The sequence below is a fragment of the Motacilla alba genome, chromosome 11 (assembly GCF_015832195.1).
Source record: "Motacilla alba alba isolate MOTALB_02 chromosome 11, Motacilla_alba_V1.0_pri, whole genome shotgun sequence".
In the NCBI taxonomy this organism is placed as follows: Eukaryota; Metazoa; Chordata; class Aves; order Passeriformes; family Motacillidae; genus Motacilla; species Motacilla alba.
Genome location: NC_052026.1, coordinates 16169595 through 16241683, shown reverse-complemented (window position 1 = coordinate 16241683; position 72089 = coordinate 16169595). Strand labels below are relative to the sequence as shown.

The 72089-nt window shown below is 40.0% G+C and overlaps 1 protein-coding gene across 1 annotated transcript; it reads right to left on the bottom strand.

Annotated features, from left to right (window-relative positions):
• Window positions 1–11541: 11541 nt before the first annotated feature.
• On the bottom strand, window positions 11542–71678 carry CDYL2 (chromodomain Y like 2). The gene is made up of 7 exons (XM_038148071.1): window positions 71420–71678; window positions 39041–39635; window positions 30721–30938; window positions 23784–23956; window positions 19047–19257; window positions 18204–18347; window positions 11542–16056 (listed from the first exon to the last, which is right to left on the bottom strand). Exons 1-7 carry the CDS (start codon window positions 71441–71443, stop codon window positions 15898–15900), a joined length of 1524 nt encoding a protein of 507 aa, XP_038003999.1. The 5' UTR covers window positions 71444–71678; the 3' UTR covers window positions 11542–15897.
• Window positions 71679–72089: the final 411 nt, after the last annotated feature.

Genomic DNA, 72089 nt, shown 5'->3' with positions numbered 1-72089 from the left:
CATGAACAATATTTGATGAAGAGAAGTTTGATTAATTTAATATTAATATTTTCTAATTTCCTGCTCTTCTGAGAATCACTTTTAAACAGGATATTGATTCTGTTTACAAAAAAGAGCAGGTTTATTAATATAAAATTGGAGCTGTGCCCAGATGGAAATATGTACTCCCTTGCAGCTCTCTGCCTTGTATTGGAGTTAAATGCTGAGGTTCACCCCTCTACAAATAGTGTCTGTCTTTATAGTAAAGGACTTTTGGGACTTCATTTTCTTCTAAATGTTTCTTGCTTTGTATCCTTGGTGGATTTCCCGTAGAGTACCTGCCTGCTGTCTGCTGAGGGGCTGGTCCAGCACAGGTAAATGCCTGGGATGCCAGCAGGGGGTTCAGGTCTCTCATCCTGACCTGTGGAAATCAGCCAGGGCTGCGTCACTGATTTCAGTGCTTACAGAGTTATGCCCTTTCCAAAAGAGATTTGTGGAGAATGGTAGACACCGTTTATGTAATATGCATAATTTATTTACAAATACACTTGTTCAATGACTAATTTTTTAGTCATTTTATTTTGCATTTGCTTAACTGTGGAGCTGGAAATTGGAGTTTATCTCATGGATGGATGAATGGTTAGTCTGTGTGATGTTTATTTTTCAGAGGAACCTTAGTATTTCAGAAAGAGAGATTTAACTCAAGTTAGAGTGGCATGCATGCATAGAACAAAAATATCTCCGTTCCCCTCTGATATCTGAGCTTTTTAAAAAGCTTATGGTTTTGCTGTCTCTCTTGTGATTTAAACAGCTGATCACAGTTTTGGTGTTACAATTTGTGACAATTTGGATACAAGGGAAAACAGCGGAAGAAAGACGTGGATCTGTTTGGAGGGAGGAGGACATAAAGATGCTCAGAGGGCTGGAGCGCATCTGCCCATGGACACAGGCTGATCATCCTGGAGAAGAGAAGGCTCCAGGGAGACCTCGTTTGTGGCCTTCCAGTGCCCTAAAGGGGTCTTACAAAAAGGATACAGAGGGACTTTTTATGTGGGCCCAGAGTGACAGGACAAGGGGCAGTGGTTTTAAACTGGAAGGGCAGGTTTAGACTATATGATAGGAGGAAATTCTTTCCTGTGCCTGCACTGGCACAGGTTTCCCAGACAGGCTGTGGCTGTGACATCTCTGGAAATGTTGGATGGGGCTTGGAGCAACCAGGTGTAGTGGAAGGTGTCCCTGCCCATGGCAGGGGATTGGAATGGGATGATCTTCGAGGACTCTTCCAACCAAAATCATTCTGTGGCTCTGTGAAACTGTTGAGGGACTAGGGTTCTTCATTGATTGTCTGATTTAGGGGATTTCAGTGAAAAGTGCCTGAATATTTTGCAGACTCACACCAAAAGCAATTCATGTGTCACACCATGTGTGTGGAGCACCTAATGCTGGAGCAGAGGATTGAACCTGGGTTTCATAGAGCTAAACTCACCACCGTGACCTACTTACTTGTTTCTCTCTCTCTAAGCTGTCTGATTCATTTGAATTAATTTGAACTTCATTTGAAGTATTAACTGATTCACTGGAATTATTTGAATGCACTGATTTATTCAGAAGTATGACCATGAAAAAAGTAAATAGCAGATTGCAACAACTGTGCATTGCAAAGAAAGGGAGAGCAAATTCGATCTGCTGTGATGAGTCTGAGTTTAACTGTATTGGCTGGAGTTTAATTTGGGGAAAATATCATAAATATGATGATAGAGCATCTGATATTTTTCTGGGAAATAACTGGTCATGTAGGAAAACCTCTCCATCTTCCACCCTCACAAATAATTTAAATTCCATCATCCCTTGGGGTTTTAAAACTACTTCCAGTATGTTTAAAAGGATCTGTTGACTAGAGATGAGTAAGCAACCCTTCTCTTGAGATAAAATAAACTCTTTGGCTGGCAGCCCCTAATTCATTTGTCTTGCTGTCAGTCACAGTGGAAGTATCTTTGTTTTTTGAATCAAATCTTCATAGCAGTGAACCCAAAAATCAATCATGTGATACCCACTAACAGCTCGTTTGCTTATTAATGTAATTGTGCACTCTGAGAACACTCAATTTTCAGTATTTTCAAATTTTTGCGGTTATTTTAACAATTGTTCCTTCAGACTTCAAAATGCTGTGTAAATCAGTCAGTGCATTACTCTGTCCCTCATGTTCAGACTAGTCCCTACTTCCCTTCAAATCACTGAAAGCCCTCTTACCCAATGCCTTTCTCTGTGCAGGCTGACAACAAATCCATGGAGTAATTCCAAGTCCCGATTTTGAGAGAAACATTTTATTTCCCCTAATTACCTTTATATAAAAATGCACTCAACCATCCTCTTTCCTTGGAGTAAAGCCCCATTTTCAGTCTCTTAATTTATTGTGCTTTACCCTGTTAGTTTCCAAGCCCTGTGTTCATGAAGACGTTTCACGGTTTTCTTGGAGTTGTAACGATTTGTATCACCTGCTAACCTGTGCCATTTCCTCCTTGTCTTTTGTCTCATTGTCTCTTGATCCCCACCTTCAAACCCCATTTTTACATTTTATACAAACCTACTGTGTCTGTTTCTCTTCTGTATTGATCTTAAAGACCTCCCTCTAGTGTGATGATTGTAATAAATGAGACTGTGCGCAGGCTAGGTCGAGGCTGATGAGCAAAGCTGGCAGATCTCCCATCTGTGGGCTTGAGCCATTCAAGTTGGTGAAAAATCTCTTACTGATTTTAGTGCAGTAAGGTCAATATAAAATTTCCATGTATCTGTATTTATAACTGTATTTCTGATGGTGAATTTGCCTCCTCCTTGGACAGGAACTATCTTTGCTTTACCACAGCATCTTGGCAACTGAGACAAATCTGGGTTTAGGATCTCATCTCTGTTGTGATAGAATCATAAAATCATTTAGGTTGGAAAAGACCTTTAAGACCCTTGATTCTAACCATAACACCAAACCTAACATTGCCAAGTCCACCACATAAGTGTGTCCCTTAATCCCCCATCTGCTAACATCAAAGACTGGGAAAGAAAAGGGGAAAAGGATTTGGGTGTTACCAATCACCTTGCTGCCACATTGGAAGCAGTGAATTTGCCCCCTGTCTGTTCAGTTTTATAATTCTTAATTCTGTAGATCAGTGAGAGAGAGCAAACACAGCATTGGGATTTATGGGTCAGGACACTTGTCTGGGAGTGTGGGAATGAAGTTCCTGTTGTGCTTCAGCAGTGTCACTTTGTGGATTATTACATCTGGAAACCAAACTGCTGCACAAGGGGAGTTCTAAAGAGGTTGAGGTGACTGTGTACAAATGGGTTTGAGCAAAAAAAGGTGCAGGATCAAGCAGCAATAGGTACAACCTGGTCTCTGTTTCTTGGCTGGTGCTGCTCAGCAGTTTCCTTGATGATTCAGTTACATGGTGAAATCAGCTTTCTGAATCCAAAGAACAGAAATGCCTTTTATAACAAGGGAAGGTTCTTTCTTGGTAATCTATTCACAAAGTAGAACATTAACCCACTGAATATCTTACTCCCTTAATACAAATGTCATCTTTCTTAATGCTCAAAGCACAGATTATACACAGGGAAAATTGGGAGGCCTTGCAGAACAGAAAGAACATTTTAGAGCATTAGTTGACTTACAGGGTGAGAACCTCACCCCAAGCATGGGGGTTCAGCCTTTAGTACTTGCTTGGTTATAATTCATTTCGTATCAGTTTTTTCTAGTTGCAAGATTTGAATCTCTAAAAAATGAACCATTCTTGTCAAATGAACAAGACCTTCCTCCTGTTTTAAAAAGGTAGTTATCTTCATGCATGCAACCTGTGGTCAGCTGCTTTAATTAAATAAAACAGACCAATGATTTAGTGTTTTTGTAGATCATCTACAAGTAATACAAAGGCAAAAATAATCCAAATCTATGCAAATCCAATATCCCAGCCTGTTTTTTTTGAAAGGTGATAGGAAGGTTTCTGATCAAGAAAGAATGTTTTTAAACACATGGACACGTTAAGAATATGACTGTCTGAAAGATGCATTACTGAGCACATGCTCTCTGGCCATGCTGCACTCAGGCAGTGCTCACAAAAGCAGGCCCTTTGGTATTTTAAAAGACCAAAAAAGATTATTGGCACAGTTCTAGGTGAGCAAAGGCTTTGCCAAAACACTGAAAGCTTACCAGGGCAGACACAAAAGAAGGATTCTCAAAGCAGTTCTGTGCATTTGGTACCTAATTTCCATTGATGCAAATTTTGAAAAAAATCACAGAAGGAGATGCCTGGTCTTTGACTTGGAAGGAGCCCCATGGCTGCCATGATGTCATTGCATGGATTCCCTTAAACACAAGTGCAGCTCTGGCCTTGGGAAGTCAGAGGGGTTCAATGGTGCAGAGTGTACTCTGTTGGTTTGCAAATCATAAAATAATTTAAGCTGGGAGGGCCTTCCAAGGTTTAGCTTTACAGCCAGTAAAATTAAAATTTTTGTAATTATTATCTATATTTATAAACTATTTGTCACTGTAGTAATTATATGAATGACCCTTAGATTTGATTTAAGAACAAACAGGACCTTTTTTAGAACAGGGGCCCACGTTCATGGCAACTTGTCATTAAGTAGTCTAAAAGACACCAATGGCTATTATGGAGGAATTTAAAGATTTATAAAGAATATAAATATCCTGCAAGCAATTTTGGGACTTACTAGATTGTCAGCTACTTACTGCATTTATACCACAACTTGAGAACTACTGTCATCACAAGAGGAGTTGTTAGAAAATCAAAATATCCCTGTACTTGCTGTTACTGGTTTTTATCTTCTTCTAGAGATAATAGTATAAATTATATCTAAAATATAAACGTTTGTCTGTGCAGTATTTTTATTTAATTTCTGGTGGCAGTCTTGTGCATTTCAGCTTTACCCTTATGTGTTTTTTCCGCTAAGCCTTTATCTTCATTGACACATTTTAAGTTCTAAATATTTGTATTTTCTTTTGGTTGAAATTCATTCTGGCTGTGCCAAGTTCCTTTTGCCTACTGCATGTTTTGCTTGCCCATGCAGAATTACACTTACCTCCCCACAGCTTGCTGCAGCAGAGCACTTTGGTACCTTCTCCACCAGGTTTACTTTTGAATGGAGTGCCTCACCCTTAGACACATCCTGTGGGGACAGGTTCCTGCTGTGTCCCCCGTGGTGAGGTCTGGGAGTATTATCCTTCCTCACAGCCTCTTCCTTGTTTTCCTGGTGGTTTTTCATCATGACCCTGCAGAAGAGCTGCTGGCCTCGCTGCTACTGCATGCTTATTTGTTCCTGTATGTGTTAAGAATATTTTCTTTTAATTTCTGTAGCTTCTGTGAGAGAAAGTGTGAGAGAAACTTTCTTTTTAAAAAGTGTGCTTTTAGGTAAAAGCTTCTCCTCAGTGAGTGAGAGTGTATGTTTCACAGCTTGCCTGTGTCCTGGCCGCTGTACAGTGGACATTGGAATCCTTTCTGTTTTCAAATGGATTTCCATTGTGCATGAAAACTGAACCTAGTCTGTTGCAGAATCGTTTTGGCTCTCTTTTTTTAGTAATTACATATCATTATACTGCTATTTAAATGCAACCTGACTAAACATTTTATTAGTACTTTGCTACTTAATTACCAACTATTGCTGAAAACAGTCCCCATACTGAGACTTATTCCACTTAAGAATCCATACTAATGAAATATAACTCCCCTTTTGAAGGAATATATGATATTCTGTGGAATTTTTTTTTCTTGATTGGTTCTTGAAAGTGAGCCACTTATTTAGTGCTGAGTATCTGAAATTATTTAAAACAGTATCTGTTAATGCTTTCTGCAAAACAATTGGTAATTATATAAATAAAATTCTCAACAATTACTCACATTATCTGGATGAGGAGCCTTCATACAGCAAGCTACCAAGCTCTAAAGTGTTCAGATATTTCTGGTGCTAAATCAACAATTGTGTTAGCCTTGTAGTGTCACTACATGTTGTCATTTCCTTTGCTCTCTGACTCTTCTGTTGTGTTCTATAGCTTCCAAGCAGTGTAGAATGGAATGACATGGAGATGCTGTCATTTCCCAGGGAGGTACACAAAGAAAACCAAAAGGATTTTTGGGTTTGGGAGAAAAGTTAAAGTATTTCCTATTTGTAAATGGATTTTTTACAAATTACAAAATTTTTAAAAATTAAAAATTACAATTTTTTAATGGAGGAGTGCTGTATATATAAAATAATGCTCTAAAGAGTTCTGGAGCTCTGCAGGATTTCTGGGAATTAGTGTTGTTGTAATAATGGAAGATTACTTAGAGCCTTCTGCATAAAAGAAAGATGTGTCTTGATTTTCTTCCATAAACTGAAGCTGAATACTGCACACTGACCATCTTTTACATTTCTATTTTTCCAGAATCTCAGATGGAGGAATTTAGCAGCATGCATGGGGAATTTGCTTTCTAAACTGAAGTTCTGCAGGACCTGGTTCTCTTCTCACACTTCTGTAGGTCAAGTACAACCCATGGCAGAATCCTTCACAGTGAGTGACATTGGTTTCTCATAAGGTTATTCTTTGGTCACAGTTCTGTATTTCCAGTCTGTAAGGTAATGGAGGGGAGTGTGGTGTTTGAAAAGAAAATCTCCTTCCTGCTGGTGTGTTCTTCCGTGGGACATTACCATCTTTTCATGTCCTAGATTCTGGTCAACCATTTGAGCTCACAGTCAGCTCAAAGTTATCTCCTTAGGCTCAGATGTGTCTGTGTAATCTGCAGGCCCTGCTGCAGTGTTAACATCTGGCAGAAAGACAGAGCTGAAGGATGGGGGAAAGTCTTTCTGGCCACTCCAGCAGAGTTTGTCAGGCCTTGTCTCTTAATGCCATAGGTGATGGTTTTATCTAAACTTTGACTTAGACTGCATGAGGGCCATTAGATGGGAGAAAAGACTTTCGTAGATCTCTGAAGGGACACTTACTGGGTTTCCACCCTGGACATACTCAGTGTCTACACAAACTAATTCTTATCTCTGCCATTTGACAGCCCAGGGTTCATCAGGGCAGGACAGACTGACAGTAAATCGATGATAGTGGCTGTGAGTTGAGTTCCTGGAGGAGATGGCTCTGGCCATGGAGGTCAGTGGGGCCAGATGTGTAAAAAAAATTGCTTTGTGTAGGCATTTGTAGGCTCAAGCTGTCCTCAGCCATAACTGGGAACTGTATCTGTTCCCTAATGGGGGCAAGCTGTAAATTTACAGCTGGTCTATAATTACCCTTAACTAACACTCTGAAGGTAATAAATGGAGTCTTTTCTCCCCACTCCTTTCCCCTCCTCCCCAGGTGTCCAACGTGGTTATTTACACCTGTGAAGAGTGAGTAAGAAAGTAGGTGTAAAATGCTGTCATTCAGGTTTGGCAGTGTTTAACAACCTTGTAAATGAGCGTTCAAATCTTCAGGTGGATGTTTGAGTACTCTTTCAAATATATATTTTTTAATCCTCACTTTTTTATACTCTTTTCCCATCCTGGAGTACCTAGAGTGATCATGCTTCAGTGGGGAATTTTTTACGATGGGTTAATTTAAAAATTATTTAGGAAATCTCGTGATTTCATCAACCACTCCACAAGAAGACTGTGAGGCAAAGTAGTGTGCACAGATACTCCTTTGGGAATAGGACAGATGACTTGAACTGTATTTTCATTAGGAAAATGTACTCCTTTTTTATCTGTGCAAGCATTAAATCTTACCAGTTCTAATGCTCTTGTGAAACCCTTCAGCATTCAGTCCTGCCACTGGGATTTTGGTCAGAGTAAGGATTTTAGGGCTGCACTGATATGTGTTCATGAACCTCTTTCTCATTAGTTTGCTGTTTGCTATTTACTTAAGTATTTGTCCTAATTTAAAATTGGAGAAATTTTGTGTAGTTGGAAGAAAATTGAGATAGTTGCCTGTATTAGTGGTTTAAAAGTTCCAGTATTTTTTTTTGCATTTTTATGGTGTACTTTCATTCTGTTAGTAAGAAGAATGTTCTCTGAGTGAGGGTTAAATGCCTCACTCCTGCCTTGATTCCCTCCCCTGCCTGCTGACTCACCATTTCATTGGCACACAGCCATGGTGCAGTTGTGGAGTGTGTTTACCAAGTGCTTGAATCACAAATGGAGAGCTGTTGGATTTTCTCATACTTGAAATGGTTGGGAAAACTTTTAGCCTTTCAAATCAGCCACATTGCAGACTGTTCCTTTAAAGCTCAGTTTTAATTTTTGAATATATTTTCAGATGAAAAGCATTTATTTAAAAAGCATCATTTAGAAGGAGACAGTGTCTTTGGGTTCTAACTAGTTACAGCCATATATGGAAGGTGAGTCCTACCAGGTCTAACTGCTTTGGGATGTTCCTTTCCAACTGGCACCACATTAGCATCCAGGGAAATAAGTCTGCTTCATCCTGCTACATGTAAATACATGAAGAAGAAAATGTGCTGGTTTTCTGGTCTGATGAAGGCAGGTGCTGGGGGTGGGGTGGTGTTATCAGCACCATGTCTGAGGCTTTTGTCAGATGCCCTGGCCATAGGCATAAGGAGCTTGTGGGTTGCTTTATAGTTAATAAATTACACGGCTTCAGACCTCATTCTGGGAGCAGCCCTATGCAAAGGAGTGATAAAAAGTCATTACATGAAAACTCAGGGCTGCACCACTGACCTCAGTGAGACTTGCTCTCAGAAATAAAGGGAAACTCTGGAGCCCACAGTCCAACCAGTGGGATGCTGCTGCCAGCCATCAACGCTGTGCTCATCTGCCCTTTGGAGCAGGAGCATCCCTCAGCAGCGCAGCCATCAGGAGTTTGGAGCTGTTGCTCATTTTGAGTCTAATGGGCAAAAGGTAGACTTGAAGGGAATTGTTTATCAGAGTCTGATCCCCTGACAAAGTTGCTGCAGCTGCATATAAAATAAACTAGTGAGAGGCTAAAATAATTAAATATGGGAAGAGTTTAATGTGAATTCCTGTATTCATTTAATGCAAGTGTATACCCCAGAGCTTGGTGGGCAGCATATGGAGTAACCAGGCATCTGGAAGGACAGCAGTAGGAAGTTGTTGATCTTTTTGCAGTAATAGATAGTGTAGTACTTATTTACAGACACATCAGAAACACACTTCTGGATGACTGTGAATAACTTATTTCTAGATGATAGTAATTAACTCAGCTCTAACGAGTCAAGATTGCTGCTTAGTGTTTAAATAATTTTTCATTCTAGAAACTCCAATGTTAGATGAAGCTTTTTATTTCATCATAGGAAGCAGTTCACCAGCCCTTGTTTCAGACATGACTCCTGGTTGCAAAGAGCATTTTTCACTTTTCTCTTTACAATTGTTCACCAATATATTTCTATCTATGACCAATGTATAAAATCAGTTTCACAGATGTGTTACACAGTCATCCAGAATTCAAGCTGATAAATGTAACTGAAGAGTTGAGGAAGGTTAAAACACAGCAGGGCATGACTTTCTACTAACAGGAGTCAGCAAAAACATTGCAAATGTTTCTTTAGAAGCAAGTGAAGTCAGGAGGAGGATCTCCATTGATGCTGGTGGCTCTTGACTTAGATCTATGGGGTTTAGTTCAAGTGACACCAGTGTCATGAAGTGATAAGGAAAGGTAATACAGTAACATAGACTTTTTAAAGTTACTAAATACAAAATGTTTCATTTTCTCAAAATGAAAATTGCCTTCTTTCTCCCATAATACTCTTTAACTGTTCCAGATGAAAATTACTGAGTCACCAGACGGACTTAATAATTAGAATTTAACGAAGTTTTTAGCAGTTCTATTTTTGTTATAGATCTGTAATGAGTAAATTTGTAAAACCAAGGAAAGAGTATAAATTAAAGTGAAGTGGTGCCAAAAGAGTTCAAATGGTTTGAATTCTAGAGGGGGTTGTTAGTCTGGCTTTTTTAGTAATCTGAAACTCTCCACACTATGACTGCAGATTGGTTTTGAGGTTAAGTCAGAGTTGTGAAGACATGCATTATGTTTGGTTAAATTTTACTTCTGAGGGGGTTTCATGACAAATAAGACACCCAAGGAGAGGTGAATTCCTGAAGTTAATATATCCAGAATCAAACCTGACTTTTTCCTTTGCAACCAAACTGTCCCCTAGTCCAACTTCTGACAATTGTTTTGCTTTGAACTCCTCCAGTGTTTAAAATTGTCTTTCTGGTTTTTTCACATGCTGTCATTTGCTTTCAGAACCTCTCCTTGTTCTTGCCATATGCAATATTGTTTCTATTATTCAAAATGAGAAGTGGCACATCTTAGTGTATGCAGACCTTTGACCTGTTTTTATTCCTTAATTGGGATTAATACCTTCCTGTTCTTTTACACATGCAATTACTTCTTTTTATCTACTTAACAGATTTCTCATCCATGTATTTTGTGTATTAATTTGCTGCAACAAGTACTGACATTTGAAAAAGCTTGAAACCCCCCTCCTCCAAAGGAGGATTTAAAGATTTTAATCTTTAAAATTAAAGATTTTTGCTTTCTTTTAAAAATGAGTTATTTAAATTTAAATGCACATGTTGACAATTTGTGTCAAAACAAAACCAAACTTATCAATAAAACTGTTAGGAAAGGTGTGACACCCTGTTCATCATGTGCATGTTACTCACAGTCCATTGGATGCTACAGTAAGTTAATTCCTGACAAGAGTCACCGTAATAAATAATTGGATTTGTTGATAGTGAAGCAAGACTAAATTGCTCAATCCTCTGCTCCAAATAGCTGACCACGCTTTTTACTAACTGTGCCTGTCAGTTTAAAGCCAACCAATATAATTGCCAGAATATAATTGTTTCCTTTGAGTGAAGTGTAGGTAATTTTTTCAGACCTTGTTATATAGCTGGGTTGGCTAACCCTGGCTCTCTGTAAAAATATCCTTCCTTTTCTGCCCCAGGCAGAAGTAATTTACAGTTACTCTTCTAATCAGAGGAGATAGATGATTGCAAATAGCATTTGTGGATGCTAAGGGCAAAGAATCCCCTGGTAGGCAAGAACCCCTGGCAGGAGTGTTGTCTGGAGCCATGTGAGGAGCCCACAGGCTGATCCACCTTCTCCTGCACCAGGCTGGGCCTGGGCTGAAACTTGGCCCTCCTGGCAAACACCACTTCAAAATCAAATTCCCTCATGTGGAGCCAAAATCCCGCCTGGAGCAGCTGGTTCTAGGCAGGAGTGCTTTAGGTGCTGCGCACATATCAAGTAGTGGAAATGATAATGGTGTCCTAGAAGTGCTTTTGTGAGACAGTTCTTGCTGGTTTTCTTGGACTTGATCAAGAAATGGTAATTGAAATGGGTCATAATTGATTTCAGAGAGTTCTTAATACAGTGTCTCTTAGTGCCCTGGGTTTTGCCATTTGAAAAAAATTAATTTTCTTTTGAAAAGCCCGCTGCGTGCCTGGTCTCTTTGGAAAGGCAGGAGCCTGTGAATAGTATTATCATATATAATGGCTACCACTTATCACATTCATTCTGATTATGTAAAACTGAAAATCACTGCAGTGAAATGAAGTTTCAATGTTTTTATTCAAAGCAGCTTCTCACAATGTATAAATACTGCATATTAACACACATGAAAAATACAACTTCTAAGGCACCCAGAAATGTGTCCATACACTAGTTACAGGACCATCGACAAATAAATTGTGTACAATTTGATCTAGACAGTCAATATTTGATATATCAGAAGATACAAGTCCCTCAGTACTGTACCAGTTTCAGAAAATATTTACAACACTGTGATATAGGGGTGCCTGTACCCTTATAATATTATAATATGTACTCATCATTACAAATATTAGAAACTGTTTTAGTCTGTTCCATGGCATTCTGACAAAATAACTTAAGGGCCTAATTTGCAAAGTTCTACAATTAATTATTTGTGCAAATTCTGAAAATAAATTTACATTGACATAACTTGTGAATTTTTGGTTCTTTGCTTCATCTCAGAGGTTTGGTAATAAGCCTTACCAGTAGACATGCCATCCCAGCTGAACATCACTCCTTTCCCAATAGCTCAGTGGATACATCTTTCCCCCTTACACCTGACATGGATGAGGATGCAGTGTTTGAAGCAGAAAGAGACTGTTTGATCTTCAGTACAAATGTCAAACTAGTTCACTGGCAAAGGAATTAATGCTTGATTAGAATAATGCAATTCTTTGGTCCTTTGTTCTTTATGGAAGGCATAACATTTTATTCACTAAAAATTGAAATCCTGTCTGTGAGCAAGCAAGCTATGAATGACTTTCAGTGTAGTATTTAAAGTAGCAGTAAAGAGATTTAATATGGCTTAAAACATACGGTTAATTGGGCAGACACAGATAACACATCGAGGATAGCGAGTACCCAAATGTACTATGATAAGATTGTCTATAAGTCTCTTATGTAAACTTCTTTAGTGTCTCCTAAAGAGTGCTGGCTTTAGCCAGATTTGACTTTTATAGACCCAGCCACACAAAGCCTGAGATTAAACTACCATGGTTGGGAGCACAAATGCACAGTTTATATATAACAAAGCCCATGCTGACACGTCTACCTATGTTGTTCAAAAGAAACAACCCGTATTATCCTTTTCACAAGAAAAACTTAAGGCCCTGTACTCTGATTTGCTAACTTTCTTACAGCAATTATTTGGGGAAGTCCTTAGTGCTGCATAAGCAATTATGCAGCTTTAAAGATTTCTTGTACCTAATGGTAAGGCTTATTCACAAATGCAATGCATTTATAAATTATATTTAAAACTGTAAAGGCTGGCAAAATAATTAAAAAAACCCAAAACCAAAAATAAAACAAACCCCAACCAAAATTGTTTGTTCATCCCTAACATTAAAAGAGCATTTTATTCTAATGAAAAACTATTGGCACAAAACCATTATATTATAGATTAAAAGAACAGTTCAGAGTAGTGAAAAAGATTGCCTAAAACGCATACCCTAACCTACCACAGAAATATAAAAGTTTATATTTTGAAAATATATACTGTATTAAAGTTTGTAAGCTTATTTATTTCAACAGAAATGTACTGAAATAGTAAACTAAGCAACACTTATCTACAGCAAAAATATACATGCAGGACAACACAAAATAAAATTGCTTACCTTTAATATCTACAAATGCAAAACTGTAGAATTTTAAAGATTGTACAAAACAATTTACACAAGAATAAAATAACATACTTAAACAACAAATTGCATTTTTAATCTTAAATACTGTGAATATTAGTAAAGGTACCCAGACTAATATGTACAGTACATCTAGATATCTGAATACCTAGTAAGGATAGAAACACAAGAGAAAATTCAGATTCTGATATTTAAATATTGGAAAAGAAGCTTTCAACATTGCTATTACTCTTTTTTGAAGGGAAAATAGATTCCATGAAAACTAGATTGTAACTGTATAGATATGAATAATTAAAAATGTTAACTATGATTAGCGCTTGCTTTAATGGAAAAATAATTATAGAAAATGTATTTTAACCATTCCTTTGTCATAAAAAATGCTAAGATACAGATATCTGAAAATTCAGATGAAATGGTGCAGTTTGAAAGATCCAACAGCGTAAGATTCTTCTCTGCAAATCTCATTCGGAACGCATTCCTTCACATTGCTGAGCGATCTTGCTATATTTATCTACAAAAACTAAGCATAGTATTGAAATAAACTTCCTAAAATCTTATTAACACATGACTAGGAGTTATGGCTCTCTGGACGGGAATAAAGGAAATAAAGGAAATTGAGGAATCGTGGTACTTTCCATTGCCTTTTTTTCTTTTTCTGATGGTGTATGCTGGAGGCCTGATTGTGCAAACTCGTGTGTGTGTGTGTGTGTGGTTTTCACTTGGGTGATCCCTCTTTTTCCAGGTGACTCCGTGTGCACCTGCCCCACCGGGGGCCCAGGGCCTCGATCCAACACGCCCCACGGCACTGCTGGCAGGTTGTGGACAAAAACAAGGGTTGGTATAAAAACAAGTGGTGCATCCATCACTTCAAACAGGTATTGAAAGAGTTCTCTTTCAGTCATTTTAAAATAAGCTAATGGTTTCAATAATTTTCCTTTAAAAAACATTTTAAACAGGCTAATTAGAAGCCAGATTCTGTCTTTTTAATGAAGAATTTCCATGAGAACGTCTGCATTTAGAGGAATAATTTCCTTAAAATTCAGCGGTACAATTAGGGCATAAAAACTGGACTTCTAATTATTTGTGGAAAAATAAATGTTACATTAATATGTTGAAGGCTACTGTTTACTGTAATCACCTGTTTGTTAACTTTACAAAGGCTTTGTTGAAACTCTTTATGGAAATGCTAGGAGGGAGAAAGCTGAGCAGCCTCCTTTGCAGAGGTTTAAATCAGAGTAAGTCACTGAGCTCAAGGGTGGAGAGCAAGTGCACAAATTACAAAGCAAACAAATGTGCAAAGCTTCTGCTTCAAGAGGTTTCAATTTGGGCGTGCTATAATGGCAGGTGAAGTCTCAGAGCATGCTCCTGTCCTTTCCACACAAACTGCCCATAGCAGGAAAGAACTGAGAGAGATCCAGTGTTCAGAAGTCAGTCAGTGTCACTGAACAGTATTAGGATCACATTCCAAAACAGCAGATTGGATTTTCCTTGTTTATTGTGGACTGCTTTTATGGATAGCCGTAAGTTCTTGTAACAGGTGGTGGGGTGGCCAGATGTGGAGAGCTGGGAAAAGCAAAACAAAACCTCTGCCTCCACTGAGTTCAATGCCTAGCACCTTGTATAAACTGCTGGCCCACACCCAAAGGCCTCCAGAGCAGAAATTATCTCACACCTGAGGAATCAGGCAACTAACTAAGGCTCATAAGGATTTGCTTTTAGACTTCAGACCATAAGGGGTGTTTAAACCTGAAAAACAGTACGATGCCATGCAACGGCACCACTCACCCTGTTACTGATATCCGGCTAACAGGAGTATAGTAAACTTAAATAAAGCATCTGGTTGGCAAGCCCTTCAGTGCTCCTCAAGAAGGCAGAAAGTGAAGAGAGACTTAAGGGGGACTCACTGTGTCAGAACCCACTTTTTTTTTTCTCTTAACCCTGGCAAATGAATCTGTTCTCATACATTTTTTTGTACAGTTTTACATGTAGAGGAGCATGCACGTGGCTGTTTCATTTACTGCCCACAATATTCTGTGGGTTTTCTATATATTCTTTATTTTTCTACTCAGTTTGCTGCTAAGAATGTGTTTGCATTCTCATGTGATACCTTTAATTCAGTCAAAAGGGTAATATGAAAATAAGATCTGTGATCAATAAACAGCTGAATATGAACACAAAATAAATAAGTTAAATAAATTTAACAAAAAAATTCTAGAAGTTTTTTTAAACTAACTTTACATATTATACATATAAATTATCAGATTTTTCCATTAAACTGTTAGAACTTAGAAAAACATAATTAACATATTTCTAATGTATGGTTTTTGGGTCTACCAAAGGTCGTGCTGACCCGGATTTTAGACTGAGCCCTCTGTGTCAGCCCAGATGTGCTGCAACAGCAAGAATAAGTTAAGAAGGACAGACAAAATAAACCCTTACAGGTGGGTGAGCCTTGCGGGGCCTCAGTGTTGCTTCTCAGCACATGGAATGTAGAGTTGGATGTGGATGAGCAATGTGAAAGATGCAGCCTCTGCACAGGTTATGTGCGCTGAACGCCTGCCCACGTCTCGGTTACACAAAATCAAACCGGCTACAAGCAGCTGTGCAGCTCACACAGCCACAGGCATTGGGATCACCATCACAAATTCCTCACTGATGCATTGCCTCTGCTTCTCAAACATGGTCATGTCTGACTCTGGTCACAACTGGAGTAATTTCTCTTTAAGTTAGGCCAAGATATCAGACTTCATAAATTTTGTCTTGCAAGTAGCTGAATAATGAATCCAGTCCTTTGGAAGAACTCCACAGCTGTTTTAACATCTGACACTCCTTCTCGTTCACCTCTTCAAGTCCGGATTTCAGGAAGCTCCGCACGAGACATTTGGACTCTTCCAACACCTAAAGCCAAAATACAACTCAGTATTTTATTCTGAATCTGAAAAAATTACTACGGATAATGGCGTGACCAGCATTTTTAGATTACTGACTCTGTTTTACAATCTAAATAACTCCTTTGGACACAGAAATTACATTTGATTTCTAGCCACAACTCCACCTGCTGACAGTCAGCATCTTTAAGAATGGAGGTTGATGGGTTAGTGCCAGGTTTTTAAAAGAATGAGGGATTTTAAAGTACCTTAGTAAGGTACTTTAGAATCCCTCATTCTTTTAAAAAGGTCTGCCATGAAGCACAAGGAGCTGAACTCCCTCACATTGAAATGAAAACGCGTGAGGGGCAATATACTGGCTACCTGTTTTCTGGAAGGTGGCCTTTAAGGTTAGACATGTTGGAAACCAGAATTTAGCAATTTTCCCTCATGTATTATTTCCTGATCAATACAGAAATTAATAGGAAAGGGCCTTTCCTGCAAATCCCTTTGTAAGCCTATGTGCTTATATTTATATAAAAGTGAAATATTTTGTAGAGAATGGTGCTAAGCAAAGAATGGTGCTAAGCAAAACAAGCACCCTCTGACTGTGACTGTGTTCTGGAGTTAGATTTACTTGGCAGATACAACAAATCACCTGAGATCTTTGCAATAGAAAGCCCAACCTCAAGCCCTTAGCAATTGTTGCAAGTTGTGAAAGGCACAAACTGCAGGTCCATGGTTGCTCCCATAGTTCAGCTCATGTTCCCCAGACCCATTTTTAAGAGCATTGAGATTGATTCCTTTAAAATTAGTTTTTAAATACACACCACCAGTACGTATCTCACAAGGAACTGAACTGGTCAAACAAACCCAATAATAATTCCTACATTCCTGATTTTCTGAGGACAGGAAATTTAACATAACTAACAGAGTGTTCTGTGGGAAGGGAGATGCATTCTCTTCACTCAGCTTTGTCAACACCTTCATGTTAAGCCCAGTTCCTATGTGTTGTTTCAACACTGCTATTGTAAAGTAGTATTTGTCTTTAACTCAAGTAGATGGTGTTAATAGCAAATCAAGGGCCTTGTGCATTTTTTTTGTGGTCTGTTTGTGAACAAGTCTTTGAAAGTTCATCTTTGTCCACAAGTCAGCACCGGTCTTTCTAAGGGGTCTTGAGAAAATTTCATTGACAGCCAATAGCAGTGAGGGAAGGAAGAATTCACAGTTAAGCCCAGAGGTTTTCCCAATTCAAACAATACACATTATATCAGCATCATCAAATAAAATTCTGCTACATTTCCAGGGAGTTTCATTCTCAATGTCTTCTGCGAGATCTAATCTACACTTTGTTTAATTAAAAATCTCTCATGTCTCTACCTCCTTTTACAGCAGATCTTTTAAATGAAACTGAGGGATGCTGAGACAGTTTCAGACATAGGAAATACACCAGGAAACTATAACAATTTTCACTTTAATTACTGCAGTTTTATTGCAGCCAGTATCACTTTCTTCACTGCATGTTTTTAAACAAGGATGTGCCCAGAATAGGAGTATATCTGCCTGAAGGGAAAAACCTCTAGGAAGATAGGAAAGGATTTTCTTTCAACTTTTGTGTACACAGAAGTAAAGTTATAATACACTGTGACCAGAATGTGTTCAAATCCCTCTTGTCTGGATCTCACCTCTCCTTTACAGCAGAGCTTAGCTGGCACTATCCTACCCTTCTGGGGTGCTGTGTGGAACATTCTGCAGCAGCAGGAACTGTTCCAGTGCAGAAAGAAGGCAGATTCAGCTGAAATCCTGTCCTGTAGGCCAGGACAAAGTGAAGGGCAAATCTCTTTTCTTACAGGTTTCCCAGTACAGTTGTAGAGTTTCAGACTGTTACACCTTCATGAAGGAAAGCTGTGCTGAAATCCCCTTTCAAAATCTGGGGCAAGGAGATGCCACTCATTGAATAAATGCCAATATTGTGAAAGGAAATAACTCCCCCCACCCTGATCCCTGAAAAATTAGAAACTCCATGAGCTCACTGATTCCTATCCAAGTCTTCTGATGTCAGCCTTCTTTCACAGGTATGCTTGTGGAAAGTGAGGTCCCACATGTGACAAGCCTTGGGAGCACACCTTTCCTCTGTGAAATGTCTGTGAAATTTAATGAGGGAGTTTGATTTCTTACCACTGCACTGCAGGATGCCATCTCTTTCACTCGTAGCATCACTTCTTGGCTAAATGTTGTTGGCCAAAATACTTGTGACACCAGTCCTCTGCTGCAGGCTTCCTGTGCTGTCAGCTTTCTCCCACAGAACAACATTTCATTTGCCTGTGAAACCAAAAGACTCTGGTAATCTTGGGTTATAATTCCCTTCAAATTTTTCTCATACTTGCCTGCTATTTTTACGATTAAATTACAAATGTTCTTCTGTATCTTTCCATACTGCAAAATACTTTAAAAGGAGTTTCAGTAGCTATTTAAGGATTGTGCAGGTGGCCAGAGCACAGCATGGGTTTAATTTAAGAGAAATGTGCTGGCATGCATGGTGAATCTGTATTGCTGATCTTACAAGAGTAACTATCAGTGATACTGTGTGGAGAGTCATGGAACCCAGTAGGAAATATTTGTGGGGCAAATTCTGATTTATTATACTGGTAAAAGCTAAGCAGTCTTACTGGAATCATTGTGGATTATCTTTAAAGAGCAGAGAGCTGTATCTGGCTGTATTACTGCCCACTCCTAACATGATGCAGACAACTACTCTGCAAGGTTATTCTGATAATGTATTTCTTCACTATTCTACCTTGATGTTGACAATCTGCTTTTTCAATCTTTCTTGTGTACAGCAGGTGTTGTATATTGAATTCCAAGGTTATTTCGTCATAAGAAGTTGGTAGTGATTAGATGAACTTTCCACAGATTTCATTTCCATTAAAGACAATTAAGAAAATTGTTTACTTTTTAGAGAGAGAAGAAGATCAGGAATTCATAAAAGGTTCTTCAGCAATTTGAGGTGGAAAACCTTACCAGTGCAACACCCAGAATTTGTGGGAATGTGTATGATGAGCAGCCAGCTGGGGTGAGTCGGATTGTTGCATATGGTGTCTGAAACCAAGCCTTCTCACTTGCCCAAACGATATCACAGAGTGGTAAAATAGAAGCTCCTAAGCCCAGAGCAGGGCCGTTGATAGCAACCACAATTGGCTTCTTAAATTGAATAAAAGCTTTTACAAAATCCCTAAAATAAAAAATAAAAGAAAGATCTTGAATACAGAAGTAACACATAAATACAGTTGAAAACACAGCTGAATACAGAAGTAACACATAAATATCCAAGTTTAAAGTACTTAATCTGAAAACATATTAGTGCCATAGAAGAACACAGCAAATGCCCAGTTTTATGAGGTCAGAACTTCAAGATACTTTCTAGTTTGCACATGGAAAAGTCTGCTTATTTTTAGTTATTTAACCTTTCTGAGTACCTGGGCTACTGCATAGTTTTGTGTATGTTGTATATGGCCTGATTAAGTGGATTGCACAGTGGACTGTACTTTTTGCAGAAAGGTTTGGCTGGGTTAGTTTTACTTCTGGACCAGTAACTCCTGAGTTTGTACATACAATACTTCTTGGTTTGCTCCACAGTGGCTGGGATGGACCTTGTTTGGCTACTGATGAAATATTATAGTCTGAATATTTATTTTTTTCAAAAAGTTCTCTTAAGATGCTGTGTCAAAGGTTACTGCAAGTCCCATCAGTGAATTGGGAGATTGTAATGTTTATGGCACACCAGCAGAAAGAACAAGATGTGCAAAGAGGAGTCAGAGAAATGTTTGAACAGGATGAGTGATCTTCAGTTGGGTCTTCATTGCAAAAATCTTCAGCAAAGCCGTTACAAAGCAGATGCCCTTGCCTGACTACCCCAGTAATGTGATGAGAAATAGCAGGGAAGTTAAATGTCATCGGATTCATCTGGATGAGTGAACTAGAATATGTTACATTCTGTGCAATGAGGAGATCTTTTAAATAAGTTACCTACCAGCAGCTGTGGAAAGACATCTGTTGAATGGAACGGCCTTTACACCAATTAGGAAAAAGCAAGAGTGTAATTGTGGGCAAATTATGAGCTCCAGCAGCTCAGTGCACAGCAGGTGTATGGAGGCAAACTAGATGCTCAGTTACTTTAGAAAAAAGACATGGATAAATCAAATTCCAAGTAGAAGAGGAGATTCTGTCCCTGCACTGGGTATTTATTAGATCTGGAGTGCATCTTTGCTGACAGATTTTAGGAAAGAACATTTTGTCAAATGTGCCCTTTGATGAGTTGTTGCTCTCCCACTGAGATCAAAAGGATCCAGGCCTCTGTACCTGAGCACAGGTGGGCCTTGCAGGTTAGAGAGCACATGTGGCAACTGGGCTGAAGTGCAGGGGCACTGGCTGTGTTTTAAATGAGGACAAAGAGTCTGAGATAACCCAGCATTAAATTTTCAATTAATACATTCTGGTTTTGAAGTCCTCTAGTAAGGAGGACCATGGGAAAATAGAGAATTGATGCAGCTCTGTTCACAGTAGTAAACCAGGAGATCACTGTCAAGACAAAGAGAGTGAAATAAGGAACATGGTTTTTGTCTGTTCAAGACCATTTCTGTCTAAAGGAGAGCAGGGTTAAGGAGAGTTGTGATTCGTTTTCATTGCAGATACAATGCTGTTCCCTTATCTCATTATTTCTTTGGTTGTTTATGACTGAGTAGTGACTGTGGATCACTGCACCTCATTAATTCCAGAATGTTGAGAACCTCAGTAGTTACGTAAGTCTTTCAGACAGGGCTGCAGTTGTGAATAGGGATGTGATGAATGATAGGTAAAAAGAAAGCAAACTAAGGATAAATGGTGGCAGTAAATCTGAGGACCCTGTGGAGGCAGATAAAACCAGTGTTGTGGAGAAAAGCAGGAATCATGGTGATAAACGGGACTGGAAGTGAATATGGAAAAGCAATTTGGGATGTGGAGAGGAAACATAATGTGGAGGAAGAACAAAGCAGAACACATTAATGGAGGGGAAGGGTTGAAGGAAGTCTTCATATGAGTGAGCAAGGAAGGGAGAACCTGGAGAGAGTGGAACATAACATTGAGAAGGCACAGTGAGCCTGTGTCGTGAGGGAAGAATGGGGAGCACAGAGGATGGTAAAATGGATGGGTATGGAACATGCTACCTCTAGGATGGAGTGGAAGGCTACAATACTGGGAGATGATGAGGGGAACAAATGCCTGCCTTTGGTCTCCAGAAGCTGCAGTGACCAGCACTCAATTTATCTTTGTTTCCTGTTTGGTGTGTTGTTTCAGTGGGTTGTCTCTGTACCCGAACTGGGCACGTTTCCTTGTCTCCAAACCATAAGTTCACACAGGGAGTTTCTGGGCTACAGGATCCTTGTTTCAATTCAAAGCAGCCTTTGAAAAGGATTTCAGATTATAGCTGTTGTTGCATAGTAGATCCAGACGCTTGAATATAGGAAAAAATGTCTGCAGAAGGCTTCTAGATTTGCTAGAGCATATCTGGGAGGCTGACCATGGAGTACACGCTGGGATGCTCAGACACCTCAGCACTGTTCCAGGCTCTTGCTGCTGGTCAGGGCTTGTAGGCACATCCAGGGCTGTAAAGAAGCTGAGCAAGTAAATTTGTCCTTGTCTGTTTTCTTCTGAGCACACCCAGAATGTTGTGGCTCAGGTCCCACAGCGCTGCCCAGCTGGTGGTGTGAGCCCAGTGCTGGGAATGCCTTCCAGGAACGTGTCAATCCCAGGGCTCTGCAGGCCACACTGTGCAGCCTGTCTGCCACTTCCCTGCTCCGGGACAGTGTGTGGATGGTGACAGCTCATACTGCTGGGTCTGGGATGGAGCTGGGATGGAGCTGGGATGGAGCTGCAGTGCTGCACATCCATTCATTGCCAACCCCAGTGGCTGAGGGCACGGCACCAGAGACTGAACCATTCATGGGAGAGGAGACTTGATAGGGATTGAAACTTCAGCTGCAACTTGTGACCAGTATAGGAGAGCCACGCTTTGGGAAGTGGAAACACATGGTAACCAAGATTTCAAATTCACTTTGATACAAGTCTAACTTGATGTAAAGCAGCGGAGGCAGAGATCCGTGGATGTATTTTAGGACATCCAAACCATTGAAAAAAGCAATGGACATTTTTTCTTCTCTTATTACAGTTTATTTTCCATGAGCTGAGTCCTTTGTTCACAGAAAGCACAGAGAGTGCTAAATGGAAAACGTAGGGTATTGTTTCCAGAAGTACAATAAAAATCTATTTTCAGTGGGCCTGAAGCCGACATTCTTGACAAGGTACAAGCAGTACATTGTACCAGTATTTCAAGAGTGTTCTGTGAGTCCAAGGGTGGAAAAACTGACTATCACAGTCTGGCTTATACTTATTTAAATGTTGGATTGATAAGTACACCTGTATATTAGATGTGTGCAAATAAATGTAAACTTATATAACAACACCTAACTGTACAATTTTTACAAGAATAATACTAAATTTGTATCTTTTGGTGGGCAGTGAGTATGCCTGTGTTTTCAAACAAGAATAGTTATTTTCTACCCTCACTTTTTGTTTTGGTTCCACATTGTTAAAAACCCCTCGCATTTAAAAATAAACTTAGGCTGTGTCCTTCAAAGGGTTTCTCTTTTAAAAAATATCACTCCATGATACTTGAGCATATTTAGGGTCTTATAAACAGCTTCCAACTTACTACATTTAAGAAGTATCTTTTAAAGTCTTTCAAAATAATTGCTACTTTGAGAATTAAAAAAGTTTTTAACCTGGAATCCAAGCTGATCTGCGGTAGGTGTAACCAAGATAATTGGTGTTCAATATACTTTGTGTAATACCTAAACCTGATATTACATTATACTAATATATCCCAAGTAGAGATATCTTGTAAAAAAATTCTTTAATATTCCTTCATAGAATTGTTGCATAAAGTTTTAAAGCTCTCAGAAGAATATTTATTTGTAGGAAATAGGGGGGAAAAAAGGGACCAAATCATTTCCTGGTACAGACTGGTGAAATACCATTTGCTTTAGTGGAATAATATTGATTTATACTGGAAAATCTGCCTTGTGGATAATGGGACATTTGGTGATGTGTTGTGCAGATTGATTTGCAGACTGCATGTCATAAACCCTGGAATTCTATTAAGGTGATGTGATATATATAGATTTATATGGAAAGTTGCATTTTAGTTACAAAAATAAAATTACATTTACATATATATTAAGCAATTTAAATTTAAGAAGAAGAGTGGAGACCCTTCTAGTAAGGTTCTGAAATACAGTGGCAGACTGCTATTTCAACAGAATATGAGTAAGCCATGGATTCCCATTTGGACTGAAATTAATTAAAATGATGAACATTAAAACAAGTAGAAGATCTGCCTTTCAGGAAGCACTTTAGAACATGAAGCAATACTGAATTTGGAAAAACAACAACAAAGTTGTATTTGATTTTGGAGGAATGACTTGAAATAGTAAATGAAAAGAATTAGAATAAAATAAATCCCTATAGATATTAGCACTGGAATAAATGTGCTTTCTTTTCTAATATGGAAAGGTCCAAGTTTCTTTTTACTAAACAAATTTGCAGGACTATAATTAGAATGCAATCAACATTTAAATATACAACATTTTTGGACCTGATAAATATCTTTATAATCACACACTGCATTTCATAATTTAGAGATCATAGGTAAGCTTGGGTCACCTTATAGCTTCTGCAATCCTAGTGCTTTCCTTTCTTCTGTCATTGGATAACCTGCCAATTAAATATGAGTAATCTAGGCCACTACAGAATACACTTCCCACTGCGCTGAGAAGTAAGAGTTTACTGTCATCAGCTGATGCATTGCACAATGCTCTCCGAACTTCCTTCATGATCTGTGGATAAAGAAAAGTAAACAATTCGACATGCATGCCGTGGCAATATCATTTCCCTACTTTTACAAACCTTATTGATTTTGAGAGACTTAAATTTTGGGCACTATTAATAGTTACATCAATTATAGATACAATTTTAATACAGAATGATAACACTGAAAGTTTGCAGAATATTTTCTATTTGGCAGTGCTTTGTTGATGTTTTACTAATTCCAAGAGGTTTTAGGACTTGACAGTTCTTTGTTGTATGGGAAATTCTACCCAGCTTATGCTATTTGATTACAATTTAATAATTTCAAATATCACTTTTTTATTTTCATTGTGTACACCACTGTATCCTCGGGAACATGTTTATTACAGCAAAAGCCTGTTATTAACCTCAACAGCTTGAAAGCAAAATTTGTAAACCCCAGTTTTTAGTTCTTCAACTACTTTGGTTTATATGACTTCAACCAGAGCAAAGCAGGACAAGAGGACATCATATAAATCAACATGGCAAATATATTATTGATTTTTACAGTTTACAAAAGTTAAATCATAAAAGTCCCTTGAAAAAGAGACATTTTGACTTTGTTTTACAACTGGATCAAGCTATTAATTGCACCATAGAACAAACCTAATCAAAATCTGTATAGAACTGAGCTGCTGGTATTGTAGGAAAATGGCCTTTCACCTGAGCAGAGAATTCTTTCCTAATGATTTTTAAAAGGAAATTTTATTTCATAAACTTCTGATGGGTAACTCCTTGTTTGGTCACAGTTGGGCATGGTTTGTGAGCTGTAACTCATTTCAGCCCCCTCTCCTCTATAACGTGCTCCTCATTGCAAATAATTTGCTCCTCACTGCAAGGGCCCTGATTTCATCTAGTGTGACACCTCCTATCCTTAATCATACCCATGTGATAAAGTATTTCCTATAGACATGGTCCTGCTGTCTCAGAGTTTTCTCTTTTGCACCGAAAGGTTTGCTGTTGGTGTAAATTTAGGTAAGAGAGAGCTAAATGTGGCTAGGGATTTAAATAGAGTTTCCATGTGAGAGAAACCCAAGATTTTTTAGCCTGTGATTATTTCTGTTCACTACTTTCTGTTACCAAAACTTCTTTAGATCTCTGAAGTGCCTTGTTTAAGAAATGTCCCTAAACACTGAAGTTTTGTTGATGCCACCCCCTGGTTAGCCTTTTAATAGAAATCCTATGGATTGTGCTGCTTTCCCTTTGGGTTTGTGTAAAGATGAGTATTACTGGCTGCTGGGACTGGCCATGAGAGAGCAGGTGGTGAACTTTTAGATGCTTCACTTCTACAAGAGCACTTCAGAACGCCTGTAATACTGAGTGTGTGACAGTGGGTGGAAGTGAAGTAATTAAAAGCTGCAGAATTTGGAAGTGTATCTGAAATTCTTATGCAGGTATAAAAATGTCATCAGCAATTTTAGGAGCACTGTTTATTCTGAGAATCTCAGAAATCTGGGAAAAACACAGCAACACTGCACAAATAATGGGGAAACAAAGGGGAAAACCCCCTAAAACCTTTGTTCAGTGTTAAGAGAAAATTTAGAATGTGGTAGATATGAAAATTTAAAAAAATATTTTGGTTTTCCTAGTTCCATGTGAATGCAATGTTATCTTCTTAATTCACTGTAAAAGATCTCACAATCTGCTCTTTCTTAGGGTGAATGTATGAATACATTTTTAGGGAATACATTTTTCCATCCAGTGAGGAATGTTGCATTAAGTATGATGCCATGACACCAATTCAGCACGTTTCTTTATGATTCCCCTTCCTCCAGTGGTATTTGCCTATGTGCTACCCCTTTGCTGTTACCAGTGCTCTCCTTCACACACATCATTCCTGTTACAAACCTGCCTCTTTTTTATCTTGCCCCCCACTGATCTGGATGACTAAAGCCATCTACAACACATCCAAATTTTTAAGCAGAGGTTACACTTCTTGTAAAAAACCCCAATATTCTGCCATCACTGTTTTTTCAGTGTTTTAGAGAGGAAAACATTGGGTCTGTTATTAGGAATCAATTTCTCATATATGGTTAAAAGTGACAAGGCTTTGGTTACTATTTTTGAGCAGGAGGAGAAATTTAGTTCCCCTGCTCCACTTGTTTGTATCAAAAGGAAATCATTATGTATCAGCATTATCAGGCTCCAAAAAGCATGTTTTTTTTTTCTAAAGAGCCTTAAGTTTGTCATTAACTTTATCATCCAGAGGTGCTTGGAGGCTCACTGGAATCCAGCAATGCCAGCCAAGTCAAGGCTGACTCCCTTGGTCAGGAACCTTGCCATGGTTCCTTTGCTGGTGCAGTCCAAAATTCCCCAGGTCCTTTGTCACTTAGCCTGGTTACAGCAGCTGCTGCTCACTGCTGCCTCTGGAGCCTTGGCTTTCCCCATGGGTTATCTGGGGATGGGCATTTCTCCCCAGCTATTTCTATGATTACAGGGAAGTTACAAACAGGAAAAGAATTATAAAAGAGCTGGTTTGTCTGCAGGGTTACATCACTGTGTGTGGAAATGTACTACTGTAAAGTAAATACAATTTTAGTTTAGAGCTGCTCTCTGTTTTTAGGGACAAACATTTTCCGTTTAATGTGGTAGTGAATTCAGTTCTCAAATACAGAGATTCAACCTGTCTTTAGTTACATTTCTTTGTCAGATTCCATATTCTTTTTCTTTATTCCACAGCCCTTAAACCTTTCCCCATCTTGCTAAAACTATGGCATTTGTCCAATTAAATTTTATTTTCTCTAGTGGACCAGATCTAATACTACTATTTCCAGAGCTCCTTAGCAATATTCTCCAGATCTGTGCTTTTATTAATTAGTTTCTTTATGGCATTTTAGGTAATTTTCAGTTGTGGGGACAGTATTTCTATTTGAATGCATTTGATGAAAGTTTCTGAGGCAGTATTTACAGAACAGTATGGGCCAGTTATTTAGGTTATGACAGTTGACTGGATTGTAAATTTAGACCAGACCTAGTGCTTCACTTACTGTTTTATTGAAACACAAATATATAATAAAATTATCACCTTCTCAGAAGTTGCTTATATTTTTAATCCTGTCAAGTAAATAATCTTGTTAATTCTTGAACAGGACGTCTTATATTGCAAAATAAACATGAACCAGTTAAAAACTTCATTAAACTTCTAAGAGCTTATTTTAATGCCTTTTGCTGGAAGTAGGAAATTTCCAAAGGAATTTGGTGCCCTTTTCTTTCCATCTTGCTTACATTCTGGGAAAATCAAAGAGCTTGGAATTTATCACCATAATTACACAAAGTATCCTAACAGAAGTCTCTTGTTCACATAAACGGAATCACTAGTTAATAATAGTTAACTTTTCTGAATCTCTGAGGACTCACAGTGATATTCTTAAAGGTAATTATTCTGTAAATATTACCGTAAACCCAAATTTTAAAACAATTCTGTTGTTCGTAGAACCTCTTCCCCACTTGTGCTTTTTTACATAAATAAATTTTGTGTTACTCACTCTGAGTCCTTTCTGTCCAGCACCTAAAGGACTTGGGAACCTCAAAAGCTGCAGGCACAAGCACTGGCCCAAACCCACAATTTACTTTTTTTTGTAGAGAGCAGAACTACAGAGAACAGTAAACTTGTACCTGCCTCTTTTATATTATTTCCAGGGTAGGAAAAGTGAAGGCAAACCAGTGCTCCAAAATGTACCTGGCAGAACTTTAAACCTTGTTATTCACATTTGAAATCTGAAACCAGATGCTTGAGTATGAGAAGGTGCTTGAGGTAGTTCTGTCACTCTCGGGTGGAAGCACTGGCTGTTTAGAAAATGATTTACTTTTAATTCAAGGGAATATGAACTCCTAGCTCTGTTAGTGGTGTTAAATGAGAAGAGCTCATGGGTCCATTTAGTCTGAAACAGAATTTGGATCCTTGAGATGTGCTGAGTTAAAACAGCAGCAGCATCACTGGAGAAAGAACTTCAGGAGCAGTAAAAGTCCCACAAGAAAAAATGCCCTAATGGACTACATAATTAACCATTTCACAAATGTATTTAAAAAACAAAAGTAGCAAGCCTAAGCTACTGAAATAAGAACAAGCTGTGCTGTTTTGTGACACTGTCTTGGAAGTTTTATAAGCTCTTGTAAAAAATAAGAAAGAATTTCTATAGTCCCCTGAACATTTTTGTAGAAAAAACTCAATTACTAAAGAAGCACCAAGCCAACATCAATCAGTGCAAAGGCTGCTGGAAAGACCATTGGTACCTTTCATGCTAAAATCACCTGCACAAAGGGGGTTACCAATAACATAGGATGAAGAGTCAGGTAGACTTCTCTAGACTTCAATTTCTTTTTCGGTATAAATAAGTTCTTTGCTATTTTAATTAAATTAGCATAAATACCAGGGGCCAATGGTTGAACATAACTATTACATTCTGAAGATTCCTATAAAGCACAAAGGGAAGCAGAGATGTTGAGGGGTGAGTGGGTTTTTGTATAAGCTTATGTTTAAAATGATTGTTTGCAGTGCACACCTTTTTTTTTTTTTAACATAGATGGCCAAGTATAATCAGGCCACTCTTTAAGCACGTGAAATAAACCTGCTCTGAATAAATGATTCATTTGCTATTTGGCAAGCATAATTTACTGAATGTCTAATAAAGCTTGAAGTTAGCACTTCTTTACACAAAGTGAAACACACTTTCTTCATTGCGTAGGAACTGAGTGTTTGTATTTCTTATTCACTGGGGATAAAAGGCATCAAAACTGAAAATGCTCTAAACATCCCTAAAACGCTTTGTCAGTTTGCCTCACCTATGGCTATGGGTGACAAACTGCAGGGACAAGTCATTCAACACCTTCCTCCTTTCAATTCCTGGGGTTTTTGCTGTAATTGCCAGCAGGAATGTGAAATTGCCAGTCCTGGAGGTGCTGGATTTTGTGGTGTGAATGATCATGGGCAGCAGCCTGGACTGAGGCCAAAGGAGCTGTTTCATGTTTACAGCCATGAGTCTTCCAAGGGCAAGAGCCTGTGATTGCTCTTGGCCTGGATGAGGTTTAAACAGACAATCCCCATGTGGAGAACTCAGTACCTGATTAATTCCTGACCATCCCGGTCAGTAAAGTGGTTTTCTAAAATGTATTTCCAGGTTTTCAAGTGAGCTTCAATAAAGGGTCTAGAAATAGTCTGCGCTGGTGATGCAGGGAGAGGACTATTACATGCTTATCATTTATTCTTCCACAGAGGTGGGTTCCTGGCATATTGAAAACTTTCAAAGGATGAAATGGATTCGTTTGGCAGATCCAAAGAGCCTGAATTAATCCCCTGTTTAGAGCATCTGAACACTGCTGATGTGGAACAGCACAGCCAGCAATGTAAAGGTATGTCTGCTCTGACTGAACACAGAGAGTCCATGATTTCATATTTTTTCAGGCCCTTGAGCTCCTTCATTTAAATTACCTTCAGTGTCAATTAGTGGTAATTAAGACAGAGATGGAGTGATGGATTTGATGCAATCTAATGCATTTTAAGAAACTGGTGTTAAAAGTGAGTGTTGGGTGTTCTGTGGTAATTACCAAGATAGTCCTCCTAAATACTAGATAGTTTAAAACTAGGAGTGATAAATGTTATGTACCATCAGTTTCAGCCAGTTAATATCACTCAGTGTATTACTGCCCATGTGTATGGGTGCATTTGAGAAGGGGACTCATCATAGCTGCCCATTGTAAGCACTTAACTTCAAAGTTACTCATTTTCTCATTGAGAAACAGGATTCCTCAAAGCTGCAATCTGCTCTTCCCTCAGGTAGAGCTCAAACTGAAGTTGCTGTTTAGGACAGAGAGGGCAGAAAAGGCCGAGATCTCCCCAGTGAGGGCAGCCCTTGGAGGAGCTCTGGCTGCAGGATGCTCAGACAGGCCAGGCTGGTGCTGGGAGGCAGCTCCTGGTGCTCCCTCCCTGCTCCATGGCAGCCCCTGTCCATCCATCAGGCCATTAGTGCCCGTGTGGAACAGGGCTCAGGTGTGGAACAGGGCTCAGGTGTGCTCTCTTCTCTCCAGGACAGCCATCCTATGCAAGCACTTACGGACATCCCTTTTCTTCTGACATGGGAATGGTGTAAAAGGGCATAGCAGCCACAGGGAATGGAAGGAAAAGCTCCTCAGCCCTTCCAGTGATCCGTGTGTGTACTGGGGTAGTACAAGCTGCGAGTCTCAGTCTGCCCTTGTGTGTATAACGTTTGGAACAAGGGAATTCATTTTCTTCTTTTATATGTTGTAGGACTTTATGCAATTCAGCTGAGGATAGAGCCCCTAATTGGTTAAGATTTCATAAATAAATACAGTGATTCAGAGAAAAAGTAATTAGGGATCAAGATGGAATTTAGAAAGGCTGTCTCAGGATATAGACTGAAATTCTCTGTATACAACTGGAGCACTATTTAAACTAGTAAAAGGAAAGAGACCAGATTTCTCCTAAGGATAGTAAATATCAGTAACTTCAACGTGTGAAAAGCTGCTTCACACAATTCCATGCTGGAAATACTGAATCTGCCATTCCTTTAGTTACTTTTATTTTTTTCAGCCATGTGAATTAAAATTTAATTTCCATTGCATTCTTTTGGATAGGAATCCCAAGTGTGAAAAAGTTAGATATGTCTGCACTCCAGATTTCTTTTTTAAGTTCATAAATTAGGAAAAAAAATACATAAAATCAAATTCAAGTGCAGTGTTTGCAAGATAACCCACATACTGGGATGGCTTTCTTTGGCTTTTAGGGCTAAACACTTACCTCTGGGGTCAGTGCATTGTTCTCTGAAGTCTGACTCGACAGCAAAATATGTGTGAAACCATCTTCTTTCCGGACTACAATGTCCCTGAAGCGACAGTTACTTTCATTTTGTCGCACGCTGTATCTCAGTCTCTTATCGAAGACATAATCTTTCTCTCCATCAAGTTTCCTTTTCACAGTGCTGTGTAGATTCAAGCTTCCATTGGCCAGAGAAGAACCTTGCAGATGGAAAGAATCGAAGCATAATTACCTCTATACCATCAAAGAAATGGAGTGATACTTCTCTCTTAGCTTCAATGAAAATAAATATAAAATAACAGGAAAAAATAAATAAAAAAATGTGCCTGGCTAGTCAAATGTGGCCTCAAGCCATTGTTCTTATTCTGTACTCCAACGTGCAGAACTTTTTGTTCTCTGATCAGACAAGCCTCCAGACCCAAGGAACTGATGCCATTTTGGAGAGTGTCCAGCAGTAGGGAGAAAAGAGAACTACGAGAAGAAAGATATAATTCCTCCTTAAAAACAAGTAAGAGCAATAGTAAGTCAGTTTTAAAAGACAGTTTATTCTGACTTACTCTGCGTATGAACTGCAAACCATTCCTTTGCTGATGTCTACAGTGTTTCTGTAATAGGCAATAGATGATGATTGGTAACAATGCTGAGCGGGGGTGTTGAAGGAGCTTTATAAGGTTTGTATGTAGTAATCCTTTTCTAATTACAGATATTTCACTCTATTGCCATTAAAAATAAAGCAGAGACAGGTTGTTGAGGGACAGAGATTAAAGTCACTGGTTTTTGTTTATATAGATACCAGCCCACAATGCACCGTTTTTAAGAAAGGCCAAGAGAGAGCTGAATGAAAACACCTTTGTTTGCTCTGTTCTTTACTTCTGCCAAAGCTGACCTGTTCCAGCTCCTGGTTTCAAATAGCCAGGAATTTTTAAAGGGCAGATGACATGAATATTAGAATACAGGTTTAAATTTTATAGTTTAAGTGACCACCACCCAATTAAAAATGCTCTGCTGGAATAGAATTGAACAGTGAATTCATGACAGATGCCTCTCAACCAGAATCACTTACCCTCATTTTGGATTAGCTATGTTTCAGCCTGATGCTTACGTAGGTAACTGATCTGTCTGACACCTCACAGTAGGCAGTGGCCTGTGGAATTGTTCACAGTGTGTGAAATCCTGTATGTGCACTGCAGTCAGGAGATGGGATGTGAAAAAACAGCCAGTGCTCAGCGGTGTGTGACAGGGTCTCATGTGGTGTGTGCATGTGGGTGCTCACACATCTACTCACAGGGATCCACCTTTGTCCAGGAGCCTGTTCAATCAATCAGGAAACTCTTTTTTGTTGTTGAATTAAGAGATATCATCTAAAGCATTGCCTGGGTTATCCTGAATAGAGGATTTGCCTGGTGCAATGCAAACATGGCCAAATTCCATTAAATCATGACTTTAAAAACATCTTTTGAAACCAAGAGTTGGAAATTTGTTTTCTTGACAAAAAGTGTCTACAAGTGCAGAAATTACCAGGTGCTTGAACTTTAAATGCTATGAATAATTTCCTATGGCACATTTCTTCTTTTTCCTAAGGTTGTTTTTTGACATGTATTCTTACAACAGAAATCAACTTGTGAAATTACTAATAGAACACCAAAGTCATTGGGAATAATGTACTGAAACAAATTAACTCTTTGACTGAGGCAGGCTATTAAATATTGCACTTTTATCAATTCAGTGCTTAACCAGCAATAAGATACTGAATTGTGGTGATTTCAAACTCCAAAAAAAGTGTAAAGCGCTTACAAAATCAGAGGCACAAATGCCCATTGAATGGAAGGCGTGTCAGACTAACTGTACTGATTATCTACCTCGTGTGGAAGATTATGCTACATCTATTTTAAATACAGGTGGTAAGAGAATAGTAGAAGATGAATTCACTCAGATAATCCAGCTCAACAAAAAGCCTCACAGTAATTTTTTTTGTTTGTTTTATTCTTATGTTTTCAGTTTGTAAATGAATGTATGATGTAAGAAACTATTGATCTTATCTCAGTATTTTAACTATCTGGATGCCAGCTGAAAGAAATATAAACAGAGGAAAGATCTAAATTCAATATGAGAGAAACATCAATGAAGAAGTGCCATTTCCAAAAGTGGATCATTAACAGAACAATATATAGTGTGTAGCTTGTTTCTGTGTCTGCAGTGCATCCCTGTAATCTTGTTTAATCCGATGAACTGGAGAAAATGATCAGCACACTCTAAAGACAGCACTGATGTGGAACCAGGCCAATTCAGCATGTCTGCTGTGGAGGTGGTGGGGCTCCTGAAGATCTGCTCTGGAGCCACTGGGATTGTCCCAGCATGAGGGTCAACAGTCAGCACCTGCTCAGTGCACACAAGGGGAGCAGCACCCGAGTATGTCAAGGTGAAAAATGACTGCGACAGGCAAAAAGAGACATTCAAAGACTCAAAGCAATTTATACTACATGTGAAACAAATTAAGGATGTCACCAATTAACTAAGGAAGCTTTAGATACATCTAAGTGTGGTTTTCTGGCTTAATAGTGAATATTTGATGCTCAGTCTAAGTACAAAAAGAAAACAGAATGGGAGAAAATGCTCTTTACTGGGAGTTTAATCTAATTTTTACTTTGTATTTAATCAGCAGAAGATCTTGTGGAATACCTAAGCCAATATTTATAAGAAGCTTCAATATTTTTTAAGGGAACCTAAGATGTTCCCAGACCACTGCTGCATGCAGTAATCCTTCTCCAAGAATGGCAGTAAAAGAGGGCAGTAAAGGATGCTATTTAAGGAGAAAATGCAAGCTTGGTTGCTTTCTGCAGTCCTTTCCCATAGTATCATCCCTAAGTGTTGTACAGAAATATGAGAGGGCTCATCCCCCCTGTTTCCTTCAGTGTTTGCTTGTGGACCTTTTCATGGATTTCTCTAATCCTCTTCTGAGCCTGTTGATGCTGTCTGTCTCCACAGCTTCCTGTGGTATGAGTTTGAGAAGTTGGGTAGCCACTACACAGAGAAGAATTTTCTTTCATCTGTGCTTTTATCTGACGTTCCACCAGTTTCAGTGAGTGGTCCCTAGTTCTGCTATCAAGGGATTTCAGGAGCAACAGTTCTGCATTTAGTATATCTGAGGCCTTGATGATTTTGCAAACTTTGATCATGCTGCCCCTCAGCCACCCCCTCTCCCAGACTCTTTTATTCCTGTAATCTTCTTCATTTCAGCTGCTCATCCCTGCATCTTCTACAGTACTCCACCACGGCCAAAGTGTCTGAGACTGGGGTTCCATTCCACCAGGCATTGCAGAAAACACATTAGACATTTATATTCTAAAAGACTGAGGCAGACAAAAAGTGGGAGAGGAGAGTGAGGAAAGATTGCACTGACCCTCAATGCTTTGGGGGACCTAGAGCTCCACATCTCCTTCCACTGCTTCTGCCCACTGCCAGAGGACACCTCAAGCTCCTGTTATTTTCAGATACGTATTTTCTGAGTGTTTCATCAGAGCAAGTTTAATGGTGCAGTCCCTGTGCCACCACCCTCCACAGCAACCCCAGTACTGGTGAGAGCAGCCACACCATGAACTGGCCTGGTGATCTCTCTGGCTGAAAACTCACCCTGCAAAACTGGTTAATTTTCAAACAGATGCAGTTCACCTTGTAGCCTCAAAAGTATTAAAACTGGTGCAGAGGAAGGGTTGGGAATAACAATCAGGGTGTCATGGGAAGGAGAGCTGGACCGCTGCTTTTATTAGCAGTATGCATTTATGCTGAATGGAAAGGATGATGGAGCTGAGGCTTTTATTTTTCTAGGTGAAATAAGCCATGCTCCCTCACTCTCCCTGCTCAAGCAGCTTGGCATTCCTCAGTCTTCCCAATGGCCTTTAACTGCCTCTTTTCTCTCTTTCTTGTGGGTACTGGTTAATACTGTACATCCTTAAAAGCTGTGTTCTGTTGATAATTTACTAATAATTTCAGACTTCTCCAGCTAAGGGAGCATCTGTAAGATATCTAAAAGCAATGAGTTTTTATCCAAACTGAGAGAGCAAGCATGTTTGCTTGTCTTTTACTGCCAGTATTCTTTCAGAAGAAATAAAACAGAATAAGCTAAAAAACCAACAGGAAGCAGTGACTAAGTCACAGAGAGTATTTAAATCAAGGGCACCATGAGACTACAAAGATTTTTTGTAATGGAGAAAAACAGTGGTTGGTGATACATGACAGGCAGAAATTCTCCAGCAGATGGTACAGAGAAAGAGCGATGTAGAAAAAAGAAAGATAAAATTAAAAGGGGATGTTTTTTGATGCTGTCAAGAAACTTGACAAAACAATAACTCTCAATTACAATATCTGGAGAGAAACAGAAATGTGATAACAGAAGACAACAAATATCATCAGAAAGACCAGTACTGTTAGCTCCTGGGAGCATCAATGGATGTTGTTCACAGAGTTTTTCAATACTTTCCAATTTGCAGACCCTTAAATAACTGTCAGTAAAGATGATTCTGCTCTCCTTATGGCAGGATGTGTAGAAGGTAGAAGACATTTTTTGGTATTAAAGATCTGTCCCAATTTCCACAAGGTCCCAGGCCTCCACTGGGACATTTTGTGCACACACCTGTAGGTACACACTCATCCTTCTGGGATAAAGAGCTTCCTGATGGGAGTTTGTCTAGAGGCTGAAGAAACACTTGTACCCAAGTGGATTTACACACAAAACCAAAGAGACTGGTGGACATTCATTTAAGGAGTCATCAAAAACTGGTTTTCAAATAGCTGTTATTTGTTTGAACACAACTGGCATGGACAGACCAACAAAATAGCTATTATCTGATTACTTCTAGTTTAAATATTACTGTCTATATTGCCTGGTTCAATGCACTGGTGATTAAACATTATTATAATATGAAACAATTCTGGTTGAGGTTGGTGGGGTTTGGAGACCCTCAAACATAGGCCCACACTGGTAGCAGAGCTGGGCTTACAGCCAGGTTTTCAAATTGTAGGGAATTTTTGACTTTTCCAAATCTAGGCTTCATCTCAAGACCAACCTGAAATTTCTATACATATTTTCTGTGCAGTCTTAGCTGAGAAATGAATCTGACATTCATTTGGGTTCCATACTGGCAATCTCAAAGCTGACACAAATGTCTGCTTCCTCAGATTCTGAACAGGGCTGCCCAGGAGCCACAGCTTCTGGGAGCCAAACCAGGTCCTCCAGGCTCCCTCTTTGTTCCACACCTAGTGCCTGGGAGCCCTGCAAGTGCTGATGGAGCATGCCAGGCTTTCAACTTCCAGACTCAGTGGCAGACTGCCTGAAACCTCTGGCATAGCTGGCTGCCTCCAAGCTAAACGTGGGAGTCCTGCCAAGCAGACTGCCACACTGCTCCTGCTCCCTAGGGACACAGCCTTAGGACTTTGGCTCAGATTTGGAGAAAGTTTTGAAACCCAAGATGTTTGGAAAAAAATTTAAGTTATTCAACAAACTGGGAATTTTTCTCTGAAACTTTCTTCATTTGTAATTTGTAAAATTTCAGCCTGGTTTTCGTGTGGGTTTCTGTGATAATAATGGGACACAGGGCAGAATCACACTGGCATCCTCTGTGTGAGTGTGAATACTGAGGGAGTTCAGGAAATTGTTGGACTTGGTGAAGAGTCGTGCAAGTTACTTCCACTTGATGTTTCAGACCCCTGTATCAGGAAATGTGGCTTCTCTCAAGCTTGCAGGGCAATATTAAGGAAAAACCTAGTGATTTGATTTTGACCCTTCTTCACCAATTTCTGTCTGCTATTACTCAGGCAGTCTCATCTCTCCTCTTTGTACTCTTCTCCACTCTGCATGTGCTGGGTATCACACAGCAGGACTCGAGGGATTTATGACCTTGGCAGAGCTGCTGAGTATGAGCTTTTCAAAAAAGAACCAGGCAGAGATTTAAAGATCTCTTCATTTTGCCTACAGAATGCAAGGGGAACAAAATACAGAACACAAGTGATGGATTTGGAGAACACAAAATATGTCAGAAAGAGCTGCTTGAAAGGAGCTGCAGAGATCAGCTCTTGGGCCAGGAGAGAACACCTGGTCACTCAGGCAAAGCAGCTTTCCACTGAACGGGAGCTCTCTGCCAGAGATTATTCAATCAGGGGTGATGGAGGCCACTCCTTAGCTCTTGTGGGGACAAAGGAGAGGCTCATTTGACCTTACAGTTCTTTGTGACCCTTCAGTTCTTCATTAAACAAAAGATTCTAAAATATGGGAATGAATGCATTTCAAAGATACATTTTGAATCAGAACTTCTCCACTAATAACGTAAAATAAATTATTAGAAAAACTTAATTAGAAACAGTAAAAAAAACACCAAAACTTTATACACAGCTGTAATTAGATATGCAAATTGTCTTAAAGAAGCAGGTAACTTTTAAGCATTCTTACATGAGCTCAAACTCCTCAAAATGCAAAAGCCAAAATATACTTTTAAGTGATTTAACTTCAAATTTCATTGGCATCATCAGGAGTACTTATGCGTTTAAATCTGACCATGCATTTTGCTGGTTTGGGAGTTTTTAATAGCATGTTTGATGCCTGGTTTGAAAGGTTCCAGTAGCTATCACATATAGCCAGTAAGACTGGGCAAGGTCAGTTCTCCTTCCCAGATCAAGGAGTATTTGCCAGGTTGCCAGTAGGATGGAAAATGGAAAGCAGGGTGATATAATTTATGTTGACTTCTGAAAAGTTTTTGGCAGGGCAATTCACCAGAAGCTGTTAAGGAAATGAGTACTATCATGGGCTATAGAAAGTAGCTAATAAAAATAAATAATTGAAACAAATGGTTACTTTTCATCATGTCAAGCTGGCTGTCCCAAGGACCTGCGGGAGGATTGGTTTATTTAATGTATGTATTAATGAGCTGGGAAGAGATATATGAGAGGAAAACTTGAAGGCAATACAAAATAAGTAGAGTGAAAACTAGGAAAGATTTTGAAGAGCTTCACTGAATCAAAATAAAAAGGTGAACTGGCAACACTAAAGCAGATTAAATGTATAGTGAAAGGGATCATACATAAAGCTGTGTTCTAAATTAACTGTAACAAGGAAGGAAAAAACCCCAAGAGCAACTGTGGATCACTCAATGAAAACCTTTATGCAGTGCGTAAGAGCAGAAAAAATAATTCTTCAAAGGTTCTATCGTCACTGTATCAGTAAGCAGTGGGAAATCGTTTGGAACAGCTCCTGCTGTTTTAAAAGGTATTAAAACCACCCCCCACACCAATGGCACAAGAAGATACTCAAAACTCTCTGGAATCAGCAAAGCCTTCCAGGTAGTAGGAAGGCTGAAAAGGCTGGGACTGCCTACTGACTGACAGGGTATCCTCCACTTCATCCCTTCATACAGGGACAAGAGGCTACTCAGTGAAAGTAAAGGTCAACTCCCCCCCAACAAAACCCCAAATCCCAAAACCTGATCAAATAAAATGTGCTTCTTATTGTTAGCTCCTGGAAATTACTGTCACAAAACACCACTGAGGCTGTAAATTTGGTAGGATTAAAACCAAACAAACCAAAAAGATTGGACATATATAATGAGAAGATATTTAATTTCTATTAAGTTGAGTAGTTTTTATAGAGAATATAAACCTTATTCTTTGAGAACTAAGCAGTAACTATGAGGATTAGAGAGAAATTAGTGAGAATTAGAGAGAAATTTCTCCTATATCTTTTGTTCATTTCAAGACTGTTTGTACTTTCCTCTAAAGTCTGTCTTAAGACTTGTGATGTGTCCAGTCACTGTCAGAGACAAGGACCTGGCTGTTCCGAGTGTTTCTGATTATGACAAACATTAATACTGAGAACTTGAATCTTATTCTGCCACACTTACCAGGGCACTTTAGCAAGAGTGGTATTAATTCTAAAATAATTCTGGTTTCTCTAGACCGCTGGGTTTGAGCACACCTAACAGCAGTGATTTGTTACGTGGTGATGCACAAACCCAAAGTTGCAGCATTATACATATCTGAGTTGTCATTCCTACTCCATGCCCTTTCCTCACTTCCCATAGGGATTTACCCTGCATATCTCGTGACAGAGCCCACACTGCTTCGCGTCACTCCATGGGAAAGGGAAAGGGAGAAGCCAACTGATAAAAAAAAAGTGTATAATATGTAGGGAAAGTGTGGAACTTGTTTGTGTGCTTCTCACCATATCACTTGTGTGACAACAGTTTTTCCACGAGTGGGCCCTACTTGCTGCAATTAACACCCCCTCCCGCACAGAGGAGTTGTTTAAATCACATACCAATTCCATTCACAACAGGGGAATTGTTACTGACTTCCAACACGCTGGGCAAGTTTTGTTCTCCTTCATGATCATTTAAATCCACGTTTTGCTGCTGTGAGCCATTCCCAAAATGTCTAGAATCTTTCTCATGGCTGCCATCTCCATTCTGCAGACCATTATGTGGCTTTTTCAGTGGCATAATCTGTAAACCGCTGGGAGTAGTTCGGTAAGTCACAGTTTTAGCAGCCCTGTCATTTGCAGATCCTGGCTTTGCTGCATATCCTCGTTTCTGTTTTTGATGAGATGGATTAATTCTCTTCCTTTTGTGTGTTGATCCTTTAGACTTCCCAGATTCAGAAGGTCTATGTGATATTTTCTCAACAGACGACCCTCGGCTTTCCCGCAGTAATTTCGGTGCACTGCCCTGTTTCCCGTGCCTGGATCGCTTCTCTCTGGTAATGTGTAGTCTGTTGAACTCATCAATAAATTCCTCACAATGGAGTAGGTGGTGTTCAGGTTCCCAGGTGTCTTCATTGCTCCCGTAGCCTTTCCACCTAATGAGATATTCCCATTTGCCCTTCTTGTTCTTCCTTTTGTCTACGATTCTCTCTACCTAAAAGGAAAAGCCAAAACTGTATTAGAAAGAATTCTCATGAACAGACCTGGCAGTAAAGGAGTGAAAAGCAGAGCCCCAGTGGCATTTTCACAGCAAGGCCACTGCCCCTTCTGAAACCTTTTAAACTCTTTTAGAGAAATAAACACATCCTCAGATCTGATCTGGGCACTTGCAGTAGCTCAAATGTGAAGAATCAAGAGAGAGTCTGAGATCATAAATGAAAGAATGTCTTTGAAAATCTGGTTGCAAAATGACACTCTTGCTTTACATTCCTCAGCTACCTCTTGTTTCAAAGAGTCAAATAAAGTGGTTTTTGCTGCTTTGTTTGTTACTGATCATTCTCCTGCATCTACACATGTGTTTTGTCCCTATAAGCTTCCCCACTCTTCTTTGTGTCTTGAAACTACCTTGAACAGAGAACTGATGACAACAAATTGCAGTATTTTACAGCAAAGATCTTGTTTGCAGTAGTGTACATCCATTTGCTGCTTCCAACTTACACAAATCTGTATTTTTATGAATTCAGTATTTGAGTAAATACACAAAATTTCTGAATGCACCAATTAAAAAATCAAATAGCAAACAAAGGGCATTAAGTCAGGATTCTTACATTGAAGCAATGAATTTTGTCAGCCTGTGCTGGAGAATGTCATTGTAAGGAACATTTCTGCACCAAGTGCTAATGGACTGTATTGGGACTGCACCCTAAATGTGAATTAACAGCATCATTACACTGTGGAACCTGGATACTGGTCAAGCCTCAAGTAGAGGGAGAATGCAGAGAAAAATCCAAACACACACCACCAGTGGCAGCAAGTTTGGATTAAACTGCACCAAGTGAAATTCAGATCGAGTCATTGGGAAAAATGTTGTAATGGCAGTAGGAATTAAGTATTGGAATAATACTTGGTAATGTGGGGAAGGTAGGGAGAACAAACAGTTTTTGTTACATATATCTGTCATGGAAAGTCAATGCTGGAAGATCAGTTATGATAAGGAAAATTTCAAAGACTCTCCCAGGTTTTCTTTTTTCATTGTTTAATTTTTAAATTTTGTTTTTAATATGTGGTTTATGAAGGATACAGATGCCACTAATGAAAAAAAATCATTATCATTAACCCAAAGCAGTACTGTTAATTTAGAAGAATAAATAAGTGGATAGATCATGTAACAGCTTTCACTGCTCCTCATGAAAAATCATCTCCTGCGAAGAACAACAGTGGAATCTGTAAGGAGAATTTAACCTTGAAGAAGGGCAATCACAGCAGTGTAAGTAATTGTTCATTTTAGGTCCCTTGTTAGAGCAAACCAATGGATTAATTCTGTCTGTTCACTGGCTGGAACTGTACATTCACAGAAATCTTGGTGGGTTCCCCAAAGGAGTTTAAATGTAATTAGCAACTAAACATTATACTTCTATCTCAGTTCATTTACATGGGAATTGTGCTAAGATATCTGTCTCTGAGTCATAGTGGACACCTTCCTCCACCTCCAGGGCTCCCACTGCAGCATCTCAAACAGCTCCTTCCTGTGCTCTGGCTTATCAAATATCTACACAGAACCACCTCAGAAGCAAAGCAAGGCATCCTCTTTACTCTGAATTTAGCACAGTCCCCTTCAGGATTGCTCAGAGAGGCAAAACAATTAACTGAAGCTCAGCCTGGGCAAGTTTGAGATCATTTGTCTGAAAAGACGGAAAAGGCTTCACAAAATGAATGAACTGGCATTTTTTTTTCCTCATGTGGGACGTGTGGCTTTCAATTGTCAAACTAATAGTAGACTTATTATGATCTTGTTGACTTTATAGAGAGCAGCTGTCCAAATTAGCCTTGGCTTTAAAATACTTTCATCTTCCTATCAGGGCCTAGCCAGAAAAACTGTACATTGAACCACGGAACTCTGTGTGGGCTGCCTGTGGATTTGTTACCTTAATTACTGCAGCTTGCTATAGCAATGAGCAAAGCACATACATGTCTGTCCTGGGGAAAAAATTAAATTGCTGCTAAACTTGGTAGACCACAGCTATCAGTACTGGAGAGTCGGGGTTACTGCTTTTCTGTCTGTACCAGATAAACAATGTACATGCATTCCCCTCCCTTTCAATTCAGGACTTTGCACTTGGAACACAAACTGTGTCAGTTTGGTGCTGCTTGAGAGTTACTTGTCTTTTTTTTGAGGGATTGCACCAGCTTTGTTCCCCAACTTGCTCACTGAAGGAAGAACCTCAGAAAGGATGGACAAATGCCTTTTTTGGGATCCCATACAAAAACCATCTCTCCACCCTCACCTTTTTTTCACTTGTGCACGTATCTTTAACTACACAGATTTATTATTTTCACATTGTTGCTCTATGTGAAGAGGTTTTGTGGAGGGTGTTGTTTAATATGGAACACACTCAAGTATTTTGGTGATGAGGCATCCTGCATTTCAATTAGGAGGATAAAAGGAGAAAATATGAGTAGTCTTTGTTCCTGGGAAATAAAATAATGGCAATGGAGGATGTGATTAACCACTTAAAGACATCATGAAGGGAGAATAAAAGTAGTCATGAAATTGGGTCAAATTTAATAATAATTTGTGAAAAAACGTTCAGAAAGCAAATATATTTGGGTAAGACTAACCATTTCATTACAGCATTCTCAGAACAAAACTATCGATGTTCAAATTTAACTAACTAAAATAAAGACTAAAGAAACTAAATAGAAAATGTTTTGTTTCTGGTCAACCCTCTTTTCAGTTTATTGTTTTGTTGGGGAGAAAATGAAAAAAATATGGTATAATCCAAAATTAGTTTGTTTTCCTTGATTTTTTTAGTTCAACCATAATACCCCGTGGCTTGACTACTGATGCATAAAAAGTCTGGGTAGATATTCTCCTGTCCTCATTACTGCCTCACTGTTCACTGAATGCATCTGAGGGTAGCATTCAACATGGTCCCTTTTCTATCGCAGGGCTTTAAGTTCTCCAGTAATATTTATCCCCTTTAGGTGCCACTGGGAAGTGCTTCAGTGGAGGCATAAATATCAGGGTTTTAGCCACACCTGCTACTGTCTGTCTAATTTTCCTTCTATCCACAGTCCACAGTAACAACAAACATCACTACTTTGTTTTTTTAATGATGTGTATTTGTTTTAACAGGTACTATGTGAAATAATAATCTTTCTGTATTTACTTAAGGTTGCACAAATCATATCAGTTTTCTTAATGAGAAATAATTCTGTGACAGCTAGTGATTAATAGAAATAATACTTTAAATCCTCCCCTAGAATAAGCAATACATGTTTCTGAGAATATGCAGCAAATATCCAGGACTTCAGTGTCTGATTTTCCATTTCCCCCCTCAGTTCCATTTTTAATCAGAACTGAGTAACATGTTCCCAAAAGTGACCCTGGTAGTTACAGTTGCCAAATCCATGATTTCACTGCATTTGCTTTGGAAAACTAAGGAGTTAAATTTAATAAAAGTGCAATGACTACAAACAAACCTTGTAGAGGTATCACAGTTAAAAGATTGCTAGAAATGTCATGTACCGTCAGTTCCCTGGATTCTCTCTCTTTCTCTCCCTGCCCCTGCTGGCTAATTCTGGATGAACTGAGGTTCTGATATGTTACCATATACTTTTAAAGAGAACAGATAGAATAAGAACAAGGCATCTGTGCAAATGCATTTGCAACACACTTTTTAGCTTCCAAGTAGACTTAAACCTAGCTCTATACACAGCTGCACAAACCAGGATGAAAGTCATAAATAAAAAGCCTTTAAAATATATCTGCATTCTATAATTAATGTGAAATAAAATAATACATAAGTGGATTAAAGTACAAATATCTAGAGCTTCATAAACTTAAGTGTATGCAGAGTACAACAACCCTGCCACCCTTCCTTCCCAGAAAATTCTGGGTCAAAATCATTTAACTACACATTGTTGTTTGCTTATCAAAAAAATTAAATCTAGGCTAAGTTAAATAATTCCTGTGGAATTATTTCTACAGTTGTAACTATAAAGTCAAAGCACAGCACACTCATCTCAGTTCACAGCTCTGAAGAGCATAAATAAAAATCCTTGTGTTCCCAGAAAACACCTTATGGGAGATCAGTAAACTTCTAGAAACATTTGGAAGGTTGCATATCTACTTAGTGATTTCCAAAATAAATGCATGTCATCTCCTCTTCTTGCCATGCATATCCATGTAAGCAATTTAAACTGTAATCAGTGGTGTTCAGATGGTCTCTGCTAGTGAACTCTTCAAAGCATCAGAGCAACTGCATGACAGACACTAGAAAAACTGCCTTTCATTACTACGATTACAGGACTTGCACTGGTTTATGTGGGGTTTTTTTCATTGGAAGTCTTTGTCCCATGTTATGCCTGAGGGTGTTGGAAGGGTATTTGAAGAAAATGCCAAAGAAGGAAAGGCAGTAAGATTTCTGAGAGAGATAAAGGCCACCTGATTCAACATGTTTGTCTTTTAAAAATTCAGTATTGCCCTAACTTCCCCCTTTTTGTTACCTTTGCTTTGAGAAGTACTCTATCTCATTAGCAGTGACTTGTCTTTGTAACGTATTTTTGTTTTTCTTGTATTTGTATTTGATTTTACAAAATCTGGTAATTGGAGCATTTGTTCCAGACGTACAAAAAATATGGCTACATATCTTCTGAAGCAGCCAGTATTCATGTTAGAAAAATAACGGTGGAATGGCTGCTGGGACTCTTCAGAATCCGACCCATGGAGTAGGTCCATCTATAAAACCCCTTCAGTACTGAATTTGTGTTGCCACCTGGAAGGTCACAATGAAATGAAAGGGCTAGATACTCTTAAAAACAAAAGGGAAGCCATTCTTCATCAGAATTACTCTTAGGCAAAACATCAAATGACATCTTCCCAGGAAAACCAGTGGACACCCCATTAATCTCAAAAGACACTGCTTTTTATTCAGTTCCTTTTTTTTCTTTTTAAGCATATGGGGGTTTTATTTTCTGTTTTTCAATTTCCTTAGAATCAGAAGAGATCTTAAAACTTAGTAAGGAACTCCTGGAACTTCTACATTTTCACTGGGAAAAGCCTATCAGCCTGGTATGGAAACCACTGGTATGGAAACCACTGCATTGGGTGTGTGTCCTTCAACATAGACATGGGAAGACTCACAACAGAGCAAATAAATGCTGTGAGATCTCCTGCTGCTCCCTATCCTGCACCTTTGATGTTCCCCTCCTGAGAGACACTAACACTGCAGAGGTGTCCTGCTGTGAGATTCCACGGTTGAGGTTTAGATGGAAAACCAGGAGTGCAATGCCATCAGTTGTATTTACAGCAGTGGTGCAGCATTAGAAGTTACTGCTCAATGTGGTGTTTTCACATTCCTCTTTTCTGGACCCAACACTTTGCTGCAGAAGTACACTTTGTAAGTTACCTTCCCTGAGCAACATTTGTCTAAGGGGCCTTCTGGCAGAGGGAGTTCCCCTTCATTAGCAGCAGAGATCCAATCTGAGGGCCTGAACCAACCACAGCTTCCACGAACACTCATATCTTCAGTGACCTTGTACCAGCTTTCTGGGAAGTCTCATCTTTCTGTGAAATTCAGTCTCATTGAAACCGAAATTCTGGTCTGGTCTCTGTTGTTTTTTTCTGACTCTCTTCAAACCTGTCCTAGTGCTGCATCTGCACTCCCACACTGGGGCCCTGGTTCCCCTTTGGTCCCATCTGTCCCTGCTGCTCACTCTACCAACAGGATTCATTTTCATAACCCTGTCCTCTCTTGTTTTGTTTCCAAAAGGTTTCTCCTGGTCAGAACTTAAGAGTGCTCAAATCTCTCAGTCTGTTAAAGCCATTTCCATCTCCCACTATAAATTTAAGGATGTAATCTACATTCTTTCCTTTCTTATGATATTGAAGTGTATGTGTATAAGCTGTACCTGTGGGGGAAGTGCCACAATCATTGTGGGTTTTGGAGCAAAAAGGAATAAGAATATACACAACAGTCTTACACTGGAGGGAAGAGGTTTTTGCACAAACTAATACTAATCCCCTGGAACAGGAAACTTGTCAGATGACCAGGGATCAGAAAGAGACTTTTTGGTCATCCGGTGTACTCCCTGTCATTGTAGGCAACTGCATCATACAAACCCTTTCATACTGGACATGTTTGTGATACAGAACATGTTTCTGTCCAGGCTTATTGCTCACAGGTTGCACAGCAAACAACTGTTCCTGCCTAAATGCATTTATTTTGTTAAAATGTTTTAGGCTTTCATTTGGAAAGCCTCGTCTTTTCAAAGTTGCGAAAGAAGTGCATGAGAAAATCAAGATCCTTTATAGAGCAGGTTAAGGTAATCTTGAGAACATTCTTAATACAGAGGAAGAAAAGGAGTTTTTCCTTTGCAATCCACGAGTGCATCCAGGTAATCAAAAACTGTTACTCAATATGGGGGAGACCTCTTTGGATCTGTTCCTCCATAAAAGGTTTTAATCCTTTTGACTTACAGGCATTATAATCACATACCACATTTTGGAAATCCAAAGAACATGGGGGTTTCTGTTTATTTTAAAGCACAGTGACACATTACATTTATCCAATCTCTGTTTTCTTTTGTACAATAAATCAATTTTGCTACTGCATTTCATTGGTAATAGTTGAAAAGAAAGCAAGAAGCAGGACATTCCAAATTCTTGGTGTTCTTTATGCTAAAAAGTGGTCAGTTCTAAACACACCCACAACAAACTTGCTGGCACAACTCATTTCTGCCAAATTCAATGGGATTCTCCAGTTTTCTACTATCTGAGAGCGTGTGTGGGAAATGTGTGCATTTATCAGCAAAGAAGGGTTCAGCACAACCTAATATGGTGCTGATTCTGCCTATACTTCTTTTAAGTACTACAAATCAGCACAGTTATTCCCTATTTACTTATATGCAAGTAAAATCTAAGTAGGAATTCCTGGGATTTAAACCATGAAGATTTTAATTTTTTATTTTAAAACAAGTTGATAGGAACAGGAGCATGACTTGAAGAGACTTCTAAGCAAGCCAGTGTTTATATGAACAGATCACTGTTCTCTCAGTAGAACTGCTTGGAATTTGTTAAAAATACTCATGTTTCCAAACAGATTTTGAAATGTGTTAAGTAATACTTAAAATATAAAAACATGACTATCACTAAAGGTGTTCTTCAACATTAAAGCAACTCCAGAAATGCAGGAAGCAATTATTAATTTACATAAAAATTTTACTTGAAATCATTAGAAAAAGATTAGTGCTTCTTTTATATTCATTGGCAATTTTTTCTTCTCTACCCTGTTCAGTTTTGGCTTTTTTGGGTGTTTTTTGTACAGTTTACACAGTATTTTTCTTCACCATATGGGCTTCATTCAGATTCAACTCAAGGCCAGGACTTCAGTTCAACACTTTTACATCCATCCCAAAGCTTAGTCAGAAGTGAAGATTCCACATTAAAAAAACACAAAGGTTTAGCTATAATACAGCATAAACAAATATTTGAACTATTTGCTGTACTGCCACTCAGTGAGTCATTGCTTTCCAAATGCTACTGGTACGACTGTCATAAAACAAACCACATGTTCTTGTGGGGTAGGTAGAAAAATATTTTCTTAGCCCTTTTACAGTAAAGTGGTGAACTTGAGCACAGAGATGTGAAAGCCTTGGTTTTGGGGAGCCCTGTGTCATTAAATGTGTCTATAGGTGCTGAGGATTTGGGATTTCAGGTATTCAGAGAGGATTTAGCAACTGCACAGGGAGGCTTGCTGCCTCTGCACAGGTGACACGGCAGAGAGACAAGGGACAAAGGGGGCTACAAGGGGACACTGCCAGTCCAAGTGGCCATTGCATTAAAGGGCTCAAAATGGATTTTGCAGGGATATCTAAGGCAGGATAATGCAATAGTTTTGCAGAGATTTGCAAGGATTGAAATGACAGCTTGGTAAAAAAGAAGGCTCTGGGTTGCAAAACAAGACCAATGGACAATGAGATGTAGTTACTCTAGACCTAGGATATGAAACAGCAGTTTTTGTGTAAAGAATCTCCAGTGGCAGTATGGATTTTGTAGCTCTTGCACACAGGGAGAAAGACCTATTTTTTAAATTATTGTCATGGCTTAGAAATTATATTTGTCAATTTAGTACTCGCACTAAAGGCACCCTCTGCTCCCCGTCCAGCTGGACCATGGGTTGAGATACAAACAATTTACTGGAAACAGCAGTGAGATAAAAATTAACAGTAACAGCAACAAGAGGTATAAGGAAACAAATAATTCACCCAGAAAAACTCCCTGTAAGTAAACAATACCAGCCAGCTCCCTCTACCACATTTTCTTGACTGGAAGAGACCCCCTCTCCCTGGAAGAGTCACTTTCCCTGTCCCTGTCCCTGTCCCTGGCAATTATGTGAAGGGGTATAGAAAAACATCAGGGTCTTGGCCACGTCCCTGCTGGCTACCACAAAAAATTAACCCTGTCCTGGCCAGAACCAGGACAACAGTAATACATACCTGACAGAGCAAATTAAAAATAATGCCTGGGTCTGAATGTGAAGGAGGACAGTAATCTCTCCCCACCACTGACACAGAAAGGAGAAGAAAATGCAGAACCTTGTCCATGTTATATGAGTGACTGGACAGGGATAGGGTGATATGAGAAGGATAAATCATATATCCACTTCATACTTTCTATCCAGACTAGAATTAAGGTGCAGCTGGTTTGGAACATCCATATAGCAAAAGTAGTAACAGTCAAATTTGTGAATAATACCATAGGTTTTAAAGGGAAAGGGCTAAAAATAGATGACTTTGTACAATACAGAAGGCTGAGGGGTGATCCTTTGAGTGAAAAGCTGAAGTAGCAGTTTGGAAAGTAGCGGGATAATAAGGGAAGAAAACTCATGAAACACAAAGGTTTCTTTCAGAATTCAGTAGAATTCTTCATTTTTGTGGTTACACAAATGAAGTTAATGTGGTGGCAGAGTACAGGAAAGAGCCAAAAAGAAAGGTAGAGCAGAAAAAGGAATAAAGAAACATGCTTTAGGCAACTATAATGGCGTGACAGGAGCACAGAATATTACAACTAAGTATCCAGGATACCAGAGCAACATCACAGAAAAATGGCACAGAAAATTTCAAAATAATCTGTGAAGAAGTAATTGTCAAAAAGGAAGAATAATACATCATTATCCCCATAGAAATAGCATTCAGATGAGCAGGGTCAGCAGGCCAAGTTTTGGCCTCAATTATTGCATCGGTTTTCACTGCAGATTTAATTTGTGTTTGAGATTTGAATTCTGCCCAGTGTAAAACCAACTTCCTACTGGTGCTTGGAAGGAACAAACTATCTTATGGACAGCAGCAAAGGCAGTTATGAAAGCTGTCAATGTTCATCAGACAGATGCATCTTGAATCATCTGAGAGTACAGCTAATGAGAAATCTGCATTTTAAATATGGGGACAGTGCTCTAAACACAGAGACACAGGGTATCCATCGATTTTACAAAGTGTGCTTTGGAGCAATCAGCTGGGATCTGAGGAGGCTGTTTGCTTCCTGGGTGGGTGAAAGGCACTGACACATCTGGGCTTGTCCCAGTGTCTGCAGTGAGTCAGGCTGACCACACCACACTGCATGGCAGCTCTGGCCACATGCTGCCCTGAAACTCCTCTGGCAATGCAGCGTCCCTGGGAGCTGCCATCACAGCCACTGATGGTGCTGCCCAGGAGACAACCACACGTTACCCTCCTGCTGTCCTCAGCCCTACATCTCTTTAAAGCTGCCTTTGGCAACAGATGGACACCATTCCTTGATCTCAGTGAGTCCTCTGTCAGCCCTGGTAATTCACTCAAGCCAAGGACTCGTTAACTGATGAGTCCTGAGTTCTTTCAGGTCATCACAATTCCTGATGATAAGGTTTCAGCCAAGTGTTGGCAGTACTTCCAGCCAGGCAGTACTTCTAGTAGTAGGGGTTGCTCTAGATTGGAATCCATTACTCCTTTCGGGGAGGTCCTAAGGAACAAACTGGGGTTTCTCAGGTGGCGAGGTACAGATCTTGCCATGCTGCTCCAAACACCTGCCAGATCACTCCAAGGGTTCCTGTGAAGCCATGTGCACATCTCCATGCTGCAGCTACCTTCTGTTTCTGTTCAGAGATGGTGCAGACCCATCAAGCGTCAGGGTGAGACTGGAACTCTGATGAAGCTGAGGAACCATTTAGAAATGTCTATGCCCGAAGCAGTATTGAATATGTAAGTAGTGAATACATTACTGAGGAAATTTTCCATGTATTTGTTAGTCAGATTCCTAACTTGGCGGCTCTGTGAATATCTCAGCTGCTCCTGGATGCATTTGCAGCAGTGTGGCAAAGGGCTTTGTTCCATGTCCCTCCGTAGAACAGGGCAATTACAGAATTATATTTTTATAAATGTAGGTTTTTCTAAGATTGATTCCCTACATTTGTCTCACTGGGACTGGGTTAGTGTATGTTCTTTCCGTGGCACTATGCCAGTCACAAACTGGAGCTGGGGAAAGCTGCAGCTGTCTGCTTGTTATTAACTGAGGGTTAGTGCAGAGACCAATGCACACTGGTGCTCCAACACCCAAACTGTTTTCCAGATACTTCATGAATGGACACTTAAATTCCCACTTTAGTATAACAAACCTCTGAGTCACTTTTAATAGTAAGATCCCACTTGTAAATGATTTATGAGCTTACAAAAAGGACTTTTAACTTCTAGGACTCTTACAGATTGGACAGCTAATTATTTTGATTCTAATGAGTCAGCAATAATCTTCTGCTGTCCTCCCTGTCATGCCTAGCACAAACCATACATGTGGTCAAATACCGGGACAGATGTCCAGAGAGGCTGTGGAACATCCACTCTTAGAGCTATTCAGAACCTGACTGAGCAAGACCCTGAGCAACATAATTAAGTTGGTGTTGCCTTAAGCAAGGGGCTGGATAAGATGATCTCCAAAGCTCCCTTCCACCCTGCATTATTATATGAGTCTGTAATACATTTTGCCTAAAATATTTACTAATCATTTAATAATTCTTTATTAATTCTTTTTCACTCAGAAAAGCATCTCCATTTGGAAGACTGAGTTCTGTGCAATCTGTGTAAGTGTGTGTGTCTGTGAATTGACTCAATTAATCTGAGTTTAGATTCATCAGGCAGCTGGAAGGGAGCTTCCTACAAGCAGCTTTGAACTTGTAACTTTCTTTGACCTGGTACCATTAGGGTTTGTCTGCCTTCAGTCATACAGGAAGAGCCATCCAATCTTTGAGATGTAGAAAAAGTTGGGTTTGAAGACGTAAGTCAGATGCTCATGAGGTCAAAAAGATTTTCTTAGTCATTAAATGGATGTTTTTCAGTACTGAGGCACATTGTGAAGTCATTCCTCAGTGTCTTTTCAGTGTTTAAATGAACATTCAGTATTCATGGTATAAGCAGAAGAAGGAATGTGCAAAGCTGGGGTGTGAACATATAACATGCTCCATGGCAACAGCTGTATATTTGCTCTTTGTTCAATAGGATGGAATCAAAGGCAGGGATAAGAGGGATAAGTTGCCAAACTTTTACCACAAAGCTAAGAGGAAATATGCTACTCAAAATATTCTTGTGTTTCCTGTATCTGTCCTGGAGGTTTGTGCTGAAGTAGTAATAGAGTGTTCTGCAGGACAGGATGCTTAGATGGGGCTTCAAGGTCAGAGTTTGTGTTTCTGCTCCTTGTCACCATCTCAACTGTTCTCTTTGCTTTTATCCTCATCCAAAAAGAACACCCACTCTGTGAAGTAATTTCAGACCTGGTGTGGAAAATGGGAAAGATGCATGGAAATAAACAGTGTGTAGAGCAGTGTACAAAATAAACATTTTGATGAAGCAGATCTGTTTTGAAGTGTAGTGAAAAAAAAAAAAAAGGAAAAATCCCAAGATTAACTTGTGCTATATGTGCTGTATATGTGCATTTCGTACTGGTGCTCACTGCTTTCACCTCACAGTTTGGGGGCAGAATATGCAATATAATGGCCTGATAAAACCAAAAGGTTCCTGGCATACTTAGGAGGGGTAAGAAACTCACAAGATGAATATGTGGGAAAAAGACTACATGTGGATTATATGGCTCTGGAATAACAAATGGAATTTCTGATCACACTTCAGCCGTTGTTTCTCTCCAAAGAGCAGTTGTGTACAAAGGCATACACAGAAAGAATATCACAGAAATAAACAATAAGACCCACGATGGAGAGGTGCTATACTCTTAGTACCTCAGCAGAAATACTGATAAATACTGGGAAAAGTTTTGCTTTTATTATGCTTATAATCTATTATATGTGCTTATATGCTGTAGTCCAATGAAGGAACATAAACCTCACCCTTTTGGAACATTTTTAGTGCTAATAACTAATGTGGGGTATTTGGAATAAGTAATCTTGCCTTCTAGATAATAAGAAAATATTTTTTTTGAAGATTTCAAGATGATGTGCACATGTTTAATTTTTTTTTAATTTTAATTCCAAGGAAACAAGAAACTTTTGTGGTCATGCAAGAAGGATTTTAACAAACCAAGTTTGTTTTTAGATAATCAGAGGATTTCCCTAGAGAGTATCTATTTCCCCAATTACCACTCTGAAATGTTATTTTCATAGTTACAAAGCACCATGTAAACCTATCCTACTACATGGATATTAATGATCATTACTGTTCTTTAGCAGCATTACAGGTGGGGCTTAGAGAAGTGAGCACTTTCCTTTAATATGTAGCCTGCCATAACATTTGGCTTGTTCTTGAGATGAAATGGTCACAATATGTTAATCACAAAATCTAGTACAGTGTCTGTCAGAGTGCTAATGATTGCCCAGTGTGCCCCAAAGACAGAGATGTTAGTTTTGCTGTGCAAAAATTCGGTGTTATGCTGGAAAAGACCTTGCCCTTGGCTGCTGAATGTCACATGGACTGTGCAGTGCAGGCAAAGGCAGCACAGGCAGCACCGTGTGCTCCAGGATCTTTACAATTCCTGCCTTGCTGATTCCATTAATGCAACAATCATAAATAGTAGTGCAGGTTTGAAAAGGCAAGTTTGCACCTGTGAATTGCTTCTAGAGGGAATCACAGATGTTTTATAACACGTGTAAGGATAAATACTAGTTAATCCTGGTTAGATGACACTGGGGAAAAATGGATGGAATAGTCTCGAGTTTCTCTCTAAATGGCTGGAAAGAGTCTTCCAAAGGTGACAGTAAGAAAAAAGTGTCTGAATCAACTGTACATCTCCTACATTTTGCTGGAAATATTCCTTACTCAGATGACACTGTGAGGTGTTTAATAAATTTCTCTAATGGCCATAGAATATCAAATTTTTATTTAAGATAATCTGAATATCTGAAATCTTTCTACTTTCAGTTGTTTGGTGATGCACTTTCTCATTTTTAAACCGTTTGTAATATTATACATATCAAAATGGGCAGTCCTGTCCAAGTTAATCAATAAGCCACTTCAATTTTTTTGTAAGGATCAGAAGTGCAATTTATCTTCAACAAAAAAAATCTATTTGGCCTCAATTTTTTAAAAACATTCTTTAAATATGATTAAAAAGTTAGATCTTTAAGGAAAAAAGATATTTTTCAGGTTCTCTTCACTCCACAATCTGCATTTCATGATTTTTTTTGTCTCAGTTTCGAGACAAATTTCAGGAGAAAATACACTGGAATGAGTGCTTCTTCTAAGGAGAAAAGGGCTTCAATAGCTCCCTTTTCTTCTGTCAATGAGAGAAATGGATACCAGGGGGTGAAAGTGAAAAAGCCATGTTTATTAAAAAAAAAAAAAAAAGGATAAATATTGACTTGTGGAACCTTCCCCCCAGAAACCCAACAACAGCCTCTCGGCCACAGGCACCTTCCCCTCGGGCGCAGTTCCGGGCACAGCCAGCAGGGGCGCTGCTGGCTGCCGGCGGGCAGGGGGTGCCATGAGTCCCCCGGGGCTGCAGGGGGCGCCGTGGGGCGAGTCCGGCCGCCTGTCTCTCACGGTAATGGTGTGGGATGGAGAAGAGCTTCCTTCACAAACGCACCGGGACAGCCGGTCCCCGTGTCCCCTCCGCACGGCGAGAGGAGCGGTGGCAGGAAACCTCAGCAGCAGCAAGCTGGAGCGGCAGCACAGGCTCACCTGGCGCAGCAAGCAAGAGGCAGCAGAAGCTCCGCAGGACCATGGCACCTCCCAGACAGCTCCAGTGCAGCACAAACCCTGGAGCAGCTGTGGAGGCACGGCGGGGACTGGGCAGCAGCAGCCCGGCTCCCAAACACGGCACAGAGTCCCGGGGATTGCCCACTGGTGCTAAATGAGGGTGTTCCCAGTCTTGGTGGGCACGCACTGGCTCTGGGCTTCCCAACGACAGAGCAGCAAAAGAGGCCAAGCTGGCAAGCTCAGTCACAGTGCCAAAGCAAAAAAAACCCAAAAAAACCCCAACCAACCAAACAAAAAACCCCCAAAAAACAAACCAAAAAGAAGCAGGCAAAACCCACAGAAACAGCAGGATCCCTGGTCAGAGATACTGGCTGTGTATATCCAGTACTAGAACAGAACTTGCTGAAATGAAAGGGCTGCCTCTCACCCACCCCAACTCCCTCTGGAAACCCCATCTTGGCTCCCAAATATTGTGATAGACAGCCCCAGAGCTGGGGCAGGGACAACTGCCACTCCAGACACAAACAGATCAAAAACCCCTAAAATGATATGGGATAATAAACCATCCCCAGGACATGGTTCTTTCCCTTTTCTTGTGCCCATCTAGTCACAGACTCCTAAGTCAGCAACATTAAATCTAATTATGTAAGTAATTGTGGGAATTGTTCAATGAAGGGCATCCAGTGATAATCTAAATATACTGTGTGTACAGCGAAAAAGTGTATAATTCTAAAGAATTAGACTCTGAAATCACTTTTTATTTGAAACAGCATAAAATACTGGAAGTTTCTGCTCCATTAGAGTGATCTGCACTTTACAGTTTATTCACACACCAGAACTCATTCTCCAACAGTTGGTCACCATGCCTTTCTTCAAACTATAGAATTTTAACCACTGTTTAACATAAAAAGCTAATAATATCCTGTTCATCAAATGTTCTCAAAATAATGGTGAGACAGACTCTGCATATATGAGCTTGAGGTTTCTAACATTTTAGGTATTTAGTGTATAGTATAATCTACAATGAAAACACAAAACTGTTAAAATAATAGTCACCTGCTGGAGTAAATGACACATGATATCACAAATCTTTTTTCAATGTCACCACAGTTTTCCTTTTTTGACATATGTTTATTCTGTGGCTATAAACCTTTGGGGATATAGTGTTTTGATAACACTAAAAACCCAAAGAAACACAGATTAAAACTCAAATGCAGATCTAGAACAAGTTTGGCATACCAGGGCACCAAAGAAGTTCCAGAGCCACTCTGTTAAGAAGAACCCTTGTTACTTTTCAGTATGAGAGCCCAGATTTGCTTATTTGTGTGTCACGACATTACTTTCAGGCTCACAGTTACAGATTTAAATGTCAAAAGGGACCCACTGAACCCATGCTGGGCTGCACAGGAACATTCTTCATCCATGTTCTGCACGAGGTCCCAAATTCTGATTTACTTAAACCACATTATTACAAAGTCACCATGTCTTAATTGGAAGTGATTCACAGAAAGCACACCATTGCTGGTAGTGAATCCAAGTCCCATAAACAGAGTGCTATAACCTTAATGTTAAAAAGTGTGTCTCAGCTCTAATTTTGAAGGGTGAACTTCCAGCCACTGGCACTTTTTATATCTCTTACTTAATTTTATTTTCCAAACATTAAATCCTGCAAAGTGGTTTGCAACTTACTGAAGAGATGGTCTCTGTGTTTCTTTACATTTTGTAAAATTTGGGAGCCTATGTGATGGCTCAGTCTAAAGTTTCGTAGCTGCTTTATAGTCATCTTCCGAAACTTCATCCTAGATGTTAGGGTCCAGTACTTGTGTTTAAAGTTCAAATTCATCTTATTTTGGCTATTATTGGGAGAGAGCACTTTAATGAAGTGTGTAACTATAATAACTGCATTCACCAGATCAATATAAGTAACTTCTTTTCTTAGTTTTATTCCTTACAAAAACAATGCAGCTCCTCTTAAAATTACACAGTTTTGACTAACAAAAATGGAAAAATGAAATGCAAGGAAGATGTGCTTAGTTCTGTTCCCCAGTTTTATTTCTGGTAAAAAAAGTTTATTACTTATTGTCTTAAATCTGTACCCATGTGCTCAGTCACATGGCCAGAGAGACATTTTCACTGCACTATACTGGATCACTGCAAACAACTAGATAATTACCCACATCTGTCTACAAACTGCTTTACATCTGCACAGATCTGTACCCTGCTGGAAACAGGAAAACAGCCTTGTTCGTTTGCAAAAAGTTCAAGGGCTAAATATGTATTTGGATTCATTTAGAGTCAAAATACTACCTAAGTGCAAAAGCTTAAAAAGAACTCATCTATGAAAGATGCACATCTATAAAAATTAACAATTTACCTGAAACTTTTTTTTTTCAGTGTTTGGCTTTTTAAAAAATGTATGCCATGAATTCAAAATTACAAATCAAATAAATTGAAACAGAACACTCTAGGAGTGTTCCAAAAGCAGGCATGCTAAACATTAATAAAGTGTAAGGAGTTAAATAATTTGAGTTAGTGTCTCATGTACTTTTTACCATAGTAAAGTTCATCCACATTTTTTATCCAAAGAATAAGTGTCTTTTGGATATATGTGTTCAAAAATAAGAAAGGGGTTGGTTTTGCTGACCGGACAGACCATTCACTAGGCACAAGTGATTCAACCACACCTGCATTTGGGAAATGAAGATGTAACAGCGTTTTCTTCTCAATCTCAAACTGACTAAATAATTTGCTGATCTTGTTGGGGTATGTAAAAGAGCTGCTGTCGCTTTAGAGCAGACAGTGAACCAAAAATTACATGGTTTTCTCAAATGAAATTCATGACTAGTGAATCAATTTCCACTGAAATAACCCAGTTCTGCATCATCAGGGAACTCCATGGGCTAAATTCAGTGAGTGTTTGCATTAGTGGCACGTGAGCATCCTGGTCCAGCGCAGCCATGTGTGAGTGAGATACAGGGAGTACATCAGCAACACTTTCCTGTCCTTGCAGCACGTTTGTAGCCTACATGACATTCAAAAATACACCCTGAGTTTAGTTTTGAGGTCAAGCTGTCTGTGGAGTCAGCTGTGGACAGCCCATCTCATCCTCCAGGCTTTCCTGTGCATGGGGGCAGCAGAGAGAGGCAGTGGGATGCCAGGGGCAGAGCAGGGCTGCCAGGGGACTTCCCAAAGACAAGGCTAGCAACATCCATGGGAATGCTACCGGCAGCACAAAGGGAAGGGATGGGAAGAGTGATGGAGCAGAGCTGAGTGGAGAAGTTGTTCTTTACAGAGCCTTCAGAAGAGAACAAGTGGTTTGGGATTAGGAGTGATCTTGAAATGGCTGTGAGTATCGCCCAACCTGAACATCCCTGCTGGTGAAGTGACTGCCTTGTCCATACGCCACATGGGAGATTTACTGCTTGCCTCTGCTGCACTCACACAAAAATGAGCAGCACAGATCTACCATGAGGAAAGATGCAGCAATCCTGTTGTGTTCTAAGATGCCATCCTCTTCCTGGAAGAGAGACACAACCTTTTGCTCCAGGAACGTTCTGGAAAATTGTGAATATTTTCACTTTAGGGCCAAGCCCTCAGGTATCTTTTGGGTTTAGACACCTGAAAACCTTTTCAATGGCATGTTAGACATTTCCCTAATCATCTCAATCAAAAGCTGCCGATTTTTTATTAGTAGAAGTCACAACCTTACACCACTGGCAGATTCTGATAAGTAATTCAAACAGTGTTATACTTATAGTTGTGCAAAACCAAAGCTCTCCAGCACTGTAACAACCAAGGTCAACTTAGTTGGTTGAAGTTCTGTTTTTAAGTGATTTTTATAAAAATATTTAGCCCTAGGGCTTTTAATTTTCTTGATATAGCTACCATATTTCTCAGGATTTGGTATTAAACCACACTGAAATAATTTTATAAAAGCCATTTTTTAGTTTGACTGTTCCAAAGTAGACTATCCAAGGATAGATAACTTACAATACACATCCATTAATGAAATTGTAACGTAGCCAGAAAACAACTGTGATAGTACTTAAAAAAAAAAAAAATACTAGTTCATCACCCTGCTTTGCCAAAAGTGAGATAAATGCTGCTGCAATGAATTTTTCCCTTTGAAGGTCAGTGTCCATACTGTACATGGAATGAATCCTTGCCATTCATGCTTTACAAGAACAATATTAACATTCATGAAGATTTCAGCTTTAATCATGTGATGAGTTTGTTTAAAAAAATTCCAACTCCTTAACTTCTGTACTTCTTTCACAAAGGAAATAATTTTGTTTCTACGTGAGTGTGGACCTCCTGGACTTCAGCGAGTGTCTGTGACCGTGTTGAGCCGTGGCAGTGGAAGCCCTTTGCAGTACAATGTCTGATCCACTTGATGCTGAGAACAGCTGCCAAAGTGGGTGAGCTACTTCCACTGGGGTTGCTGATGTTGCTGAAATTGGTGCAGCGTAGAACTGGTGCAGTTTTTCAGAGCTCTGCAGTGTACAAGGCTCAAAGGTCAGACTGAGAGCGCTGCTTTGCAGGACTGAGAACTCCAAAGAAACTTTCAGTCCTATATAGGATTTATTAAGCTCATTAAAATAACACCCAGTCCTAGATGAGCCACAGCTTTACTTACTCTCTGTTGTGGCTCTTGAAACTCAGAGTGTGATTCCCTCACACAATAGCAGTGAGAAGCCACAGATCGAAAGCAGCTGCCACCATGTTTGCAGAGGGGAACGTGCTCTGAGCACGCAGCAGTTTCTGTCCCACAAGTGCTGCAGCCACCAGTTCACCCCGTTCTGAGATGTCTCTGTTTGAGTCACAGGTTCAAGTAACCTTCTCAGAAACGGAGCTACAGACTAGTCACTTCAAAAGAAAAAAAAGCCTCAAAACTTGCTGTAAACCAGCCTTGGCTCATCCTCTGCCTTCCTCAGTTAGGCTGTATCTGTCTCTGCAAAGCTGTACTGCACTACCATATAATCAGAGGGGGAATGAAAAGGTAGGTCTTGCTATCAGTTCTTCTGTGAGATCTAAGGCTTATCACACAGCTCCTCTGCTAACCCTGAGGCTTACTTCTGAAGTACTTTCCAAATCTTGAATAAGTGATATATCAACTACTAAATATCTGTAGGCAATCCCCAGATATCCCCTCAATGCCTGAGAAAGTGTATGTATTTAAATGTACATCCAAAACACACCTTGGTGATTTCTCAGTACTAAACAACATCCTCCGTGTCTAACGCAGCACTTGGAAAGATCAACTGCCATTACACTGCAACTTTTAAAATGCTTGTTATTGTGGAATGGCTGCCTTTTGGTGGTAACAGGAGCAACAGCAGATGGATGTGAAGTAAGAAAGATGTTTAGGAAAAGTTATGTTAAAGCTGTTCTGAGCTCCACAAAATCCTAGAATTAATAAGGGAATCTGGACATCTTAGGAAAGTGTTATATTAAAGCAGAATTTATTTCAGTTAACTAAAGGAATTCTGCCTTGTAGCTTGGGGATAAAAAAACTTCAAAAAATATTGTCCTTGGTTTGTTAACTGTCCTTTGGACACGTATCTTCAAATGGACTGTAGAAAATCAAGGGTTGTGTAAGCTAAGATATACCAGCAATGCAAACTGCATATCCAAAATAAAAACTATATGTAAACTACATCTCTTATTGATCAGTAAGCAAGACCTTTTTTCCCCTGTAAACTAAATAGGCTACACAAGTAGCAGTTAATAGCAGGGGAGGAAATTTCATCATTCAAGGTTCAGTTCATATTAAAAGGAGACCTGCCTTTCTTCTAAACAGAGCAGGTTGTCAGTGGTGTTTGACATGAGTGGATGAAGCACAAAAACTAACAGCGGCACAGTTGCAGAACAATTTGAATTGCAGCCCACAGCAGCTTGTCAGTAAGTGGTCACCCTGTGCCACTGCAATACCTGATACGTTTCCAAGAGGCACTCACTAGAAATGCTCAAAGTGATGTCATGTCAGAAAGTCAAAGCACAGCATGGTCAAACAATGCAGGAAAAAGATCTGTCATCCTTTGTGGTGCCCATGACAAGGCTGGGGAGATGCTATTCAGCTGGGAGAAAGAACAGTCTGGCAATTCTGGCAATTTCTTAATGCTTCCTGAGGTAGCAGGAGGCAGCTCATAGGAGATTATGGACTGTAACTGGTAGTCCACATGTTAGCCATGCTGCTTTTCCATCAAAGCACATTCTCAGAGTAACAAAAGATTGATGAGAATAATAATGCAAAGCTTGGGACGCGTACAATGAAAAAAAGGGGTGTCCTCCTTGGAGCTTGTAATTTTTATTATCTTGATCCATTTGATAAATGCCACACAATAGACTGTTCAAGCAGGCCTTAGTCAGCAGGGAGAGATGACAAGGCCACCTTGGCACTCGTGCTTTAACCCATCATCTGATGCAATGCTTAGGAAAGGCAATGGAAGTCATTTGCTGCTGGTGAAAAATCTCCTTCCAACGGCCTCCAAATGCTGAGTGAGGACAGGGCAGGAGCACAGCTCTCTGATGCTCCTGAGTTCCACCAGGCCACACAGGCAGCCTGCTTGCTGTGTATTCTGATGGTGGATTTACACTTCAGCTTCCCTAAGAGCACTAACACATCACTGTTGTGTGCAGAATGCTGCAGAAGGTCCTAAACCAGCAAAACGTAGAGGAACGAGCCGATCCAAATCACATGGGCTCTGAAGGTGTTGCTCAGCACATTGATACTCAAATATTTTCCTCTGAGAGACCCACATTTCCCATAGTTAATTGACAATCACCATTCTTGACACCAAGAGACAAATAAAATGCAGCACTGGGAAGGCCATAAAGGCTGGCCAAGGGCATTATCCTTTTCCTCTTCTTAAGAAACCTGAGGGTTTCTGTCTGTGTAGGGGGAAAGAGAAGCTATTTCATTGGTATATGTAAAAACAGATTATCAAGCACAACTTTCTCAGGTGTTTCTGTTACACCTTCTGTGTATCATCAGTGCATGGATGATTAGGGCTTCTACTGCACACAAGACATTAACAGACCATAAAGGTAACTTAGAGGAGCATTCAGTCTTATTAAATTTTGGTACCTGAACTGCCTGTCTATTTAATTGCCTATCTCACACTGTTTTTATACACAAAGACAGAAAAGTAGTCATTTTGCATTTTCACTGTAAAAAATGAAACAAACAAAAAACCCTAAAAACACAGCCCCAGAAATAATTTCTTTTGCATTGCTTCTTTCAGTTTCCTGTTACTTTTATCACTGTTTCCATACCATGATGTATTTTGCTGACTGTACAAACAATGCAGCAAACAGCAGCATAAGGTCTGTAATAGTCACCACATGAATACAACACTGTCAAGTTCTTCATCATCTTTACCATGTCCTTTTCTGACTGTTGTAGTACAGTACATTGGTTCTGACTTGTCAGCACAGCAGAAAATGATGAACCAGTGCTAATATTTACTGAACACAATAGAGCAAGTTTTTTCTCAACTTTCACAATTTTCAAATTGTGGCTCTTGCTTCCAGTTACTGCAGACAAATCACAAAGTTTTTGCCCCTCCTCAGCCAGTATTTATCATTCCTTCAAGAACTTTCAGGTTATTTCCCCTGGAATCATGCAAAGTCATTTTTGAACATAAATGTAGTTTTCCGTCTAATTCCTGGTACTTAATTTGGGACCTAAAGTTTCCCTCCTCCTCCCTGTATAGCTTTTAATATGTGAATCACATTCCTATTTCATTTGGAACTTTGCTATGTTGCACCATTGCTGAACCTAAAAGTTTCCTACTTCTTCTGCTTATGTAGAGATAAATTCAGTCACTTCACACCAACAAAGGTCTTCCGTGCTGTGTCATCCTAAATTCATGCATTCCCATTTGCAGTCTGCTATTCCTCCCTTACATTAATCACCAAAACAGTTTGTGATCAACATCTTTGCAACTTCTCTCAGAACCCATTTACAAGCCCTGTAAGCATTACTGTACCTTCTCCTTCCATGCGAACCCAGCATTTCTCCAGCACCAAACCAGGCATAGGATTTCCTATGCCAGAATACCTGAAATTTATCACAAAAGATTTCACTAGGTGCACTAGTGTCATTTCATATTTTGCAAAATCATCCCTTTCCCAAAAAAAGAAAAATGTGAGAGCAAATTTCAACTGCGTAACATTTAAAGGCAAGTCCATTAGCAGGGTCAAACAAATTTTACAAAGCAGTTTTTAAAAAAATTATGCAATGTCACACTTTATTTTAATATCTCTCATATTACTAAGAATAATAAGATACATGAGCAATGCTCTTTCCTTTGTTGCAGTGACTGCCAAGTGATGTCACAAAAAAAGTTCATTGTATATGTGTGAGAGAATTTGACAGGTCAGACTGGTCAGGTAGAAGTGAGATTGTTTATATATCAGTATATTAATAATCACCGTTTCTGGAAAAATACCCCTAACAACAGAATAATCACTTGTTGGGTTTGTTGAAACTTTTTAATTAAAAGTTAGTGGCTTTTTGATGTATATTGAGGTAAGGCAGACTGACAATTCTGTACAGTATTAAGGAAGTCTATGAATCCCATCCAAAACCATAAATGAGGGAAACCTGTGGATAAACCCTTTTAGATGCTGAAATGCTTTTCTAGTAGGAGAAACCTTTTTTTGTTCATCAGAAACATACCACTCCATTAATGTAACTTTCCAGTAACACTGACTCAATCATTTGCCTCTGCCATGCATTTAATGGAATGTTTTCTAGTTTATCTTTAACCCTTTAGGCCCAGTTATTAAGCAGAGCTCCAACAAGGAGCTGAAACTTCATTTTTACAGAAGTTTGATTCAATGTTACTTTATCACCTCCTCTCTTCTACTCATTTTGTTGGCTTGTACCACACACTGCAACTTGTTAGAAGTCTGGAATAGGCTGTCCGGGGCAGTGGTGGAATCGCCATCCTTGGAGGTGTTCAAAAGGGACTTAGGATCATGACTTAGCAGTGAAGATGGTGGTGCTGGGTTACTGGTTGGACTCAATGGTCTCAGAAGACTTTTCCAAACTTAATGATTCTGTGATTCTGAATCTAAACTGTGAGGGCTCTAAAGCAGAAACCAAACCCACTATTCTGTTTTGTCTTTTGCTTTGCCAAGACATTAATTCACAAGGGTTAGGAATTAGAATACTGGGAAACAGCTTGTAAGTGTGTTTGTGATCTCTGCAGACCATATCAACACCTTAGTCAATAACTATGTTTGTTTAATGACTGTAGTAAGTACAAAACTAAGAACTGCCATACGAGGTCAGACTAAAGGTCCACTTAGCTCAACGTGGTGTATATTCAAACAGAAATTAGTATTGGATGCTTAGGAAACAGCATCTATGGAGTAAGTGCTGCCCTTGCTCTGGCCTCACAGCTTCTCATGATTAGCAGTTTAAAGATTGGTTTGTGCTGAAAAGTATAAAGGGATCAATCTGCCAAGAACTTGTTTTACCATTCTTTCAAATCTTTTACAATTCTGATTTCCACAACACCCCATGGCAAAGAGTTCCAAGATTTAAATAGTGTAAAGTACTTCCCTTGTCTCTGTCACTTGCCTAATTATTTCCTTAGCTGCATATCTTTTCTTGTGCAATGAGAAATAGCATTCATCTCTGACTTAACTGAACATCCCCCATCTGTCTTTTCTATATCATTCAATCACTTCTTTACCCAGCCAGAAAGTTTTCATAAGGTGTCATTTCAGTGACAGCCACTCCATCCCCTGCAACACTCTGATGGCCCTTTTCTGCATCTCTTCTAGTTCTGTGTCTCCTGGCAGTGGGTGCACTACTGCAGAGGTGGAAGCACTATGTTCCCCAAGGACACAAGGATGAACGTCTTCTCTTTCATTCTCAATTGCTTTTTTAATAACATGTAAAAACTTCTGTTTGCCAGAAGTTTGGTTCCATGGATAGGACACCTATTAGGAGCTGAAACACATTTTCTGGTTTGGTTTCATTGGAAGGGAGCGTGGTCACTGCTCTCCAAGACAGCGCTGTGATGCAAGCAGGGGTGTGGTAACTGGGGATCACAGGGAGATTCACTTCAAAAGCATGCACGTGATCCAAATTAAAATACTAACGTGGACACACCTAGAAACCTTCCATGATGAGTCCAAGATTTGTCCAGAATAGTAACATCTTCTCCAGGGCTCATTTTTATGCATGTATAGTCAGGATTATTTTTCCTTTGATCATTAGCTTGCATTTGTAAGCACTGAATTTCAGTTGCTGTCATTCAGCTCTTCACTGCCAACTTTTGTCTTGACAATTGTAATAAAAATAATAATCTATAAATTATCAGGAGTAAATGTGATTATTTCCAAGTAATTGATGGCTCTGTTATACAACACAGGTCCCAATACCAGTGTTTGAAACCTCTATTCATAGACACCTCTCTGTAAACCAGGTGGTCTAAGAGATGACCTAACCTTCTGGACCACAGTTTGGTTTTGTTACCAGCTGCTCCTGTGGGATCTTACAAAAAGGTTTTTTGAAAAACCCTTTACACCAGCCAGAGTCATTCTTCTCTAAATATTGACCCTAAGATGTGTGAGATGTCCTATAAAAATGCTACCTTTTGTCCAAACCAAGACACGTTTACACGCCTCTGCTAATTCTATTTCTTTTGACAGGTCCTACTAATCTGTATGCAATGGCTCTCAGACTTAGCACTGTGCAGTCCCTTGTATTCCTTCTTAATCCATTTGGTATGAGCACATATAAGTGATTAATATAAGATTATTCCACCAAACGCCAACAAAATCTAAATAAATGCACTGAAGAACCTGAAGGAAGAAAATATCCCCATTGTTTCTGATTTGCTCCTCTGAAGAGATGGGGTGAAATTTGGTGGATATTCTAGGAGACATCTAGGAAAGCTCAAGTAAGGGAACTGCTATTTTCAGACAGAAGTGTCTTTCTGACAGATGTTTTAAATGATGGTTTTGTTTTAGTGTTTTGCTGTAGTCTTCTGCTCATACTACCCTTTACCATTTAGCAAGACTCAGCCTAATTCCTCTTTTTGGCATGAGAAGAATCATTCTTTTCTACACAGGCCAATCATATCAATTTCTTGTGAAAGTGCTTAGAGATCTAATAGATTTGCAGCAATATTATATCAGGACTTGTAATGAGATAGTATTGAAATAGTACTGTAATCTACATTTGCTCTGTTTAAGAGAAGAAAACAGACTCAAGTGCATTTCCTTTTAGTGTTGCAATATTACCAATGTAAAGTTTTAACAGTAAACAAAGAGTGTGGCATTGTAATTCAATAGGCAGAAAGGATGAATTTCCTTTTGTCAAAACCAAAATATTTGTATTTGCATGAATGTACATCGCAAACATTTGACTTTAATTATATTGTTCTAATAGTTTGAATACAAGAAACAGTTAACTCTTTAATATTTTTTTTGCCAGTGCCAGGATGCCAGTGCCATAAATTGTTCTGCAAAAACATTCTGAAAAATATATGGATAAGAAGGAACAACAAAAAGGGATTGCACTGATGAAAATGTACAGAGCCAAGAAACTGTACTAATGCTAGAAGTCAAATGAATGGACAAAGAATTGCTATTTACAACATAGCTGGCCATCACAATCACTCCATTGATTAAAAAAAAAATAATTAGCCCATTTCCTTCAATATTAGACCACACTTAAATTTTGCCATTATTTGAGCTGTCTCTCTCAAAATATTTTAACTTTCAGAGGCAATTACTAAGCAATGAGTTTATTGCTGGATTTTAATATTCAATCGAAGAGCAGCCCAAAATAAAGCACTGTATTTGTCATTCAGGAAGTATTAGAAAAATGATGCAATTTTAATCTTTGGATATTATGGGGACTGAAGCTGGACACTGAAGGGAAGGAAGCCTGTTCCGTTCAGTGGCTTTGGTAGTACCTTCACTTCAAATGTTCAGGCTTTGAAGAGTGACAAGGGTGTATTTCAGTGTCCCTCCCAAGCAGCAGCACACTCAAGACTTGTACCTTGAAGCAAGCTACACTTGAGTCAGATAAAACACTTTATCAAGATTGTAACAAGAAATCAATTGGTTTTGGGTGACCCAAAATATGCTCAGCAGTTTACAGTGTAATGAGGAAGTTGGGCTTGTGGTAACAGTGATGATGTAGGTAAACAAGACAGTCATGGGCATTGCAATGTTCCATATGCAGCTCTAAACTGGAATTTCTTAGTAAGACAGTGAATATTGCCAGAGTTATCCAGGTCTGCTTTTGGACCTTGCTTGGTAACTTTAATTTTGAGAAGTCCCATGACGTGGGCAGAGGGGACCTCTGGTTAACTCTTTGTTATCATCTTTATACCTCAATTTATACCTCAGATGATTGCCCAGTTTAGGATTGAGGAATACAGTCTGCACTGCAAATCACACCACATTTGAAACAGAGTCCTGAAAACTTTCATTAGGCAACCAAATTTCTGGATTTCTACCTACTGAAGTTAATACTGCCCAGAGGTTACTTGATTTTGAGGACAGTTGTCTTCTAAACACTGATTTGACACAGATCAGTGATAATGTATTGATAAATAGCTGATTCTTCAAAATAGTTGTTATTAAAGCTTTTCAACTAAAAAAATGAAAAGGTGTTAGTTACAGACAATGAAACTTAGAGCTTGTGAGTGCCAGCTCAGTATTAGTGAAATCAGCATTGCATCCACAGCTTGCCAGTGTACAGAAGGAGTAGGTGCTTAACTGTTCTATATTCCCCAAATCCTACTTCAAGCCACTGTTTGCTGCTTGTGAAGTCAGTCCTATTCCTTCACCACAGAGCAGTTGTATCAATACAGACGCTGATTTGAGAAATAATAACCTCTACTAAAATACACTATTTTCTTCCAAGTCACCTCGGTCTTAGAAAATACACATGTGGAATAATTAAAAAATAGATTTATGTTTTTCAGTTCAGTTAGCACATTTGAGTATGTATCTCTGCTAAAAAGTGACTCCATTGAAAAAGATGCAAGATGAAAAGCACAAGGCTCAAAAACTTGCATTTCCTTGTAAACCAAAGATGATTTTCTAAACCCTGCATCTCAAGCCAAACCTTGCATCCAGAAGTTCAACCCTATTCTCTCCCATCTGCATGTCTCCACAAGTCATAGGGATTCAACAGCCCTAACAGTGCCATTATTATCTTCAAGTTTTGACTTTGCTGGTACCTGAGTGCAGGTATAAATGGGAAACGTTGCAATTATCTGGAAGTATGTTATCTTTCTAGTGGATCATGTGAGCTGAAATAAACTGCAGCTCATTCTTACACAGCTGATTAAACAGACTAAGATTGAACTGAAATGTGTCACTGTGGTGGACATGCTCCTAGCCATGGGCATTGCATCATTTCAGTGAGAGGATGCCATTTTTAAAAATGTCACTTCTTCCCTTTAATGCAATAACTATTGAGCTTTAAAGACTGGTTTTATTATTGTGATCCAGAAATGTAGAGATGTTAAGTCCCCTTCAGAGAACTGGGTGTAATCTTTAGATCACTTATCAAAGGTGTAATACAATCTGCCACAATGGTAAAATACCACTTTAGATTTCAACTTCATCACCCCTGAAAGTCTAATAGTGTTCATTGCATACCAATCCCCCCATAATATTAAATTTTAAAAAAGCATTGAAATTTGTTTAAGGAGTGTCTCTGTAACACTGATAACTGGCTCACATATTCATCAGGTAAAGGAGGTTTTTATTGCTGTAAAAAGGATGCTCTGGGCCCAGAAAAAAAAGTTAGGAACACAGTTCATATGGAATTTTTTTCCCCTCTACAGCCATCTCACAGACTTAAAATACCAGTCTGTGAGATAACTGTCTGGGTTCAGGTAATGTACATGGAATTGTACATGAAAAATGAAAAATGTTACTTCAAGTTACAGAGAAGTTTATTGTGCAATCAACAAAGTTGGTATTTAAAAGTAAATACATTTCCCTTTCTGTCTGTTGCCAAAATGAACGAGTATTTCCCATCAATGCATCCAAGAGTGTATTGTAAAACACAAGGCAAACCATCCTGAAGGCTACTCTGAAGACCCTTTTTGTCAGTCCTTTATTTTCAGATTATTATTTCTAAAGAAACATGCACCATAGGTCTTTAATATTTAACATGTTACCTCTTAAGAGGAAAAGCAAGGCGAAAAAAAGGAATATTCCATGACACTTTCACCCACTCATAAAAGCTTGAAATCATAAGCACATGGAAGTCAAGCAAAGCCAAACCAGTATTTCATATAGCCTGAGAATTACACTAAAACATACACAACATTCTTTACTGGAAAAGGAAAAAAATATACTTAAAACCATCAAAACTAACGCCTACATTTTACCATATACTGGAATAATTAGCTGTGAAGTGTCTTGGTTCTATCACATAGGTCTAGAACGGACTACCAGGAAATACAGAACGCCTAATGGGTGTTCTTTTGCTTCTAGAATAAATTGGTGCCTGTTTCACACTCCTAACCTAAATGTTATAGGAGGTATTTCAGAGGATTAAAAGCCATTTCTAACTGGAAAAAGGCACCTATCTAACCAAACACTGAGGTTATTTTGTCTGTGATCTTATTTTGCTTCAATATAAAGGCAGTAATTGAATTTATCTTTAAGTTTAAAAGGTCAAAAAGCCTTTTAAAATGACATGACAGTAGAAAATGAATGAACTGACAGGATAAATATGCACATTTACTTCCAAAACTTCAAGATTTATAAAAGTTTCTTGGGAACCACCAAAGTATGATGAGTTCATACAGGCAATATACACACTGCACTTTTTCCATGTGCTTTATCAGGGCTTCTATGTCATGATTGGCTTTAAAAATAATTTTTCAGCCAGTATTACATTCTCCAAATTGCAGAGTTAATTATTGGTCTTACTTGATGAAATTCAATAAAAATCCTAGAAGGATTTGGACATTACTAACAAGTGAAAGGGGAATCAAGAGTGCACTATACCTTTGGAATGTCACCGTAAGATCCAAATTGTTTATTTACACCCACAGTCCCAAATTATTTCAAGGCAAAATCCTGAAACTGTTTAATGGTTATCTTGTGATCCACATAAGGTTTTACTTGTTCAAGAACTTGTACTGCTCTGAGGGCACAAAGCACTTCATCTCACTTGCAAACTGGTGTGGGACAGCTCTAAGAGCTTCTTTCTAATAAATCCCCTAGATGCAGCTGCTTTTTGGGAAGGGGAAAAAGCAGAGAGGCAAAACTGAGTCATCTTTTAAATTAAGCCACTACCATCTACACAATCACTACCTATTAGATATACAAACTCTTCAGCTTTCTAGACATTTCTTCTGACCTCTGTCATGGAGAACTTCCCAGTGAAGATGCAAAATGCAAAATGGAAACGGACTGGTAACTGATGCCCTGCACACATTTTTGCCACGTGTCCAACATGTGGATGAAGTTTTTACACTATGACCATGTGAGGTCATTTTCCAAACACCTCACACAACAAGAAAGGAACAGCCACACTTCTTCCACCTACCTGTTCTGGTGGAGACAATTCTTTCATATTGTACAATGATAAGCAAAAGTATTTTGAGTAGAGCAACAAAGAAAGGAAGTGATTCAGAGGCTTTGAACCACAGTACCAAAAATTCATCCCTCCATGCAGATGCCTGCAAAGACACGGCTTGCAAACTGAGCTGTTGCTCTGCTCCCTCACAGAACACACCAGGTGACCACTTGAGCAACCTCACTTGGATGTCACACAGTGACATTGCCCACATCCAACTCCCAAATGACATCATCCTACAACACAAGGATCATAAAACAGCAGAATTTTTTAATGATGAGTCAGAGCTAAACCAGCATGGCTACCATTAGCCTAAGACATAATAGCTTTACTTCTTTCTAGAACTAATACAAACATCTAAAGAAAACTCAGACAACACCAGGCAAAGGTCTTCTATGCACCCCAGAAACTACTAATCCTAAAATTGTATCGCTAACTTTTTTGGGTCAAAGTTGTTCTTCACAGAACTCCCACTGGCTATTCTGGAGTCAAAATAGCAATACAGCTGACACACAATATCCTCAAAATTACAAATTAAATGACAGATACTACAAAATGGGGGGGGGGGGGGGGGGGGGAGGTCAATGACACTATCCAGATCATCATGTACTTCTGATAATTTAACACCACATAGGAGAGTTTAAGTGCTGTTCACTTCAGAGGAGGTCTGTGTCACACACAGTAAAATACCATCCTAATAGAGCAATGTCATCCCTTAGCTGTGACCTCTGCTAAAGACTTTGAAAGATCATGACAAAGTGAAAACTGTCTATGTGAAACCTGTCAGATCCTGCACTTCTTGCACTTGAGACCCTACAGCTGATCATCAAACAGAGAATAAGTCCAACCACGTCCAACCAACCACAGCAGCAGTTCTACACCCAAGCACACCGTGATGGTTGAGCAGTACCTATCACTGGCACACAGCTCCAACTGGAAGGTGATGTTTTCTGTCCTAGTTCTTAAACTGCACACTCCAGAGAACCTCAATGCAAACGGCCATTTCACCAGGAAATGTGGAGCCTGAGGAGGTGCTCCAGACCAAGAAGTGTAGGATATCCAGTCATGTTTGGTGTTTTTTAACACTTCCACCCTGTTTCCACTTACTGGAACTGGCTATTTCAAACACCCCTGTCCAGTCTGTCTTATTTTTCATTTCAGCTTTCTCTCTTCTTCTTCTCTGGCATGGCAAGAGTGGCTAGACTCGTTCTCACTTGGGGCATTGGAACTGAGTGCCGGAGGTCAAAATTCGGCTGGGTCTCGCCCACTGCCCGCCGGCTCCTTTTTCCCTGCCTGCCCCCGACCCGGCGGCCGTCGCCCGATGCTGCCCCGCCGCCGTCGCCGCCGCCGCGGCCGCGGGGCAGCGCACGCCGGGCTGCGGGGCCGGGGGCCGCCGCCCGCCCCACCTCGCACCCCGGGCCGCCCGGAGCGGGGCCCCCGCCAAACTTTGCGGCCCGCGGGGAGCCGGGGCCCGGCCCGGCCGCCGCCCCCGCAGCACCCCGGGCAGGAGGTGAAGCAACCTGGCGCCGGCTCCTGCACTTTGCACAGCGGGCGCAGAGCCGCCTCCATCCCTGCGCCTCCCGGCAGCGCTAAGGCGCATTTTTTCGCACTAATCTGCACATTCAGCACGTCCAGAGCGCCTATGACTTTACCTGGACTTTCTCCACTCTCCGGGCTCATCACACCGCGATCGCCTCCCCATCCTACCGCTAACTCTCGCTCTCCTTCACTCCTTCCTCCTTCCCTCTTGCAAGGCCTGCTAAGATCAAGCCCGATGGAAAGTAGAGAGAGAAAGAGAAAGAGAGAGGCAGCGGGAAGGGAGGGGAGCCGCTCCATCCCTCCCTGCCCCCCCCCGGGCACACACGCCAGCCCTTTTCCCCCCACCCCAGCCCTTCCCTCGGCGATTTCCTCCGCTCTTCGGCAACTACGAGGGCTCGGCGGAGCGGCTCCGAACGCGCCCCCGCTGCCCTCGGCGGCGCCCCGGCCGGCGCCCCCCCGCCGCCCGCCCGCCCCGCGGCCCCCGGTACCTCGTAAAGGTCCCCCGAAGCCATGCTGGGGTGCGGGACTGGGCTCCTCCGCGCCGTCTCCCTCTCTCCACCTCTCCCGCTCCCCCACTCGCTCTCTCTGTTGAGTAAACTGTGTTTTGCAGAATGACAGGCTTTGGGGCTGGCTGTGCGCAGAATCAGAGGCGAGGAGAGCGGAGAGGCAGGCGGCGGGGCTGGCGTAACCAGCAGCAGCAGCAGCTCGGGCGCACAGCGCCGGGAGCCGCGTCTCCCCCGCGGCGGCGGGGCCGGCGCCCCCCGCCCTCCCCTCACACCCCGCCCGCCGCCGCCGCCTCCCGCCCCGGGCGGGGACCGGGACCGGGACGGGTCCCCCCGGCGCCCTCCCTCCGGGAAAGTCCCCGGGCCGCTCTGACGGCGGCCTCCTCTCCCTCCTCCTCCCTCCCTCCGCCCCCCCCCGCCTCAAACTCTTTCCGCGGCCAAAATAAATAAATAAAAAAAAATAATAATTAAAAAAAATACAGGGGCGGGCGGGAGGGGTGGGTGCCGGAGCGGGCGCTCGGCGGGGAGGGCCGCGCCGCCCGCCCAAGGTCACCACGGGGAGAGGCGGGCGCGGGGCCTCGGGCGGCCCTGCTGGCACCTTCCGCCCCCCCGGCGCCGCGTGGCCGCCCCGCCGCCCATGGCCATCGCCGAGGGA

Coding starts and splice junctions, on each gene's coding strand:
- CDYL2 (XM_038148071.1), bottom strand. CDS start 71,443: ATGGCTTCGGGGGACCTTTACGAG. Junction 23,957..30,720: donor ACAATGCACTGACCCCAGAG/GTAAGTGTTTAG, acceptor CTTTATCCACAG/ATCATGAAGGAAGTTCGGAG. Junction 16,057..18,203: donor TGGCATCCTGCAGTGCAGTG/GTAAGAAATCAA, acceptor TTTTGGCTTTAG/GTGTTGGAAGAGTCCAAATG.